Below are 65,847 nucleotides of genomic sequence, written 5' to 3'. Positions count from 1 at the left end.
CAGCAATTGCACTACTGGGTATTTACCCCAAAGATACAAACGTAGGGTCCCGAAGGGGTACGTGCACCCCAATGTTTATAGCAATGTCCACAATAGCCAAGCTGTGGAAAGAGCCAAGATGTCCATCGACAGATGAATGGATAAAGAAGATGTGGTATATATACACAATGGAATATTATGCAGCCATCAAAAGGAATGAGATCTTGCCATTTGCAACGACGTGGATGGAACTGGAGGGTGTTATGCTGAGTGAAATAAGTCAATCAGAGAAAGACATGTATCATATGACCTCACTGATATGAGGAATTCTTAATCTCAGGAACAAACTGAGGGTTGCTGGAGTGGTGGGGGGTGGGGGGGATGGGGTGGCTGGGTGATAGACATTGGGGAAGATATGTGCTACGGTGAGCGCTGTGAATTGTGTAAGACTGTTGAATCACAGATCTGTACTTCTGAAAGAAATAACGCAACATATTTTAAGAAAAAAGAAAAAGAAGATAGCAGGAGAGGAAGAATGAAGGGGAGTAAGTCAGAGGGGGAGACGAACCAGGAGAGATGATGGACTCTGAAAAACAAACTGAGGTTTCTAGAGGGGAGGAGGGTGGGGGGATGGGTTAGCCTGGTGATGGGTATTAAAGAGGGCACATTCTGCATGGAGCACTGGGTGTTATGAACAAACAATGAATTATGGAACACTACACCAAAAGAAAATAATATATGGTGATTAACATAACAATAAAAAAATTTTTTTAAAAGAGCTAGTATTTTTTCCCTAGTTTTGTTATAATAAGTAATGCTGAAATCAGTATCGTATTCTACATGTATTTGCACAAATGTTCCCCACCCCGTTGTCATTTGACTTTGCTTGTGCTATGTGCAAAGATCTGTTTTGTTTAAAATTTGTGAGGCTACGTTTATCGATCGTTTGCTTTATGGCTTCTGGGTTTAATTATAAATAACAGTGATTCATCCATGTTCTCTAGTACTTTCAACATTTCAGTTTCCCAGTCCTTGCCCAGCTGAGCCCCCGCAGAATTGACCAAGTCTCCCGGGAACCCGGGAACCGCCTGAGCTGCTCCGGAGAGAACCTAGGCAGCACTCCCTGGCCTGTTAGCCTCTCCGGGAAATGTTCCAAGTTCCTCCTTGGGCTCCGGGGTTGCGCTTTGCGGGCTAGGAGCTCCCAGGAGGATGCCCCTGGATGCATTGCACGCCCACCGCCCGCCCCCAACCCAAACCCCCTGGCAGAGAGATGCGATCTTGGGTGCCCCCTGAGGAGATCGCGCCTTTGGGTGGCGGCGGTGCGTCTTTGCTGGCCGGCGATATAGTGCCCTCCCTCTGACATGAACGACGGTTGTGGGGAGCCATCTGGCGGCCGCTTTTATATAGTTTTCCTCCGAAATCCGCAAGGATGGGGTTTGGCCAAGGCACACAAGGCAGAACTCCAGAAGGCCGGTGGCGCTAGCGGAATCTTCCCGGTCCTACCGGGAGTCGGTGCGTTGGTGCGTTGGTGCATCATCCATTCGCTGGAGAATGAACAGGCAGGGTTTTAGGGGAGTGACCGTCGCTGTCCTCCCGGGTGCGGGTGTGGACCAGAACCTGCTGGTGCCCCTTTGCCCTCGAGAACCAACCGTAGCGGGATAATGGGAAAGCGTGTGAGCTGGCCTTCTGGTCTTCATGCTTTCCATTTTCTTTTTCCGTCTCCCGCCGGGAGGTGGGACCCGGCTGTTCCGGGAGGACCGGATTGCGCATCATAGGCTCAGCCGCAAGCCCAAGTGGATCCCAGCTGTCAGAGGCACCTGCTGAAATTATTTTCCAAGCTCCCATTCGTAGTGACACACCGGTAGGAGCCGTCTGTGAGAGACAGAATGGGGCCCTGGCTGGGCCGCTGTCCTTCGCGAGGTCCGGTGGTCGGAGGTGACTCCAAGATTTCCCAAGTTCCCCTTCAGAGACACGGACCGGCCCTACCCACACAGATGGCCTGGGAAAGTGTATCCGGGCCTGGAGACGGGCTTGCGTGGGTCCCCATCGCCGGACTTTCCCATCAGCTTTTCCAAATCCCGCTGTGGAGGTGGAGACCAGCTCGAGCCCTATGGGTGAGTTTAGGTAGGACGCCCCATCCATTGTGCGGGTCTGCGTGGGACCCGGTCTTCGGAACGCCCGCAAATATTCCAACTCCCTTCTCCGGAGCTGTGGCCTGGCCAGGATGACCGATGAGAGGAGGCCTGCGGAGGGCTTTACTGGGCCTCCACGTCTTGCTTCCCATCATCTTGTCGTTAGGGACCGAGACGAGGCCAGGCCCATTAGGCTGGCGGTGCTCCCTCTTGGTCTTAGGGACCCAGATCCATCCGGATGCGGTCCACCTCGGTGGTACTGCGCCACCTGGCGGCCCCTTTTATATAGTTTATTCCATGCGCTGCGATTGAATGGTCAAGGGATCTGACTCTGCCACGATGCCCGAAGCAAAGCCCCGAGATGCCATCAGCGAGGGCGGGGTCGCTCAAGTGGCCTCCCGGAGCCGACTGGGAGCGAGCCCGGAGATCGGACCTGCAGCTCTGCGAGGGAGCGCCCGTTCCCGCCACCTTCCCAGGAGGCTCGCTGGCTTGACGCTTTAAGGGTCCACCAGCGCAAGGTGCCCTTCACCGCAGGTGGTCCACAGGCCGGCCCGCGTACTGCCTGGGCTCCAGTCGTTGGAGGTGCTGCTCAGAAAATTTTCCAAGACCCCATTCACAGGGCCGCCTTGAGTACTGGGAGGGGAACCCCCAGCGTGGCCGCTGTACCTTTTGGGGCCTGTTCTTTGGAGGCACCTTCCAGGGAAGTTTTCCAAGTCTCATTCCAGGGACACTGATCAGCTCCTGCCCCCGGAAGTGGCTGGGGCGGGGGGGGGGGGGGGGGACACTCCTTCCTAAGAAATACTGAGCTGGGCTGGGAGGAGCACCCGTAGCCGACCCGGAGGAGAAATACGTTATTGAGATAGGTGATTGAAGGGATTTACTGGAATAGAGAATGGAAATCCTGAGATTTATAGGAATGATTGTTACTACTGAGGTTACTATTATTCATCATTATCGTAATTGTTACTGTTTTTTTCTGGTTAATTGTAGTTGTAAAAACACTGAAGTTTCTCTATCGAAGAAGACTATCTGATTGACTTAAAATGATGAAGCATGGGTTCCGGTCCACGAAATTTGTTAAGAATTGAAATATAATTGACATAACATTGTATATTAGTTTCAGGTATACAATGTAATGATTTGATATTTGTATATTTTGCAAACAGATCACCACCATCCAGTTAATATCTGCAACCATACATAGTTATAGGAATTTTTTTTTCTTGTGATGAGAACTTTCAAGGTCCACTTTCCTAGATACTTTCAAATATGAAATATGGTATTAACTATAGTCACCGTGGTGTACAGTGCATCCCCATGACATTCATTTTTATAACTGGAAACTTGTACCTTTTGACTCCCTTCACCCATTTGGCCCGCCTGGGGCCTCCATTCCCTCCTCAGGCAACCACCAGTCTGTTCTCTATATCCATGAGCTTGTTTTTGTTTTGTTTTGTTTTTCTAGATTCCACATATAGTCAGATCATACAGTATTTATCTGTTTCTGCCTGACTTATTTCACTTAGCATAATACCCTCAAGGTCCATCCATGGACCTTGCTACAGCAAAGGCAAAATTTCATTCTTTTTTATGGCTAATACTCTATTTGGTCCACAGAATTTTCTAAATCCACTCAGGAGCCCAGGAGCCTGGTTGCTCCAACTAGCAAGGCACCTGACCCACAAGCCGCAGCACCCAGCTTAGAAGGTCACACCACGCTTTCTGCAACAACTGCCCCCAAGAGTCAGGACTTGATCAGTAGCTGACAGTTTCCCTCAATATTGCCCTGTCCTCCAACACAGCAAATGGGAGAAAGCCAAATTTGCCCCCCCGCCACACATCATGCCCCTCTTTTAGTCAGCCTGACCCTCCCATCAGGACATGCCTTCCTTTTTTTCCCCACCAGAAAGCTTTCCCACTCTGCCTGCCTTGAAGTTTCTGCAAGTGCTGGTGGCTGACCCCTGCGCCATGCAGAGCAAGCTCTCAATAAATGGTGCTTGTTCTCATTTGGGAGGTCTTCCTTGATCTCAGTGCCAGCTATGTGGCAATATCTTGTGGGGATGCGGCAAGGTTCTCCAGAGGGTTGTATATTCTTTGAATCAGTGACCAACATCTGGTGCTGTTTTTCCAATAGCCAGAAGTCATAGGTCCAGGAAGCAAGGGATGTACATAGGAATAGCACCACTCCCATTACCCTAAGTCACCCACTAGCAAAATTTCTGATTCCTAGTCCCATAACCTCATGTTCTGCCGGCCTGGAGGTCTTAAAACACCAGAGGGAGAAAGGCTCTTACAAGGAGACACAATGATTCCATTGACCTGGAGGTTAAGACTGCCACTCAGCCACTTTCGTCTCTTCGTGCCTCTGAATCAGTAAACAAGGGAAGGGAAATGTGGTGTTGCCTGGGGTGACTGATCCTGACTACCAAGGGAAAATTGGACTACCACTGCACAATAGAAGTAAGGTACAGTATGTCTGGAATACAGGAGATTCCTTAGGGCCTCTCTTGGTTTCACCATTCCCTGTGATCAAGGTTAATGTAAAACTATGATGACCCAAGTAATAGGCAGGAATGAAGGGTTGGGTCTACTCACCAGGTAAAGAATAAAACCAGCTGAAGCGCTCACTAAAGGTGAAGGGGTAGTGAAAGAAGTTAGCTCTAAATGTCAGCTATGGCCACATGATCCGTTACAGAAACAGAAATGAGGACCACAATCATCATGAGTATTTCCTCCTTATTTTACTATGAATACGTTTGTGTATATCTTTTTTTCCCCTCTTTTATGCACTTATCATGTAACATAAGATGTACCAATTTTTATCATAGGATTTAAGTATGGCCAATTCCACATCATAGTGTTTAAGTTACATGATATCAAGGAGAAAAGGAAACATCACTCAAGGACCTACCTCCTCTGCTAGGGAAGGAGTTAGTGCCTTTTCCCTCGTACAAAGGTTGTATCACGTAAGGCAGAATCATGACCCCTTTATTTGGTCATAAGTAATTCCTTATGGCTTGAAGAGATGTGTATGGGTGCCAAGTTGACAAGGGGTAGACTAGTCATGGGTAATTTTATGTCAACCTGACTGGCCATGGGGAGTCCAGATTAAACAATATTTCTGGATATGTCTGAGGGCATTTCCAGGTCAGAACAGCATTTCCATTGAATCATTCGATTCCAAAACATATTGCCACCCCCCACCATGTGTGTGGGCCTCATCCAACCCACTGAGGGCCTGAATAGAAAGAACAAAAAAGAGGAAGAAGGAGGAATTCAACCCTTTTTTCCTTGGACTTGCTGTTTGAGCTAAAACAACTCATTACATCTCCTGCCCTCACACTGGGATTTATACCATCGGCTCCCCTATTCTCAGACCTGCAGACTCACACCGAATTACACCATCAGCTTTCCTGGGTCTCAGTCTTGCAGATGGCACACTTTTCAGCCTCTGTAATAACATGAGCTGACTCTCCACATACTCACTTCATGAAAATCTACAGCACACACTGACAAACCAATCACATGTTTGTCCTTGCCCCACACACCAAAAAGGATGACAAGGAAACAAAAGGGCCAGAAGCGCAGCACGGGTTGTGGGACATCCCATCACTGAGAAGCCCATTCCCCATGGCAATGGGGAATGGCTGCAACTCTGTTCTGAGGAACTGGGCAGAGAGCACCCACCTCAGAAGAGCCCCTAGGGGAATCGGGGGGTGAGTGAAAAGTGGCCTTGAAAGAGGCCTCCACAGGCCTTCCCCAGTGTTCTAGAAGGATCACAGATGTTCTGCCAAGACTTGTATCAGCTGTGGTTCATGCCTTTGTCTTAATGGCCTATGTGGATGTGTGCAGGGCACCAGGACACCAGAGCAGAACCATGTCTCTATACACACAGCAAGACCCTCACATAAAAAAAAACTCAAAGGTTACAGAGGCCCACACAACACTCAAGGACCAACGGCTATAAAAACCACAGTGAAGCCTTTAGCCCCACACATAAACACACACCCCTTCACACCACAGACTCAGCTGTGCCCGTCCAGTTGTGCAGTCCGAAACAGGGACTGCAGCTCCTCAAAACACAAAACAACCAGCCGTACCCACCTGACGTTGAAGAGCCAGTCCAGTGTGTTCCAGTCGCCGAAGTGTTACTAGCCAGCTTCTCAGGCTTGGGAGGCCAAGTGGAGCAAACAGACGGCGGCTGTAGAGCGAAGGTTCATGGTAGGCATTACCCAGCATGTGTTATGTGGCCCCACTGAGCGCACACACACAGGGGACATGTATCCCCACTGCATGTCCCATCTACATGCCAGCCCCCTGTTCCTACAGACATACCTCCCAGGGTGCCAACACTGTCAGCTCTAGGGATCTAGGGAGTCAGAACCCCCTCCCTCCGATCAGGCCCTCACTGGTAACCCAGAGGAGGCCCAGGAGTCCACAGCCCTGAGTGACCCACCACCTATGTCCACACTAGAGAGGAGCGCTGCTTACGCAGGTCAGACCAGGGTTGCCAGAGGGGCCCTCCTGCTCCAGTAGCAGAGCAAGGCTGTGGAGTAGCTTCCAAACCCAGGCCTGCCTGACTTTGCCCACCTGGACTTCCCAGGACTTGGAGCAACCAGGTACACCGAGCTTGCCTGGGCAGAGGGGCATTGTGGTCACCTACCTGGCCAGAGCATGAATCTCTATCTCAGACCCAGGCTTCACGCAGATTCCCTTCATAGATGGGGAACTGAGAGGTGGGCCCAGACTGAAACCCCAGCACCTTCCGCCATCTAGATCTCCTCCAGGACTCAGGTGGGCACCCTCACCCAGGTGCTGTGATCACCCACTGCCTATGATCTCCAGGGAGGTGACAGTGCCCAGGCCTAGACCCAGCCCATTCCTGCAGCCACTCACAGCTGCTCAGCTCCCACATGGCAGCTCCGGCTCCTGTCACCAGCCAGGAGTCTGGTGCAGGGTGCCAGGGTGCTCTCCCCTGTGCTTGTCATTCGTTCATTCTATTTATTCCTGGTTCCAGGCCCAGAGGCATCACAAGGACATGTGGGGAAGGGAGAGCCAACCCTGCCCGGACTGAGGAAACACCCTGGAGAAAACTGTGAGGACCATGTGGGGACTTCAGTACAACCCCAGGTGGCTCTAGAAACCACCCCCCAACCTCCCTGTGTTGCCCTCCCTCCACCCTTCCTCAGTTGAAGCCCTGTCATCTCAAATCCCACCATGGTGGCTACCGAGTAACTTGCGAAAGGCAAATCTGATCATGTCTGTGCCCCTAAACCTTCAGATCCCCCTACTGCTCTTAGGACAAGCCCTCAGGAGCCTCTGTAACATGTACCCCAATACACTCTCCCTTTGGCTGCTGTGGCCCAGCCTCATGGGTCCTCTTGAGTAGGGGACAAGGACTTTGATCAGTTTCAAGGTCAATCAGATATCAAGGGTAGGGGCTTCTCTCTAAACTGACTTAACGGGATTCTTTATACAACTGGACCAGGCAGGCTGAAGACGGCCCAAGTGATGTAGGAAAGAATGTTAGGGTTCAAAGCTGACGTCCAAGAAAGAATTCTTGAGACATCTTTGGTGCATAAAGTTGGTTTTATTAAAGCATGGGGACAGGACCCGTGGTCAGAAAGAGCCGCACTGAGGTCATGAGGAGTGGCCCATTATCTACTTTCAAGTTGGAAAGAGGTTAGGGATAGCGTAAGTCTCCAAGGAACTTGGAAGCAAGGCTTCCAGGACATTGAGGGGCTATTGGTGGGAAAAGGTCATTTATTACTGTCTAATAAAACCTTAGTCATGAAACCCTTCAGATGTATATTGTCAGGCCATATGCTTGGGGCAGGGGTGATTGCCAACACATATCTTGGGGGGGTTTAGAGAGAAAGGAAATTTCTAAAGGAATTTTTGTATGTTAAAATAGACTTACAGGATTGTGGGGCCGGGGGGGGGGGGGTGACGTTGGGCTAGGATTGTTTTTTGCCCTTAGTATCAACATTGAGGCAGTTGAGTCCCTAGAGGAATGTCACTCTGCCTGTTTCAAGGACTTGTCAATGGGCTGTAAGTAGTAAGGAAATTTAATAATTTTTCTTCTGCCTTTGTTTCCCACATCACCAAGTATGAGGCCTAGTCCGAAGAGCACTCAGAGAAACCTGCCCAAAGTTTGGTCAACGAGTCTTGGTCAAGGGATCATCCTAGGGAATGCCCTAAGTTAGGCTGACTCCTCTCCTTGGCCCTGACCCTATAGAGCCCCCAGGGGGTCAGCATGCCCTCTTCTCAAAAAGTCTGGGCATTCTATCCAAGGCCAGTTGGATTCACCTGCTCGAGCTGGCCACACAAGCCTTCTTTCTGGTTGTTTTCTTCAGGAGTCTACCTACTTTTGCATTTCACTATACAGCAGCCCCCTCCCAATTTTTGGCAGCACTGCACACCCTCCCACTGAGATGAGGAAGACACAATGCTGCTTCTCCATGGCGGGAATCCCCTGCCCCCATGAGCCCAGCAGGATATTCAGCAATCGAAACTTTGTTTTGTAGATTTTTGTGGCTTATGAAAACCGTAATTGTGGATTCCAGGAAATTTATTCTCAAGGTTGGACTGAGACATTGGGCCAGGTTTTCTTCGACACGTTGACTACCCTGGTGGAGGCAGAAGCGAGGCGGGAAACAGGACTGTCCCGAAGGTGCTGTGGTTGGGGAAGGCGGGGGAGGGGGGAAAACCGCCCCTGCCGAAGCCAGGCGCTTTTTCCAGCGCGCAGGGCCTGCCTACACCACCGCTGCTGGAGCTCCCACACCCTGTGCAGGTGTGTGTGTTTGGGGTGGGGGCTCTCTTGACAGGTAACCCCGACAAACGTCCTATGAATGGAAGACAAGGAGACTGAGGCCTGAAGGTGACGAAAATGGCTCAAGGTCACGCCGCTTGTATTGGCGGAGCTCAGCGATGAGTGACTCAAGCCCTTTTTGGGAGAGCAACAGGAGCAAACAGGTTGCGACAGCCGCGGCCCCCCCGGCGCCCCAGCAGGCGCGTGCGCTGGACGACACCCCTCCCCCCTACCTCTTCCCCCCAAGGACGCCGCCCAGCCCAGCCATACATCCCCAGTGGGGCTGGGCTTCGGTCCGCCCCCACTTTGTGCGGGCAGGGCGGGCTTCTTCGAAATCTCGCGATTTCGACGCTATGGTTACGCGTACTCTGCAGTCGCGTGGGCAAAATGGCATGGTAAGAGGCGGGGACAACGAGGGACCCTCCTTAAACCCTCCGCGGACCGGGGAGAGAGTCTCCTTCTGCAGGGCGCAGAGGGTGGGCCGCGCCGTGCTTAACTGTCGTAAAAGGGGGCGGGACGCACCGCGTTCGAACGGACGTAAAATGGGCGGGACGCGCCACACTAGGAACTGACGCAGAGGGGGCGCGCGTTGCTCTAGCCGGCTGCTGGCCGGGCTCCGGCGCCATGGAGCGCTACACGGGCGCCTTCGAGGAGGCGGTAGATGGGGCCCGGCAGCAGGAGCGGCACTACCAGCTGCTGTCCGCGCTGCAGAGCCTAGTGAAAGAGCTGCCTAGGTGCGCGGCCGCGGAGCGGAACGGGCGGCTGAAGTGGCCCTGGGTCCGGCCCGCGCTCACCTCGCCCCTCTGCCCGCAGCTCCTTCCAGCAGCGCCTGTCCTACACCACGCTCAGCGACCTGGCCCTGGCGCTTCTCGACGGCACCGTGTTCGAGATCGTGCAGGGGCTGCTGGAGATCCAGCACCTCACAGAGAAGAGCCTGTACAACCAGCGCCTGCGGCTGCAGAATGAACACCGAGGTGCGCGGGGGCGGCGGGACGACGCACGCTTCTCCGGGAGTTTAGCTCTCGGTCTCTGTGCAGGCCGAGCCCTGCCCTGGGTGTCGCTCAGATGAAGTCCCTAAAATTGACCAGGTCAAGGGCTCGGAGACTGCTGGCGTCTTTTTGGCGACAAAGGGGTCAAAGCAGTTTAATTTTTTCAGTTGCACGGCCCCTTGTTAGCATAATATCCAGACACTCCCTGCCCGGACTTGCCCGTGTCTCCACCCTCCTCCAAGCAGGATGACCCAAGGCCTCCCTGCCTGGTCAGTCCATCGACAGATCCCGGTAGTGTTGGTCAGCGTTAGTCATTGACCGCCCCCAGTGATGTCCCGAAGTGTTGACAGCTCCGCCGTGCCCTTTAGGGTCATTTTCCCCTCCGGCAGCGCAGAGGGCCACACCACCACCTGCGCATTGGGTTCCCCTGCACTATGCCCTGTGGCACCCTTGGGACCCGAAAACTTCCTCGCTTGAGCCACACCCTCAGCCTCAGCTAAAGCTTTATGAGCCTTGGCCCCTCCCAGGCATCCCCACTCAGAGGTCTCCCGGAGCCCCTTACTGCAAGGTATGCTGGGCAGCTCTCCCTGCCCCATCAGTTTCCCACCTTTGTTATTTTGTTTTTACCCAACTTATTTATATATAAAAAAAAGGTTAAAACATTCAGTAAAGTTGAAAGAATAGCGTAATGTATACCCATATTCTCTCCAGCTAGATTCAGTAACATTTTGCCAAAGCCTTAATACCGCCAAATATATGCAACACCATAGGGCTTCACCGTGATAGACTGGGATTTTCAAAAGCGCAGCGTTGTTATTTGTGGCTGAACAAGTCTTAATGGTAAGACGGTGTCTTGTGCATTGCAAGCTGTTTAGCAGCATCCCTGGCTTCTACCCACTAGATGACAGTGGCACATCCCGCGCGCGCCCCCCCCCCCCGCAGTGACAATCAGAAATGTCTTCAGACATCCTTGGGGATCAACCTTGGCCCAGGATTGAGAACCAGTGCTCTAGATCAAGAACACTCGCCAATGTGAGCATGGTGGACAGCGTCCTGAAAACTTAAATCATTCCAGGGTGTCTTCTGATCTTCAGTCCGCAATCATATTATCCAACTTGTCGTAAACTGTCGCTTTGTGAGGCCAGTGTAGGTTTATGCATCGCAGTTGGTTACTTTGGTCTCTGCTTCTGGAACAGTCACATTTACTATGGGACTTTTTGAAGAGTCTGGGGCATTCTGCCTGTAGAATGTCCCCATTCTGGATCTGTCAGACTGCTTCCTCATGCTGTCATTTAACCATTTCTACACGCTCTGTGTTTCCTGTCAGCTGGACAGCAGGTCCAGGCATGATGATAGGCAGCTTCCACGTTTGTGGCAAAAACTATGTTTCTTTCAGGAGTGGACATTGGGTTTTGTTGAATCCCTTTTTCTGCATGATCACGTGGCTTTTGGTTAACTATGGTGAATAACTCAATTTTTTAATTCCTGGGATAAACTGCATTCCTGGGATAAATCCCATTTGGTAGGATGTATTACCCTTTTTATTATGTTGTATTTGATTTGCTAAAATCTTAAGAATTTTTGCCTCTGTGTTCATAATGGACATTGATCTGTAGTTTCTTATAATGTCTTTGGGTGGGGTAATAAGGTAAAGCTGGCTTCATAGAGTGAGTTGGGGGAAGTATTCTCTTCTGTTTTCTAGAAGAATTTTTATAGAATTGGTATTACCTTTTCCCTGCTGTTGGAGCGGTTGTCTTTGTAAACATCTCTATTGAGGTGTAGCATGCATATACAGTCACAAATCCAAAGTATATAGCTCATTATTCTTTGTAATGCTCAAATTATGCCACGTTTGGTCAGTGGCAGAGCTCTTGGGCTGGCTCCTCCATCCTTTTGATGTGTCCCCATCATTCTCGGAGCACTTCCTTGCTTTCTGGTGCAGGAAGGTGTTTAGGCTCACCTTTTCTTGTTCTTTCCCTGCCTCCTCCCCTCCAGCTTCTCCAGCAGCCTCCCGTCAGGATGCACCTTCCCCTTCGGCCGCCATAAAGCTTTCCCACTTCTCCTGCCTGTGCTTGAGTCTCTGCCAAATGCAGGCAGTGGTGGTCACTTACTATCTTGCTGTCAGTAAGTAGATCTTGTAGATCTTGTGGCGTGATCTGTTTATCACCACAGAGGTTACTAGTTCAGGGAGCCAGTAAAGCACTCAGAATGATAAAAGTAGGGGGTGGGCAGCAATCTCTTCACAGAATCCTGGTTCCTTTTAATGGGGAGTTTTTGATAACCCTCTAGACACTTTGCTACTTGTCCTTTGGAAGTTTCGGGCAGGTTTTAATACCACCAGCAGTGGGTAAGCACCCTGTGACTTTCTGCTTTTCCTTCCCTCTGACTCAGCAGGTGGTGGTGATTGGCTGCCGTTGTTTTCCTTGGTCACGGCTAAAGCCAGTCCCCTCCCACCTGGGCAGTGGGCACAGCTCCCTTCTCACCTGTGGTTGCTCACCCAGTGCACTTTGGGAGTTGTCCTGGGATTTGCAGCAATGTTTCATAAACGGAGCAAAGGAGATGACATATCCCTGCATTTATCTGTTTCCTCCCATCCTGCCTCCACGGGGTATAAACATTAACCTGGGAGCATCTCCTTGTCCCTGTGTTTATGGAGGTGTCTTTAAGTGTGGCTCTTGGTTTCAAACTCTTTTAATGTGATAAATGCTTGTTGAGGTGTGCACAGAATGCCAAGAAACAGGAGATTGGGAAGGTTCTGGGCACAGGAGGTGCCAAACTACTGGCTAAGAGGTGTCTGCTTAAGACATAATGTTGGGTTTGTGTTTCCTTATGGCCAGGGACCACTCCTTATAGGGGAGATCTGGCCACTTGACATTGGTCTAGGATTTGGGCTGTGTAGTTTGAGTGGTTTCTTTTGTTTGTTTTACTTTTGGGTTTTGGGTTTTTTCTTGTTTTGTTTTGTTTTTTTGAGAGAGAAAGAGTGGTGGGCAGGGGAGGGGAAGGGCAGAGGGAGAGGAGATAGAATCTTAAGCAGGCTCATGCCCAGTGCGGAGCCTGATGTGGGGCTCGAACTGACAACCCCGAGATCATGATCTGAGCCAAAATCAAGAGTTGGACACTTAACTGACTGAGCCACCCAGGCGGCCTTGGGCTGTGTAGTTTTGAGTATTCTGTTTTGTAATCAGTTTCTTTCCATTCCATGCAGGGTACCTTTGTCCTCTGTCCAGTCCTATCACAGTGGACAATTTTGCTTCTGTTTATGGTATGATTGAATGGCAACTGTGAGAGCTTTCTCAGTGGCCATTGTGAGCCCCACTCCAAGCAGCACAGACTCCCCAGCACAGGGCCTCTAATGGCTTACCTTATCCTTGGGCCTCCCAGGGTTTGTACCCACCGTACCCGCTCTGGGAGCTATGGATGGGGTGGGGCAGCTGTGCCCACCCTGAAGGGCAGCACTGAGGGAATGACACCACCACGCCACCATGGGCAGAGGCCATGCCATGCTGGGGCACAAGGACTTCTCTCCTCTCCTTCCTTTTCCAGACTCTGCCTGGATGGTCTCACAGTGGACCCTCAGGTGGACATCTCCATGAACGTCCCATGGGTGATGGGCAGCTCACACCTAGGACTGCTGGCCTGTGGCCATCTGAGCCCAGAAGCCTCTGGACTAGTCTCCCACTCCTTTTGGGCTTGTGAGCACTGGCTGTAGCTCTGGCCAGCCCGCCCTGTCTCACCCTCCTCGGTTGCCTTGCACCCTCCAGAGTCCCCTGGATCCTCGCTGCTAGAGAAAGGCCCTGCCCTGGGTGAGGGCAAGACTGAGTGGGCTAGGGGACTAGGCGTCCCCCAGAACTCCACCCAGCTTGTAGTGCAGGGTTTCACCTCTGCACCTTGGCCTGGCTGCCCCATGGTGGGACAGCCAGGGTAGGTGCCGAGGCAAGAAGTGTGTCCTGCCCCCCTCCATCTCGCCCCCCACCACCTGCTGGACTTCTCTGGTCTCATCTCCTCCTAGTGCTCAGGCAGGCGCTGCGACAGAAGCACCAGGAAGCCCAGCAGGCCTGCCGGCCTCACAACTTGCCCGTGCTCCAGGCAGCTCAGCAGCGTGAGCTGGAGGTAGGGGTGTGAGCTGGGTGGGTATCACCTGGGCTGTGGTGAAGAGGGCTCAGGGCGGTTTGGGAGCCCCTGGCTGCTCTGGGCCTCAACTTGCGTGGGCCGTTGGAGGCCTGATGAGTCCCCAAATGTGACTCTTCACTCTGGGGTTTGGGATGTGGCAGGACCGGGTAGAGAGTGTGATCCCCCTGCTTCCCAAGACCATAGCTCTTCAAGGGCTGGGCCTGTTCAGGGCAATGGTGGGGTGGTGGGCCAGCCAGCAGAAGCCCAGTCTGCTTCCAGGTTGCTCCAGGACAACCAGGAGACCCATATGTAACCAGGAAGCCATGGGTGTTGGGGGTGCATGGAAAGGCTTATGCAGGGTCCCAAGCAGCCTAGAGCCAGGGTTCACAGGGAAGAGGTGCCGAGCTGGGATCGGCAGGCAGCCCCAGTGGGGAGGGAACATATACAAAGGCCCAGAGACATTTGGCAACTTGATAGTAAGCAGAAGTGGACCTGGCATCTGGCCAGCTCCTGGTGGTCCCGAGCAGTCCTTGCTGGGCAAGGCCTGGCACAGCAAAGGGAGGACACCTGGCCAGGGGTCCTGGAAGGGAGAGCATTCCAGGTAGGGCAGCCGAGCCCTTCTGTAGGGTTCAGTGTGGCCGAGAAGGGAGCAACCTGGGTGCAGTAAGGGCACCATCAGTGGTCTTGGAGCCACTGGGAATGGGGAGCAGGCTGGAGGAAATGGCAGGCCACCAGTGTGTGTGTGAGGCAGCATGTGATGGGCAGGGGGCTGAGCCCCTGAGCCGCCCTCACCATGCAGGCAGTGGAGCACCGGATCCGGGAGGAGCAGCGGGCAATGGACCAGAAGATTGTCCTAGAGCTGGACCGGAAGGTAGCCGACCAGCAGAGCACACTGGAGAAGGCTGGGGTTGCTGGCTTCTATGTGACCACCAACCCACAGGTCAGTGCCTCAGGCAGGCCTGCCCTGGCATAGCCCAGGGGATGCTGGTTCCCAAAGGCCCAGTTCCGTCTGGGGTTTTATCACTCATCCCTGGGGAGCCAGGCCCAGAGTGTGTTGGGGGAGGGGAGGAGGGAAGAATTAGTAAGGCAGGTCCCACTGCCTCTGCCCACAGGAAGGCAAGCCAACTGGCTGTGGGAGCATTGTCCACCTTCCCCAGGCCCTGCTGCTCACAAGGCCCTGTGCCCCAAGCCAGGGCAACTGCAGGCCCTGTTGCAGGTGACGTCCCTGCTTCTGTCCCTTTCTAGCAAGCCGTGGCCAGGAGTCCCTGGAAGTCAGTCCCATGGGTTCACTGCCTGGCACTCTGTAGGCCCCGATATCTGCCTCTGGGCCCGTGGGAAAGGGGGCTTTTGCCAGGAGAGGAGAGACCAGGTGTCATTCTGGTCTCACAGCAGCCCTTCTGCACCCCAGGAGCTGACGCTGCAGATGAACCTGTTGGAGCTCATCAGGAAGCTGCAGCAGAGGGGCCGCCAGGCGGGGAAGACAGCCTTGTGACCAGGTGGGGTCTCTGCCAGTTACCTGCTGCCCGTCATGGCTGAGAAGACAGCCCTGTTCCTGTCACCACAGGCAGCAGAAAGCTGAGTGGAACTTGTCTTCCCAACACCTGGCCACCACCTTCCCAGTTGCCTGCAGGAGGGGTTGACCCTCTGAGGAGAGACCAGGTGGACCCTGGCTGCACCTGCCACCCACCTTTGTCTGATTTTTTTTTTTTTTTTTTCCAAAGCTAGGACGGTGCGGGAAAGGGAAGAGTCGGTCCGTTCTGCTGGCTGGCTGCCGCAGAGTCGGGAGAGTGGGGCTGGAGGTCCTAGCACCTTCTCACTCCACCGGGCACATCCCAACGTTTGCCATGCCCCATCTTCTGGTCTCAGCCCCTTCCTTGGCAGGTGCAGCCCCCTAAGTAAGTGGGAAACACTGCAAGGCCCAAGTCCTGTGAGGGCCAGAGAAATAAAGGTACCTCAGTGTGACCTGCATGTCGCTTGTGTGATAGCTCTGTGGTATCTGCCATGACCAGGGCCCAACTAGGGCCCTCGCCTTGTAGCTCCGTGGCCTATGGAGGAACCAGCAGAGGCCCCCCACCCGCCCCTTTGTCACAGAGGCTCTCCCAGGGGCACCCCCTCTGGGGCTCCCTCATGGAGCAGCAGGCCTGGGTAAGCCCCAAGGCACTAGGACCACATCTAGTCTGCTCTGGGAGGCTGGAGGCAGGGACAGGCAGCCATGAGTCTGCTCCTGTCAGAACAGCGGAGCCTCATGGGTCATGCGGCAGCTGGGGCGAAGGGCACAGAACAGTAGGAAGATTCTGGGGGAGAGAGTCCCCAGGTAGAGAAGCACCAGGCCCACCCCTAGGAGCATCTCCGAGCCGAGGGGTGGGGGTGTCCAGCACCTAACATAGCTGAATCTGTGATACACCCTGAAGGGAGGGATTGGGGGATCCACCCGACCCACGGTGGGCCTGGCCCGCAGGGACACATGGTGCCAGAGAGGCAGGGCCATCAGTGCCACCCCATCTTTGATGCTGACCCCACATGATGGTGCAAGGGAAAGAGCAATGCAGGCACAAAGTTAAGGGCTGCAGAAGTAGTGGTTTATTGACCAGGCCAGCTTCCCCAGCCTGGTGACTGCCTGCCTGTGGGGCTCAAGTGGGGTGGGCTAGATGAACCCTGGCAGAAACTGGTCCTCCAGGTCCAAGGTCATGGGGCCTGGCAGAGATGGGGGTCGTGCCCACTTGTTCAGAGGCAGTTCCTGACAGTTCCCAGTGGCTCTGGCAGGCATCAGACACAGTCTGAGTGCCCACATCCTGAGCAGGGGCCAGAGGGGCACTGAGGCCCCACTTCCAGCAGGTCTCGGGCATAAAAAGGTGAATCCACGTGAGGCTGGGGTTGGGCTGTAGCTGTGCGCCAGCCTAGGGGCCACCCAGAGCCCCACAAGGCAAGGGCTGGAGGCCAAGTCTGAAGGTGGATGACGATGGTAGCCCGCCAACACTAGGCTGGACGGTGGAAAAGGCTGCCTGTGCGGAGCCTCCGCTTGAGCTCCTGCCACAGCAGCTGTCGCTCCCGCCAGGCGCCCTTCACAACGCCACTGTTCTCCAGGGCACGGCGGGACAGGTAGGGCAGCACCTCCATCACAGGGCCATAGGGCACATACTTGTACACGGGAAAGCCTGCCTGACCTGTACACAGGCAGAAGCAGTGAGTCCCAGCCCTGGACACCCCCACCCCTGCTCCCCAGGGAGGCCTCACTCACCTAGTGGGAAGCTAATCTGGTCGCACATGCCCAGTAGCTGTCCAAAGTACACCTGGCAATCGGCAGGGTACAAGCCCAGCTCCTCCATCCTATAGACAGACAGTGGGGCAGGTGAACCCCGCACCGCCCCTTCTCCCTGACTGCCACTCCCAGATCCTCAAGCATACACTTTAGCCTCCATCCCCTGCAGTATGGGCATGGGTGTAGGCTCTGTGCTGCCCAAACCAGGCCTCTGCCCTGTTTCCCACCTTAGCCTATGGCTACCAAGTTCCGTCCTCCCCCTTCCCCTGTGTTCTCTCTCCCTTCCGTCTTGTCTGTCCTGACCTCTCTTCTGGTACCCTGACCCAGCAAGGCAAGCCTGCCCCAAGGTGTGGCCTGGGGAGGCTCTCAGAGGCCCTCCCCTGCCCCATTTTGAGCCCCTCTGCTTCAGTGCCACATCCTCAGTCCCTCCACCCAGCTGGGTCTCTTGTCCTCCCCTTGCTGGCCGCTCTGTCCCATAGAGCAGCACCAGCCACTGGTGACCATGGAGTCTTTAGAAGTCGGCTGGCCTAAACAGAGATGGACTGCAAACAGCACACACACATGGAATTTTGAAACTCTGGAAAAAATGTATTCTTTTTCTGAAATGCTGAATACAGGTAATATTTTGGGTATGCTGGGCCAGGTGAAAGGTATTATTGAAATTAACTATCTTTTTTGTGTAGCTAGGAGAACATTTAGAATAGATGAAACTCACGTTTCTATTAGCGCCGCTCAGATGTTGGGGTGGGTGGCCCCCAACTCTGTCCAGCATCATCTGTCCTCACACCTCCCCTCATAGGATCTTACAAAAATTCCCAGGGTTTGAAATGTCTACTTGCTGAGGATTTCCACATTTTTTACCTCCAGCTTCCTGTACCCATGTGTCCAGACTCAACCTATCTGCACCAGCGCTCTGGAACCTGCCCTCATCCTTCCGCCTCCTTCCAGGGGCACGTTCAGCCTGGGTTCTCCTCACACGCACCCAGGCTGTTGGCCAGGAGCGCGCTCCCCTGGCATGAGGGTCCTCACACAAGCCCTTTTCCTCCTTCCCTCAGAGTCCGGCTCCAGTGTGAGGGCCACCCAGTCTAACGCAGGCCACAATCTCTACCATGTTGCCCTGGTCTCTGGTTTAGGTATCTTTGGGCCCCCCTGGACCACAAACCCTGTTAGAGCAGGGCTGCCTCCTGACAAATGGCGGCAGGGACATGCCGGTGCCTCCCGCAGGCATGGCTGCTGACCTGCCTCCGCACCCTCTGCCCTGTGACTGCAGCTCCCCGCCAGCAGATGGGGGCTCTCCACTTGCCATCTAGGCTGGGCCTCCTGACTTCCTCTGGCCAACAGGACAATAGCAAATGTGATGTGGGCAGAGGCTTGCCCTCTCCGGGGCTTCTGGGAGCCTGAGAACACCATGAGGCAAAGCCTGGCCTGGCCTATTGGAAACTGGACATGTGATGCAGTCCCCTTTGCTGACACAGACCCAGTCGGGTGGAGGGACTGAGGATGTGCCAATGAAAAGCCATTTAGGTCCAGTCAGGCCTCAGCTGACCGCAGATGCAAGACAGACCGCAGGCAAGGCCAGCAAAAGCAGCCCCCAGTTGAGCCCAGCCCACCCTGCTGGCCCACGGGATACACTGCTGTTCAGGCCTCTGAGTTTGGGGTTGGTTTGCCACTTGGCCAAAGCTGACCCAAGCTGTTCAGACTGAGATCCCCGATGTGGCATCAGAGACCCATACCGCTTCCTCGGGGAGGGCCAGCCCAAGCTGCTGTGGGCTCCAGAGAACCATGGACTGTAGGGGGCTGAGCCTTCTCCACGACAGTGGTATTTGTGGAGCCTGGCACGGGCCCAGGGGGCTATGAGAGAGGAGAGCGTGCTCAGATGGCACTCTGGATGGGGGGAAGCCATGTCCAGGGCAGCAGGCTGGTGAAAACAGACATGTTGTGGGTGGGAAGATTCAGAAGACAGGAGGCAGGAAAGCCCTTCTGAGGACAGGCTACACCTCTCAGAGACCCACTGTCCTCTGTGTAGCTGGTGTCTGAGTGGACTACCTGTGATCCCTGCGTTAAATGTGAGTGGCCAACCAGAGCCGGCTGAGCTCGTAACTGAAACCTAAGAGAGCGCCACCTTCCATACCGCTGACCCACACAGGGGCCTGCCACTGTGCAGGGGTGCAGGTTCCCAAGTGCTGGGCCAGGGGTCCGGGAGTCTCTTGATGTACCTCGTCTAGTGGAGGACCCTGGTGCCCGAGGGTTCAAGCTTTGATCAAGTTTCCGTCACAGAGTAATATTTTTAAGTCTAAGGGGAAAACAGGTTTTAAGATTTACAACTCAATCAGGTGTTTGTTTTAAAAGTCAAGCTAAATCTATTTTTTTTTCCTTTTTGCGCTGAGCGCAAAAGGTGCCCCTGGCCCTCTGACATCCAATGACAAGGATGGGGCATCTGAGGCAGGAAATGAGCGCCTGGGAAGTCCCTAGGGATGGAGAGAAGGCGGAACAGTCCTGTCCAGCTGGGACTCCACTCGGCCCCCCCCACCCATCCCACAGAAGCAGCCAGACCGGACCCTGGCAGGGACTCTTGGGAGGGAGCCTCATCACAGTGGGTGTGGAGTGACCAGTCAGCTCATCAGGCAGCGCCCCGAAGCTGCCCAGCCTGGCCGTTCCTTCATCCCTCCTTCCCAGAGCCCAGCTCAGCCACAAGCCTTGGGTGCCCTGCTCTGCTCCCGGGAAAGGCTGGGGCCGGCAGGGCCACTGCCGCCATGCTTTGTGTGGAGCCTCCAGCCCAGGAAGGTGCCGACTGGGGCTAGAAACACCCCCTCCACCCCCCGCCCCGTGTGGTGCTGCCTGGGTGAAGATGGAAAACACAAAAACATGGTAATGACATTGGAATATTTTAAGAATTTACTTCACCTTATTCCTATATCTGACTTGTATGGATTCTACCAAACTTTTGCTCCACAGGACAGGCATTTAAAGAGAAAACAGACTATATTAAATTCCAAATGCAGTTTGAAGCGTTGAGAGATTATTTATAAATGACGTGTCACGCCGGAGGACCCCTGAGGGGCGCTGACGTCACATAACATATTTGTGCGTTTCAGTAAGCACAAAGTTCCGTAAGCGTGTAATTTCACCTAAGGAAATTTAGTTTTTGAATTTGCAACTTTAGTAAGTCAGGTATTAATTTTAAAAACGAAAGTAACTACAAATAACCTTTTTGCTCCTGCAGTGCCAATGCCCAGCCGGGCCTGGGAGGCGGGGGGCCTGCAGGACACTAAAGCTGCCCTCCAGCTCCCTGCAGACATTACCCTGCGAATACCACCGCGCCTGGCAGGTCACTCCGCACAGGCTTCCACAGCACTCATCCCGAGCCCCTCCCCCACCGGGGAGCACCGCACAGCTGGGGGGGGGGTGCCTACCTGCGCAGCGTGAAGCGAATTGTGTCCTCATTGTGGGAGGCCACCATTACTTTGGCCTTGGTGTTGTGCTTCAGCTCCTCCAGGACATAGCTGAGGCACCTGGGGGGAGTGCCACATAAGCCCCAACCTGCAGGGGCCACAGGCAGGCCCAGGGCCATCCAGCGAGCCCACTCCTCCCAAGCATGGCCACAGCAGTAGGACCACGGCTGCACTTGACATTCCTCAGCACCTCGCAGGTAAGAAAGAAAACATGAGCAGCACCCAGGGCCAGACATTCGACAGGGGACTAGCTGGGGCACGGTGCCCCCGGCACCCGTGACACGTACACCTTCGCTTCTGGGAAGGGGTCCACAAGGAAATCAAAGGCCTGGCGGGAGTGGGGGGCCTCCCCCGCACACGGTGTGAAGGTGCTACCATCTGGCAGCAAAGGTGCATGTCCTGGACCCAGCATTTCGGCTGCTAGGAATGTGCCACAACTGTGTCCCTGCCCGTGAGAACACGGGGACAAGGTGTGCTACGGGTCACTCGCGTCATGACGGGGATGGGCATGCTGCTAGCTGCTGGGTTGACACCGGGGGCCCGCACACCGACACGGGAGGATCCAGACGGGTGTTACATGGAAAAGCAAGAGCACAGGGCTGAATACACAATGCCAAAGCTGACGCGGGTACACACATGGTATACTCAGAAGCTCTGGCAAAGTAGCAGGGTACTGCCGGGGAGGAAGCAGGAGCCAGGCAGACGCCAGGGGTCTGACCTCCTAGAGAAAAAGCACAGGTTCCGCCTGTCCCTGCTGCATGACAATGTCAGCAAGATAAACAGACCAAAAGCAGATGCAGAACAGCTGATGACCCCGGTGTGCAATATGAAAAGCAAATGGGCTGTATACAAGTCAGGAGGGCCACTCGGGGCATCTCCCTTGTCCTAAGTGTCAACAAGAGCTGGCTGGGGGGCCTGGGCCAGTTTGGTTTTATTCAGTAGGCTTTTCCGTCCTAAAAATGCACCTTAATAGTTTTTGGAAAGGGTAGAACAGCAGAGAGGATTCAAAAAATAAACAGTAAGTTAAAAGCAGAGGAGATAATCAGTTCTGGCCTCAAGTGTAAGTCTCACTCCTGCTCCCCCTTCAGATGGGCGTCTTGTGGGGTCAGTGCCAGCACCCCGGCCCTGTTTTCTCATTCCCTGCCCAGGAAGCCATGAGGCCCTGGGGGCCAAGGAGGGCTGGCGCACCTGTGGTACATGGCATTGGTGGCCTCATACGTAGGGTTAATGGGGTCCTCATAGCCAATCTCTGCGGCGCGGGTACGTTCCTGGGCCATATATGCACCCCGCACCAGCTTGGCCCCAAAGCACCAGCCCTCGCGGCGAGCCAGCTCCACGTCCAGGGTGACGTTGTCATAGGCGTCCTGTGGGACCGGGGCCAAAAGTTGATGATGACCAGGATGAGGCCTCCTCCAGCCTGTGTCCCCTGAGGCCCAGGTGCTCCCAGGGTATAGTCACCGTGGGACACCAGAGCCAGCAGCAGCCACCTGACCTGCGGGTGCTTAGGGGAGCTGGGAGACAAGTAGGGGTGAGGACGGCCCCTTGACCTCTTGTCTCTTAGAAATGGGGATTCTTCTGTGTAGCCTGGGACAACGCTGTTGGGGGACAGACGAGGTGCCAGAAGCCATGGTGTACTCCAGAGTCTCCCTGGGCTGACACGGAGGCAGGGGTGCTGCATGCTATGGGTACCTGCCTGGGCCCCTTTCCCCGCCCCCCCCCCCGCCCCCGGAGCCTTGACACCCATCCCACACCAGTTTTCCAAATACCTGCCTGGTCCCAGAGCAGCCCAGCCCAGGTTCGTGCTCAGCAATCCCACCCTGAAGCACCCCGGACTCCCTGAGGTACATGCAAAATCCTGAGCAAGTCTTTTTGTGGGGAGGGAACCAGAAGCTGCCAGTCCCGTGAACCATCTGATCCGAAGGGACCCAAACTAAAAAAATGGCAGGAAAAACCAGTGATGCATGAGGCCATCAAAATGTGGGGATTAAGGCACACGAAGCAGACTGTAAAAAGGGCCCTTCACCTTCCTCCTACCCTTCTACACCCCATCTGGGATCTGAGGCCCAGAGAAGGGGCCGGTACAGAGCTGGGGACAGGGCCCTGGGCCTTTCTTCCTGCTCAGAGTCAGTCATGCTCAGGTAGAGGCCCCTCCCCAACACCAGCACGGGACTTAAGACGCAGGGCATCCGCTCACCCGAGGGCCGGAAGGGAGACAGCAGGCGGGGGCTGTACCTTGAGGTAGCACTGGTACGTGTTGAAGATGAGTGGCTTCCCCATGTTGAACTTGCGCTGCATCTCCAGGGTCAGGCGGCTGATGGCCGGCTGGAAGTAGGTCTGCTCGGCGTCCACCATCAGCCGCACGCCCATCTCGGCGGCTTTCTAAGAGGTGCAGGGGTGGGACAGAGGGTTTAACTGGGGTCAGGTGAGACATGTGGCCCCCTCTCTGGGCACGTCGGAGGGTCCTCGACCTTGGCCAGGATGTCCATCCTTTGCAGCATCCTCGTCATCTGCAGCTCTTCCTCCTCAGTGAACCGTGACAGCAGAGGCTCCAGCTGTCCTGTCTGGGGCAGCACGCGGTCAGGCCGCAGCAGGGCTCTAAGCCCCCACCTCTCAAAGCCGCCAAGTCCCCTGCCCAAGGGCACCCTCCTCCCCCCTGTGTGCAGGGCCTACCAATACCCAGTGCATGTCCCCAGGACCCGCAAGGCCACCTCATCCCCACCCCTTCCCCGTTTTTTAGCAAAGATCCAGTGCCCTGCCCTGAGGCCACCTGGCGACACAGCACCCCAGAACCTCGCTGCCAGCCAGCACCCTCTGACTCACAGGGCTAGCTGCTCCAGGTCAGGCCTGCACCCAAGGTATCTGCTCCCACAGCCTCCCAGGACCCTGGAAGGGGATCCCCCTTCTGCCCCCATGCAACGGTAAGGAAGTAACCCTTGACCCACCCAATCACCCGGAAGGGTTCAGCCCCTAGCAAGGAGAGGGCTTAGAGGGAGAATGGCAGTCGCAGGCAGACAGGGACAGCCTGCAGGAGACTGACAACACAGCAGCAGGGACAGAGGCGCCATCCCCAGGTGGTGGCCTTCGGGGAGCCAGCAGGTCAGCAGCAGGTACCTATCCTGGAGGCCCATAGGGCACTGGGCCCTCTGCTAGCACCACATGCCCGCTAACACCGCCCAGGGCACTCCCGGTGGGGCCTGGAGCATGCCCCTCTGTTGGCCCTCAGAGTCTCGGTTTGGGGGCTGGGCCCTTGGCCAGCTGGGCCTGGGTGCTTGTGGGAGGCACTGTTTGCGGGATGTTTTCCCAAGGTGCTTCTGCTGCTTTACATCCACCTTGAGGGGTGGTTTCAAACAGAGAGCAAAGTCCTGGCACCTCCCACAGGCAGGACGGGCAGGGAAGGGGGCTCTCATTCCCTGGTGAGAATGAGAACACAGGTTGGCCTAGTGACTTGCTTTTCACACACACACAACCGGGCACAAGTGACGCCATGGAACATCTGAGGTGAGGCTGGAAAAGGTGACCATGCTTCCGCCCGGCTCTCGGGGGACACTCACCCTGGGAGCCCAGCCCCCGCATGGCAAGGAAGCCCTGCCCCACACACAGCCAGCATCCACTGCTGGCCGTGGGAGTGGGGCCCCTCCACAATAACCCCAGCTCCCACCACCCTCTGAGAACAACTGCAAGGGAAACCCTGAGCTAGAACCACTAGAACTGGTCAGTCCAGAACTGCGATGCAGGACAACAGGATTACTGCCGTTTCAGGCCACTGAGGTCTGGGACGACCCAGCATGCAAGGATAGAGGACGTGGGTCTCTGTCCCCTCTGTGGGGGCACTCAGGGACCTGTCCTCTTCCTCCGGACCACAGGGGTGTTGTGTGGCCAGGAAGGACACTGGTCTCAGCCAGCTGTGTCCCCGGCCGCTGCCCCAGGGTGAGGGACAGGGAGCATTTCCCTTAGCCTCACACCCCGATGCGACATGGGTGAGGGGTGGTCACCTGCATGTTAGGGACCACCAGGTGCTTGGAGAGCTCGGTCCTGCTGTCAATGAGGCTGCTCCAGTCCAGCAGGTCCAGGGTGCTGTGGGAGAAGCTGCATCAGCACAGGGGCACTAGGATCTGTCAGGGCGCCCAGTCCCCAAACCAGTCCATGCCTTAAAAGAGCACCCCAAGCCCAACCCCCACAAAACCCGCCACAGTGTTCAGCTTTAAAAGACAGATAAAATGTTAACATTGTCCTCTGTTTACAAAATGGAAACCAAAACCAAAACATTCTTGCACTGGGGTGGCAGCAGCTACACCAAGGTCACCATGAGCCATGTCAGGCTTGGGAAAGAGCCAAACCCAAACATGGGAGACCAGAAAGGAGGCAGACCCTGCATGTAAGGGGGACCGCTGCTACCCCCCGCCCAGGGGCCCTGGGGATCTCAGTCCCAGCTTCCAGACCCCTCAGGAAGAGGTGTGGGCCCCTGTAGGATCTCAGCTGCCCTGTCCCTCAGCCTGCCTGCCATGTGGGCCCCAGGGAGGGCTGAGTGTGGCACCCTTACTCTAGGACCCAAATAATTCTGTGAGCAGCCCTGCTGGTTTCAGGGGTGCCCCTACGCAGCTATAGTCTGGACTAGCCCTGGGCTAGCTGCGGCCCCGGCCCCGTGGACTCCAGGCCCGCAACTCCTGCTGTGTCTCAGGGCAGAGGTCCCTCAGCACTGTCACCCCAGGCCCATGCTCTCCAGGAGGGCAACCAGGACTGGGAGAAGCCATTGGGGCTCTGCTGGAACCATGGCTGAATCAGGGCAGACACTTCAGAACCCCCAGCTCGGGGGCTACTCTTACCCAGACACGCCCAGGGTCTCCGCAGTAAACCAGTTCTCAATCTCCGTCCTGGAGGCGATGCCCATCTTTGCCACACTTTCCTTGAGAAGTAAGAAGCTGCCAGTCCCATGACCTGCCCCAGCCCTGGTCGCTAACATTCCCTGCCCCCCCCCCCCCCCCCCCTCTGCTTTTTTTTTTTTTTTACACCATTAGTGCGAACAGGATACGGCTCTGGTTTGTGTTTCTGCCTCACAGACGGCTCTATACCTACCCGTCCCTGATGCCCCTCCCTGGACCCAAAGCTCTGCAGTACTCTGCCACCTGCAGGGCAAACCCTGCTCCTCGAACCCTCGCCCCCAGCAAGTCCTTCCCAGCAGACCCCAGCTGCTGCTGCGTGGGGGGATGGAGGGACTACAGGCCTCTGGGAGCCCACCGCAAACACTACCTGGCCAGGACTCCTCCCCAAGCCCCCACAGTACCCACCCACTCATACCCACCGGGCAAGGCTTCACACCTGTAGCACAGCCACCTCCAGCTTCGTATCCATGGCAGCCAGACCAGCCTTCCCTTGCTCTGCAGCCATTTGGTGGAAGAATCGTCTCCACTTGGTCAGCACATCTGAGAACTGCAGCTGCAAGTGCAGGCCTGAGCCACCCTCTCTGGCACACACCCAGCTTCCCGCCCCCAGGACCCCTGCAGAGCCCCTGGGCCCCCTCCCAGTTCCCTGTGTGCCCGGCTCCCAGCACCAACGTACCAGCACAGGAGCTTTCCCTTAATGCTCACAGCACCCCAAGTTCTCACAAACTCTGTACATGGAAGGTTCTGGCACTTACCAGAAACTGAGGTCTCCCCAGTGCAGTGAGCTTGATGGCTGAGAAGCCATCATCACTGGCTCCGCCTGTCAGAAGCCACAGGAAGAACCATTAGGGCTCCCGAGGGGGACGAGGACCAGGAGCCTGTGCCCAGAATCTGTGCCACCCAGGAGTTAGACACATCTCACCAGACATGTGATGGACTGTGAGTGGCTGGCATGGCCCCTCTTCCTACCAATTACCTACAGCGACACAGTCCTGGGTCTCCCTTCCAGATGGGCCCCAAGACCACCACGGAGTGGCACCAGCAGATCTCTCCTCCCTTCCCCACCCGGCCCTAGCATGGCACCACGCTTCCTGGACAGGCCTTCCGCTCCCCAGCATGCCTGCCTTACTCTCCCTGGAAGCAGCCCTAGTGGCAGCTCGGCTATCTCAGGCTGAGTTGGATGCCACCAGGGGCCCCTGCCAGCCACCCAGCCCCCCCACCCCCCCCGCCCTTGAACAAGAGGGGAGAGCCCACCAAGGAGCCACATATCCTGGGCTGGCTGGCTAACCTCTTATGGGCAGGACAATGTTCCTACTGAGCCCATAAATACACATGTGCACCCCACCTCGGAGGCAGGAACAGGCAACTTGGCAGGGTTTATTAGCCACGTGGATCCAGGAAGCCGGTGGGCAAAGGAGCCGGCCCATTCTGTCCCTGCCCCATGTCCTCTCCCATGCCACCAGCACCCCAGGCTGCCCATGGCGGGGGGGGGGGGGAGGGGGCGGGCAGGGGAAGGGTTCACAGAACGCAGAAACACCCAGCAGAACAGAGGGTGGAACACAGCAGGTGCTCAACCACACTCGCCTCTCTCCTCCCTTCCAGAAACCCACGACCCGTCTTCACTTCCGCGACCTTCGCTTCTGGCAGAGCAGGCACAGAGGCAAGGAGGCGGCCCTGCTCTGGACCCACATGGCCAAGTCTCGGCCTGACCCCTGGCATCTCCCCAGCACTGCTCTCAGGAGGCCGCTTCCGAGCACCACTCACTCCCACCCGTCCCAGTGTGCAGAAGGTAGAGCCCACGAATGGAAGGGTTGCGGGGCCATGCAGTGGGGCTGTGCTGTGGCTGGGGAGGCCCCCCCGCCGACTCGCCTCCTTTGGTGAGCGCTCCACCCAGAGGCCAGGTGTGGAGGAGTTCTCCATGGCACCAGCTCCTGGAACAGCGAAGCCATTGCCAAACCCAAGTGCCACGTGTGGCTAGGCTCGAGCCCCTGACCTGGATGGAAGGCTGCTCAGCCCACTGACATCTGGGCACTGGTATCCGGGAAGAGGCAGGAGGCGCTGGGCTCCTTGGGCAGGGCTGGACTCAGGCATGACCCCCGGTATGACCTGAGCCCAGCCGATGGGCTTCCCCAGTGACACCCACAGTCATCCTCATGACTGTCCGGGCCACCTGGAGAGAAGCCCCAGGCGAGTGCTCCAGCCTGGCCTCGCTTTCACCCATCAGCATCTCCACACGTAGGTGTCGGCCCTCCCTGGCAGATGCACAGCCAGCAAAGTGCGGGGCCCCACCTGCAGCCTCAATGCAGCGCAAGAATGTCTCCATGTGGCTGTCACACTTGGCTTCATTGGCATAGAAGTAGGTTCGGGCACTGATGACACCATCCCTGCGGTCTCCAAAGGCCCGGTGGGCCTGGTACTGCTTCTCCCTCTTACTCGTACCTGGAGGGGCAGGTACACGGCCTGAGCACAGAGAGGCTGTGTGCTGTGCTCTGGCTCCCACCCAGCTCTGGGCAAACACAGGGCTTCCCCGGCATCCGGCAAGGCCTGCTGATGGCCCACAGCCCCCTGCCCTCGGCACTGGCTCCTTGGCGGCCACGGCCTCCCTGCACTGTGTTGCCCACCACTCCCTGCTCCTACACTCACTGTCCCTTCTCCCTGGCTGAGCCCTAGTCACATGGCAAACCCGGCCACAGGGTTTGCCGCTGAGGGCCAAGGGGGCCAGGACCCCCGGGGGCATCCCGAGGGTGGGGGCAGACTTGGAGCAATGGCCTGGGCGCACACAGGGAGGAGCCGTGGCCCCAAGTCTCGCCTGTGCCCTTGAACCAAGGTCTCCCGAGGAGGGGTTGGGGGTGAGGGAGGGGACAGGCTGAGAGAGTATTTGTTCCTGAACAGCCTTCTCTTACTCACCACTGCCCTCCCTCTCTACAGCGGACGTACAGGACCTGTGCGAGGGAAGAAGAGGGTGAGGGTCGGTCACGCCACCTCAGGGTGCAAGTGACAAGCATGGGTTCCCTTTGAGCAGGCAGAGGTGAGAGGGAGCCAGAGGCTGAGCCCTGAACCTGACCTGACAAGGAGGGCTCTGTAGAAGGGCAGGTAAGAGTGACTCATGTGCCCCACCTCTCTCCTCACCCACCCACCCCAGGCCTGCAGGGTCACCTCCCCTGAGCTGGGTGGGGCAGCAGCCTCACAGACCAGCCTGGCCCACAGGCTCTACACCCTGGAGAAGCCTCAGGTTCCCTACGGGTAGGTGAGGAGTGAGTAAAACTAGCGGACAGCCCAAGGCACGGAATAGGTGCTTGAAGAAAGCTAGCTATGGGGGCATTCCCTTCTGAAGGAAAGACAGAGCCTCGGGGCCAGTCAGGGCTGATAAGGAATGGACCCGGCAACAGCCAGTGCACAAAACTCCCGAAGTTGCTCTGCTCTATGCACCCCCTACATCCAGGCCCCTCCAACCGCCAGGAGCCCCAGGCCGGGCTCTGGGCTCCTGCCGAGGCGCACGGCTGGCCCCACCTTCAGCCACTGCCTGCCAGCCCCCTGCCTCCTTCTTGCCCCTTCGGTGTGTCTTCCAAGCAACAGCCAGAATTTTTCTTTTAAAACCAAGTCCTCCCATCATACCCGAATAACACCCCCAGTCCTCATGAGGACAGGAAAGTGAGGCCAGCCTGAGACCATGGTTGCTTCTGCCCCCACTCAGGCTCAGCCCAGCCACCCTGGCCTTGCACTTGAGACAGAGGTAGAGGTAACTGCACCTGCAGTGGTCTCAAGCCGAGGCAGAGGGCCAAGGCAGCTTTTGACCTCCCTGCTCCTACAGCAAGTCGGGGGCCGCTGGCCACCCTCCAGGGAGCCCTCCCTTGGGACCCTGGCTCTTGTGTGACCCCAGGGCCCATATCTGGCCTGGCGACTCTGAGTCAGGATGCCCAGGTCAGGACCCAGGAGTCCCAGTAGCTGGGCCAGCCCACAGAGCCTGGGGGCTCCACATCCTGCTTACACAGCCCACAAGTCCCCAGCCTGGGGACAGGGGCCACTTCAGGGCAACTCGACACGTGTGCTTGATATACAAAAGAGGGTGAGGTGTCACCGTGTGACAGTATCTGACTCTGTAACATGAGGGAGGGGTCGGCCCCACGCAACAACATCCCCACTGGGAACAAGGAGCCCCTGTAAGACCAGCCCCAGGCTGTGACCCACGTACAACCAGGCAAAAGCACGACTCGGGCCCCACCATCTACACTGAGGCATGGGTCTGTCAGCAAGGATGGTGGCTGCTGGGGACTCAGGCCTGCTTTGGAACCACACAGCCCATGGCTCAGAGAAACAGGAGTATTCCTCTCCAAGGTTCCTGCCTTCTAGGCAGGCCGCATTCCGTTCACATGGGAAACCATTATCGAAAAGGCCCCCAGTGGCCCAGCACCATGTAAGGTTCCTGCTCAACATTTCCACAGCGGGCCTACCCACCCTCCAAGCCCCAGCCAGGCTCCAAAGGCACAGGGGAGCACGGGCCACTCGCTTCCTCACTGCCAGCAGGCCCAGCACTGGAAAGCAGAGACTGCAGCTGTCTCCATCGGTGAGGTCCCTGACCGGACGGCAAGTCCTTTAGCAATGACGGAGCAGAGGAACCGGGCTGGCGGCACTGCCGTGTGGTCAGGGCACAGAGGCCTGTCTCCGGGCAGACAGCACCAGCAAGGATCAGGGTCACACTCCCAACCAGGCCCGGCGGGTGGGTCATGAGAAGACCAAGATGACAGCGGCCAGGCGCAGTGGAGGGGAGGAGGGTCATGTCACCAGTGGGGAGAGGAAGTGCCCTGGGCGCGCACGCGCACACGCACATGCACACACGCACACACGCACGCACGCACACACGCACGCACACACACACACGCACGCACGCACGCACACACACGCACGCACACACACACGCACGCACGCACACACACACACACACGCAAAGCCCAGGATGTGGAAGAGGGAAGAGAGTGCGCCCAGGGGCGGAGGGCAGAGGAAGGGGAACACTGGAACACCAGAGGCCCAGGGGAGAGGCGGCAGGAAGGCCCCAACCATCCCCTTGGCCGCCTCCAAGCTCAGCTCGCTGCACTGGGGGATTTGTTGGCTGGCTGCCTTTTAGCAAAAAGCAGAAAGTGAGGAGAGCCCTCACTGGCTCTCTCCTGGGGAAATGCAGGTGGCAAGAGGGAGTGATGTGCAGAGAAGTCCAATGGAGCTCATGCCCATCTGCACACCTACCTCCAGGCAGCACCCAAGTCCTCTGCTCACTTTGCACCACCAGTCCCAGAAGAGCTGCCACCCTGGGGCTCTACCTCCAGCCAGCCCTGGGTCTGCATAGCCAAGACAGACACACCTGCCATCCACACTGTCCCTGGGTGTCCTCGTCACAGCCAGTCATCAGGAGATACCCTAGCCCCTTATCCCCACAGCTCTCAGCCTGCTGGGGAGATCCTGTGGGGCTCCTCTCCTAGAGCCAGGGCCCCAGCCTCTGCCTTCTACCAGGTGTTCTGGGAAACACCATCCCACCCCAGCCCTAGATGGCTACAACACTCTCCCTCCAGCACCTACAACCTCCCACCTTCTGCTTCCTACCCCAGGGAACCCTTCCTGGGCCCCCTACTCAGACCCTTGGGAGGCCTGCTGGGCATCCTGTGCATTCAGACGACCTCCATCCTTTCTGTGCCTCACATGGTTATGCCCAGGGCAGGCCCGGCACCACCTGTACCCTCCCTTCCCCAACTCCTGTGGCCTTAATTTGGGGTAGTGGCCTCTATATCACTCCCCAGAGCAGGGTCTATTGGCCTCATGACAAGATTAGCGAGACAGACCTCTGCCCCCCGCCCCCCAGGACACAGAAGCAGTTCTCTGCATGGGGGCTATGTGGACGGGGGCTGCATGGTTTGGAGCCACTCCTGACCAAGAACACCCAGTAAGCCAAGCAGGCAATTTGACAGTATAGATGTTCTGCCCCCTCAGCCCAGGCCTCTCCAAAGGCACTGGGCCACCTGGCAGCAGAGCCAGGCATGAGTCTTTGACACCTGCCACTGACACTGGATGGTGGTCACCATGTTAGGATGGGAGGGACCAACACTCACGTCCCAAAGCCCACCAAGCAGGGCTCCTTACAGCATCGGGGGCGCAAACATCAGGGTGGCCCTGGGGCACAGGCGCCTTGGCTTCACGACAGGGCAAGTCCGGCCCACCTCCCAATGCTCCCCCTGCAGAAGAGGCAGGAAGCCAGCCAGATCACCCTGGGAAGGGAGTCTTCCTACCAGAGGAAGAAAATGCCATTGTGAAACCACTCAGCCCTCAACGGAGAAACACAGCAGGGACACAGAGCTCATTAGTCATTCAACAGGCAGCCCCACTGAAGAAGCCCCACAAGGAATACACAGAGGGGTGCCAAACTGGAGAACCCCGCCTTTAAGACAGCAAATGGATAGGCAGGGGCTGGGTTCCCCAGGCCAATCCGCTGCCGCTGTTGCTGCTTGGCTTGGACATTCCGTTCCCAGGGCAGGAGCCTCATGTGATGCCTTTCCCCTTCCTCCCCTCCTCTCTTGTCCCCAGGCCAGAGCAATCACCCCAGCCTGAGACAGGACAGGTTACTCAGCAGGCTTGTCCCAAGCCTCACGTGGTCAGGCACAGCTGCCGTCAGAACTAAGGGTCCCAAAGGCACGCAAAGGCCTGACATGGAGGGGTGCAGGTACCAGCATAAGAACCGGGCATTTTGCAAAGAAAGGGCTGGTCTTGCCTGGGTCTCCTGTGCGGCCACCTCCCCAGGAAAGCAAAGGGTGGCCTCGTTCTCTAATTTTGTTCTGTGGCCCAGAAGGGTGGGTCAGGGAGGTACCCATCTGTCCCTAGGCTCACTGCCCAGAGAACAGGTCCTGCAGCAAGTTGGTGACCTCCGCAGGAGGCCCTAGGCCAGCCTGCCACACTGCTCCTGGCTGCCATTCCCTTCTGGGACCCCTGGCTAAGCACCAGGCCTAGCAGGCTCCACACTCACCAAGCAGAGCCCACCTGCTGATTAGAAAACCCTCCCAGGAGGGGCACCTGGGTGGCTCAGTTGGTTAAGCACCTACCTTCGGCTCAGGTCATGATCTCAGGGTCCTGGGATCGAGCCCCACACTGGGCTCCCTGCGCAGCGGGGAGTCTTGTTTCTCCCTCTCCTTCTGTGCCCCCACCTTCCCCGGCTCATGCTCTCTTTCTCTAATAAATAAATAAAGCCTTTAAAAAGGCGGCAGGGGGGCGCCTGGGTGGCTCAGTTGGTTAAGCACCTGCCTTCGGCTCAGGTCATGGTCCCAGGGTCCTGGGATCAAGCCCCGCATCAGGCTCCCTGCTCAGCAGGAAGCCTGCTTCTCCCTCTCCCACTCCCCCTGCTTGTGTTCCCTCTCTTGCTGTGTCTCTCTCTGTCAAATAAATTAATTTAAAAATAAAAATACATTAAAAAAGAAGAGAAACAAAAATTTAGAAAATTAAACGAAATTTTAAAAAACAAAAAAAGAAAGAAAAGAAAACCCTCCCAGGAGCTAGGCAAGGGTTAGGCAGTGGGCCCCTGTCCAGCAGGTTAGCAATCCCTCTGAAGAGATGCTTTAGCACATCAGGAAGCCACAGCACCTCAAACACCAGGGTCAGCAAACATCTTTCGTAAATGCTCAGGTAGCATCTATCTTCAGCCTTGTGGGCCATATGGCACCTGCCACAGCTACTCAACTCTGCCCCTCTAGGGCAAAAGTGATTTGAATTTCATATACTTTTCACATGTCACAAAATATTATTCTTGTTTTGTTTCAACCATTTAAAAAAAGTATCAACCAATCTCAGTTTGCAAACTATGCAAAACTAGGCAGGTGGGCCACACTGGGCTGTGGACTGTAGTTTGCCGTCCCCAATCCCTGCCCCTCCTCCAGCCTTGTGCACACAAGGCCTTTTGTGAAAGCCCAGAGCCGTCATTCTCACAGAACAAAACTGCAAGAACCCCAGGCAGAACCCAGGAGGGTCGCTGGTAAGCAGGCTGACCAAGCGCTCCTAGCCTTGGGGGGCCTCCTCCCAGCCCAGCCCCAGCTGGCCCCAAGACGCTCTGAGGTGGCAACCACATGCCCAGGTGGGCCTTACTCCATCTCCTTGCGCTCAGCCTCCTCGGGGCTCAGGTCCTCCTCCACCCCGTAGTCCAGGATGGAGCCCACTCCGAATGCCCTGTTGTGCCGGATCAGGGGCCGGATGGACTCCTGGTCCTCGCCGGCCACAAACTGCCCGTAGAAGGTCATCTTCATCAGCTTTTCGAACAGCCTTTGCCCCAGAAGTCTCCTGGTGAGATGGAGCAGCTGAAAGGCAGAAGGAAGGGGCTGTCCTGGCTGCCCGGCCTCCCCTGTCCCCAGCAGGACACCCTTGTTCCCCTGCCCCCTTCGCTCCAACCATAAAGCCTTGACACACTCTCCCCAGGGCCAAACTGGACTCCTGGCTGTGGTTTAACAGTGGACACCACCGGCAGCAGCTTGCTTCTCAGCCTGTAGCTACTGTCAATCCACTCCTCATGAAGGGCAGAGATCCCAGTGCCCGCCCCCCCGCCCCCGCCAACAGCCACTCACCTCCCTGCCCTGCACACTCACAGGTGACCCCAGCGGCACACAGTGGGTGCCCGACCATCACTCGATGGATAAAGAAATGAAAAGCAGGTCTCTCTGGGAATAGCAGCAGGTGTGTTCACCATAACATTCTCTGTGTCCACACCTCAGTGGGTTATGCCGCCTAGGAGGAGGATTTGGTATAACTTTCTAGCAGGCGAGCACCCAGATTTCTCAATGTTTTGTTCACTGCTTATTCCAAGTCCCTCAAACAGTGCCTGGCAAGGGGCCGGCCCTCCAGTGGCTGCTGAGCAGATGAACACATGCTAAATTCAGAAGGAGTCTAACTTAAGCTGGAGCAAGCCTTAGGCTAACAATAAGCCAAGTGAGCATCTACAGAGTCTGTCAGATGAGAGCCCATTGTGGGACCAGTGGGGACTCAGTACTGTCATCCAGGGCCACAGCAGACCCACAGCTCGAGTGGATGTGTCCCGGAGGAAGACAGCTGCCCATAAACCACTCAGCTTTCTCCTCCAATCACATTTTGCCACATCCCCAATTTCTGCCATCATTCATTCCAAGTCCTGAGCCACTGCTTTGTGCCCAGTACAATTCTAGGCTAAACAAAACTGATAAGGAGCTTACATCCTAGCAGGGGAGAGAGCAAGGCACCTCCACAAAGTGATTCAGAACAGGGGTGAGGGAGTGATGGGTGGGAGATGTTTGCTAACTTAGATCCGGGGGGGAGGTGGCTTGCCAAGTCATGGAGGTGGCACGGAGTCCCTGCAGTGCGACAGTCAGGGCAGGAAGGAATGAGGACAGTGGAGTCCCCTGAGGCTAGAAGGGAAGGCTGCTGGGAGGGCACATCTGCCACCTGTCTGGGAATTCCTGTGTGTCCACTGTCCCCCACACTTAGCTCTAAGACAGAAAAAGCCTGAGGTCTGTCAAACCCAATGGATAAGGGCCCCTTTTGTGAGGAACATCTCTTGGGATCAGGGCTGCAGGGAACAATCTCTAGTCTAAGCAGAAGTATGAGCAAATCAAACACCTTCATCCCCAAACCAATCCTGAGCAGCCCCACACTGGCCGGAAGGGAGACATACCTAGACTCACAGGTTGGTGCTTGATGAGGGTGCCGCGGGGCATCCAGAGGACAAGGGTCTCCAGGCCATCCCCTCTGCCTTGCCACAGCCTCTCTGCAACACCTGGCTTCACTGCATCTCATTGTTTTTATAAAGAGGATGAGAAACGGAAAATGGAAGCCCGACGAGGGAGAACGGGGCAGGCTGCCTTGGCCCCACACAGCCAGGGCCAGCAGATTCTGGTCAGGGGATCCGTGGGCCAGAGCGGCCTTGCCAGAGAAAACGCCAGGTCTTGATTAGATCAGAGATCACCCCAGTGGTAGGTGGGGCAGAATCGGACACCTAAAAACCATCACCTGGCTCTGGAAAACCCCTGACATCCAACGGGTCAGCTCTGAGAACTGTCAGGAACCACTGCGTGTGGAAAGGGGCCAGCCATCTACTCTCGGGCCAGCAAATTTTCCTGCCCAGGGCCACATGGTAAATAACGTTGGCTGTACGGGCCACGTGGTCACAGTCGTAACTACTCAACCCTGCACGTGAAGCACAGAAGTAGCCACAGTCAATGTTAATCAAAGAAACAGGAGCAAGGCAGATGTGGAATTTGGCCCAGGGGAGCCCTGGGCTGGTAACCTCCCACACAGCCTGCACTTCGCACTGACCAGCTCCCCAAGGGGAGGCGGGGCTCAGAGGGAAGGGCAGGCAAGGCCACCCGGGTCACTGAGCTGGTCACTCACCCTCTCACTCTGGCAAAAGGAAGCCAGCCCATCAGAGAGGGCTATGGAAGCACATGGGGCAGGGCTGGCAATTCTAAAGCTAACTCCAGAGCAAAGCCACCCCTTGAAAAATATCCCGGTGTCAGGTGTATCCCTGGGTAGCACGGCCTAAGATGAAGGCAGCCCCCACTCTTCTCCAGGTGGGGGCATCCTTCGTGGGTTTAGAAACTTGCCCCACGAACACATGTACTTGTTTTCACTGTAAAAGACTCAAACAGACGTGTACAGAGCAAGGAGGGGTAAAGCCAGTTCTCTCTCCTCCCTGTCCCCCAAGGCCACCATCACCATCCATCCTCTCCCCTTCCTCTTCTGTTACCCCCTTCTGCACTGGCCAACACCCAAGCACAGAGCCTCTGTCATGGAAGACCTGAGTTTTCTAAACCCTTATCTTCTGTCAAGGAAGGGACCCTACTGGGTCCCAAACCAATGCAGCAGCTCAAACAGGGTTCCTTCAGGCTGACACTCCCTGGGAACAGATTTGAGGATCCCCAACTGCCCCCGCAAGTGCTGCACAGACCCGCACTGCTCAGCAGGAGGACTTTCCACCCCAGGCCAGAGGACAAGGTAAGTACTGGTTCTGGTGAGCAGCCCACAACCCTGCAGCCAGGCCTCTGCCCCATTTCCCCATTTCCTCCAGTGTCACGCACCGCGGCCACTGACACCAGTATGACCACTAGCAATGTTGTGGTGGAAAAGGTCCCACAGGGGGCACACAGAGCACCGTTAGTGGGCTCTCCGAAGGCATCCTCAGGGCACAGGTGGGACAGGAGGGAAGGCTGGGAGGAGCCTCCATGCCTCCCGGCACCCACAGTGGTCCCTGCACTCCAGCACTTGCTGGCACTTGGACAGTGGTCACCCACAGTACCCGATCGTCTCCAGCTCTGCTGGCTTCTCCTCTGGCTTCGATCCCAATGAAGACAGCTCGGTGCTGAGATGGGAGAAATACGGCCTGGCTGGCTCCAAGCCTTCACTCCCTCCCTTCCAGCCACACGGCGGTAGGCGGGGCTCCTGCACCACTCCTGCCCCAGACATCCCAGTCCCACCTAGCAGTCCCATCATGCCCCAACTGCAGGAGCCAGGTCCCTGTCCTTGCCCTTCACAGAGACCTCAGGGCCAGCCATTCCCTCCCCTAGTCGTTCTCGCCCCCCTGCCCCCAGCTGCCTCCTCCCTCCTGACCACTGCACCTCCAGACCTTGCTGCTCCTTTCAGGCTGCCCCTCAGACGTTGGTGCTCCCCAAAGGGTTCTCATCACCTTCACCCCCCACCAGGTTCCTGGACCCCTGAGTGTCACTTTCCATCCTCCTCTCCAGTTGGCCTGGGCACTCCACAGCCACAAATTTGCCACAGAGCATCCACGTCTATCACAAACACAGATGGCTTCCCAGAAGCCTCCACATCTCCAGTTCGGCCCCTTCCTCCTCTGCATTCCCCTCCCACCATCAGTCCCAGGCTGCATCTGAGTAAAACTTCTGGAGACCCAGTCCAACACTCCACTGGCCTCACAGATCCCTCAGACCCCTCCAGACTCTGACTCTGTGGCCTGTACCCTCACCTCCCACCCACCGTGGTTTTACCTTCACCTAAGCCTAAAGTGTGGCTTGGTGCTCTTCTTTGGTCCAGCCTCCCCAGCCTCCTCCAGGGGCCAAGGAAGGCAGTACCATACACTCAGCACAGTCTCACTTGAGAATTCGCCACCACCCACATGAAGAGCCTTCCAGACCCTTAGCACCAAGAACTGCACCCTTGCAAACTGTTTCCAGGATCACCTTGAAAAACTGTCTTTTCCATACGTCCAGACTGACAGTGGTTGAGACGGTGCTTTTTACTTCCCCAAAGCACTCACACTTTTCACAAGTTACTCTACTGAAGTAATAAAAGTAGTTCAAGTAGCTTCCCATTTTCCCCAACACGGAGCAGAACGGCTCTGTCTAGTCACATCTTCTGAGAACTCTGAGTTCCCAGGCCATGAGTCCTTCAATACCACTAAGACTTCCGTTTGGGCAACATGGAAGACACTCCATTTCAATTTCAGGTGGCAACTTTGCATTACTGCAAGCAGCACATAGCTTAAAAATTCAGAAACTGGTCTTTGTTTTTAGTTAGTAGTAACTGGGATACAGGAAAATTCACGAGGCCCAAAAGGGAATGCAGGAAACACCTCCCTTCCTGACTTCACGGCTACCAGCGATGCTCAAGGGGCTCCCGCTCTACAGTAAAATTTCATGAAGGTTCCCGGGAACACACAGAGGACCCGGCGCGTGGCCCTGCTTGCGCGCCGCGATGCGCACCTACCCACCTGCCCGCCCACCCACCTGCCCACCCGCGCACCTGCTCGTGGTGCGCCAGCAGCGCGGGAGAGGCGCACAGGCGCAGCACCAGCAAGCTGCGCACCAGTTCCCAGCTGCGCCGGCTGCGGTACGCCTCTTGAGTGTTGCCGAAGTCCACTACGGGCACCGGCGGCCGCGCGGCCTCGGCGGCCCCACATCCTGGCACGGCCTCCCGGCCTGCGGCAGTCTGCTCCCGAGCCGCCGGCGCGGTGGACAGCGGGGCGAAGCGGAGAGTGCCGGGGCACAACACAGAAACGATGCGCCTCAGAGCCATGGCGGGGCGTCCGCACGCTCGGCCGCTGCTTAACTACTCCCCTCCGGCCCCGCCCCTCCCCGCCCCTCCCCGCCCCGCCGGCTCCGCCCCGCGCTCAGCCGCGCCTTCTCCTGGGAGACTCTTCCGGTCCTAGGCGCGCGCCCGTATCCTGAGCCTCGCCCTCTCTCCGGTAGACCCCGCCCCACGCCTTCAGCCACGCCTTCTCGTGAGGAGGCTCCGCCCCGCGCCTCGCGCCGCGTCTTCTAGAGAAGTCCCCGCCTCGGCCCCCGGGCGCGCGCCTTCGGTTGGAGAAACCGCGCTCTGCACCCTGAGCCGCGCCCTCTCCTTGGGAGGCCCCGCCCCGTCCTAGGATCCGAGCCTCCTTGCTGGGGAAAGCCCGCCCCGCGCTCCGAGTCGCGCCCACTCCTAGTGAGGCCCCGCCCTGCCCCAGGCCCCCAGGTCCCCAGCCCCCAGTTAGGGAAACCGCGCCCCGCGGCCCCCGCGGCTCCGTCTCTTCAGGGGGCCTCGCCCTGCCCCGCCTTAGGACCGTTGCCCTCCGCTGGGGAGGCCCCCGCCCCGCGCTCCAAGCCGCGCCCTCTCCAAGGCGGCCGGACCCCTGCGAGTTCCCGAATGGAGCGCGTTCTGCGGCCGCCTCGGCCACACAGCGGCGCCAAGCACGCCTGAAACCCTCCTTCTCAGCCTGTGGCCACATCCCCGAAAGAGACCCTGTCGCCTTGGCTGCTTATCCCCGGCTCCATCTTTCCCCTAGGAGACCCCGCGCCTCCCGGGACCGGGTACGCCACTAGGCGTGCGATTTCCCCCTGGGTTTCCCAGGTGTCCCTAGGCTGGCCCTGTGGGTCCGGAGCCTGCGCGTCAGCGCCATCGCGCACCTGCACACCCGGGCTCCTCCGCGGAGGCGGGGAGGGTGTAGAAGTCAGCAAGGCCGGAAGGCGGTGCCGCTTCTGTACAGGGGCGTTTGGGAAGCCGTCCTTCCTCATTCCTAGGCCTACGGGCGCGAGCGTGGGAAGAAGGCTCCTCAGGGGCTTGCCTAGTCCTGTTCTCTCCGTCTTCCCAGTGCCACCTCCCACCCAACGCCCAGGCACGGACCTCCAAGTTCCCCTTGGAACCCCTGCAGCCCCCACGGTTCCTACCTGGATCCTCCTTCAGTGCTGCTGCTGTTGGGGCTGACAGCAAAGCGCTTTGCCACCTCCCTCAGGCCTCCCTTCACACCTAAAAGCCTTCCCACTCTCTGCCCCTCTGCCTCCGATGCCCGTCCTCCCAACATCGTGGGTGACCTGCCAACGGAGTTCCAGATATCATCTCCTGGGAGCGACCTGCCTTGACTGCCAACCATAGCACCCTCTTCCCTATCGCTCACCCCTTGGCCCCTCCTACATCTCATCAGGATATTCGGGCACCCCCACAGGTGCTGGGTCTGACTGTGGGTGGCAGCCTCGCTCAGCCTCACTCACCTGGTTCGCCTGGCTCCCTATGTGCTTCATGCATTTTGGTGCTTTGGATGCCCTGTTCAGGACATACCCATTCGGCACTGTTGACTTTTGGGGCTGAATAATTCTTTGTTGTGGGGTGGCTTTGTGCATTGCAAGATATTTATCAGCCTCCTTGACCTCTACCCACCTGATGACTGTAGCATCCTTCCCGCCAGACCTTACTAATGTTATGTTCCCTGGGGGTCACCATCACCGCTGCTCTAGGTTGATGGAGGCTATCCGAGGCAGTCATGGTTTTTCTGCCCCGCTCTTGCTCTTGTTGGGGTTGAAGAGGAAAAAAAGGGAGAGACAAAAGAGGTGAGCCAAGGCCTAGAGGCAGGAACTCAGGGGTCCCTTCAGCAGCTTAGAAACTTAGCTCACCAAGAGCAGGTCAGCCTGGCAGCTGGCCGTGGCCACCAGACTCCCCCTTTTTCCTTCCACGGATAATCTTCCCTCCTCCTGAAAACCCTTCAGGGGCTCCCTGCTGCCATCATGACAAAGCTGCATGGCTCAGTCTAGCTCATCCACCATCAGCAGCCGGGTCCCTGCCCAACACCCACCATGCCTCTCTCACCCACGCTGGTCATTTTGCCAGCCCCGCCTCTGAGCTCCGGGCCGCTGTTTGCATGTTGCTCTCAGGTACCTGTTCTTCCCCCTGCACCCCAGATTCCTTCCTTCTACTCCTCAGGGTCAGTTTGGCAGGCATGTCCCTGGCTACAACTCCCTCTTCTTGCATTAGTTGCTGGCTTTAAACCCTAAAAATAAAACTTTCAGTTATTTAAAAAAAAGGGGGGGATTATTTGGGAATAGCAGAGAATTGCAATTCAGGACAGGGAAGATGTGGCAAAACCAGAGGCAAGTCGGGAGAACAAAGGAACGGAATGCTCTTTTATGTAGGAGAGGGGGAAATTTGGAAGGAACGGTTATAAACCAAAAAAGTTCTTTGGAGTAAACAGGAAATCTGAAGTATAGTGGCTTTTCATTGGCTGAGCTGTGACAGTCTCATTAGCTGGCAGTTGCTGGAGGAGAAAAACCTTTCTCCTGCTGGCAAACTGAAGCAGCTCAAGCGGCCAGGACTTGCCCCAAGCAGCTGTTCCTGTTGGGCGTGGGAGCTCCCCCTGGTGGCTTCCTGACTCCATTTCTAAACTACTTTCCGTTTTATTCATTTTCACACTGGTGACCCTGTCTGCCGAGTCCCAGCCACCTGCCCTGTTCCCCACACTGCCTCCTTAATGTGTCTTTATTGAATGAAGGAAGGAGCGAGCATGTGTGATGTGGGAACTTTGACCCCAGGCTCTAGGCTGCTGGCTGTGGGTTTGAGATGCCTTCTGGGCCCTGCCCTGATCCCTGAATCACCTTGGACCAAACCTACCCCTTGCCCAGCATCCTGGCTCCTGCTTTTCCAGCAGACATCCTCTTGATGCCACATTCTGTCCTTCTGTTGTGCACACCAACTGCCCAGGCTGCAGTGTTCCCCCAAGAGCATCTGTACCCGGGTACCACAATTGGACCCAGGTTCTCAGCACTCAGACTTCCCCCAGGCATTGTACATCAGGAGAAACAGTGCAACTGAGCAGGAGGTACAGTCCTGCCTCGTGGACAAGGTGCACACACCAGTCAACATTGGTGACATGGTGCCAGTAAACTCAGGGCTGGGGAAGGTAGGAAGAGCAGACCCTAACCCTGATCCTCCCCAGCAGGAGCCAGTACTGTGCTCAGCCCATTTGGGGGATAATCCTGCTGATTTTATCTGCTCCTGCCCAGTGACCTCCCTCTGATACACTCATATTAGGGGCAGGGAGAAGGGAGTACCTAGGCACCACCGGCTGTGCCACCTGTCACTGCCCTGATAATGGAGAAGGCTCATAACTATCCATATCACGTATTCTTTTGGCAAAATGATTGAGCACATGAAATGCCAGGTCAGCCCACAGTCTAAAGGTCCCATGCATCTCTCCCCCGACCTGCCAGGCATCTCCATTCCTGCTCCGACTCAGGAAATACCAGAGTGGAGTCTAAGCCAAAGCAAAGCTGACAAGGTCAAGGCTACGTCCAGGCAAAACTCACAGATGAGGTGGCCCTTGTCATGTGGTGATCAGTGATGGGGCCTGTCCTGGCACCAGCACCCCAGCCACCCAGGACAGTCCCTAGGGCTATTCAGTCCGGCCTCATGTAGGTGGAAGGTCACATTGGGTTTATCACCTCATGTCTTACAGTAAAACATTCATTCTGTAGCCTGTGGCTCAAAAGCAAAGGATTCAGAGATGGTGGCAGTCAAACAGTGGAGTAGGAAGCTCCAGGAAGTCATCTCTCCACTGAATGAACAATTGAACTGTCTTAGGCAACTATTTGGGGACTCTGGAGCCTAGTAAACCACTTGCAGTCTCCAGGGGACAGCTGGATGAAAAAGCTGGTAAATTTCAGTCCATTGTAGTCAATTTCCACCTTCTTCACAGCATCTACCAACCCCTTGCCCAGGGGCAAGCAGCCTTGGGGACTGTGAAAAGTAATCCCGGCTCCTGGCAGCACTATTCACAATAACCAAAATGTGGAAGCAACCCAAGTGTCCACTGATGAGCAAATGGAGAAACAAAGTGCAGCCTACTCACACAGTGGGATGTTATTCGGCCATAAAAAGGGAGTGAAGTACTGACGCATGTTCCAATGTGGATGAACTTAGAAAACACTATGCTAGGTGAAAGAAGCCAGACACAGGGCCACGGGTTGTGTGATTCTATTTACATGAAGTGTCCAGAATAGGCAAATCTATAGAGACAGCAAGTAAATTAGTGGTTGCTACTAATAGGTATGGACTTTGGGTATGAACTGTTCCAGAACTAGATAGTGGTGATATTTGCTCAACCTTGCAAATTATATTAAAAACCATTCAGTTGTACCCTCGAAATGGGTGAGTTGTATACTATGCGAATTGTTATAAAAGGCAAAAGTTTCACAGTCAGGGCATTTGCTTTAAGGAAGCCTATGACCTGGGGAGAGGACACAGAAGCAGGGCACACACAGTGTTCACTGAGATAGTCCGCTCACCTCCAAGCTGAGGCAGGATGGGGATGAGCATCACAGCACACCAAGTCCCCAGGGAGGATGATCTACCCGTGACTGTGCCTGCAGAGACAAGGCTGGCCAGCAAGATGCCAGCCAAATATGAACATAAGTAAAACAACTGAGTTTTTCACAGGTGCTTAGTCAACGCTAAGACTCCAGATCTGCTGGGAATAGCTGCTGGCACATTTTGAAAGAAGGATGGCCCCTGGTCCAGAGATCCTGGTGGGAGTTTGTTGGGGGGGTGGGTGGGCAGAGGGCTGGGCTACTGTCCTCCAGCTCAGAAGACTGAGGTGGACCCAAGAGGGCCAGACTTCAGTGGATTCAGTCATGTTGGCAGTCACCTGCTGGTCACCACCCCCACCCCCAAGCTTGGGCCAGTCAGCAGGGCCAGGGGATCCCGGGGAGGAAGCAACCAGGGGACAGACCTTAGCAGGCACCTGCCCAGCCATCTCAGGATGCTTACAGACCCCCTTTTGCTGCAGTCATGTGCCATCGCTCTTCCCAGACAGCCCTCCCTCTGAATTCCTCCTGTGTCCTGTCTCATATGGATACTCGGTGAAATATTTGTTTTCACTTCAGCCATGAACTTGATGTTGGAACTCTGTCAAAGTTATTATTTTGCCATGTGCCTCTTACCCATATTTCCTGGAATATCTGTCTACCCGGATCGTGGCCCCCGCGTCAGAATTCATTCTGATTTATTGCGTTTTGCCACTTGCTCTGTACCCATTTTTGCCGATATATTTGCTCTGTCAGCTCGCAGAGGAATTCATTCACATTTGTTTAATTTGGGGCTTGTTTTCCCATTATCGGCCTATACCAAACAGCAGCCAGTATTTGCTCCCCCGTCGTGTAAACTCCCTCATCGGCACATTATCCCCTTACCCCCTCCACGCCAGCATTCACAGATTCTGCTCGAGCTTTATTTAGCTAAGGGATGTTAGTCATTGTTTTCAGAGCTAGTAAAACATGATTGTGTTTCCTGAAGTTAAGATTGTCTGTAGACCCTTTGTACCATGTTTACATGAATGCAGTCACACTTTGCCACACCAGCCACTTTGTATGGTCACTTTCAATGCATGTGTGAGAAAAGGCACTTAGATCCCTCCCCCACCAGATTCCTTGTAAAATCAGGGTGTACTCCATATGCTGACAAGTGTGGCAGTCACAACCTTCCCCTACAGGAGCTAAATTACCGCCCCATATTATGCGGGGGAGACTGAGGCTCACAGAGGAGGAGCCACCTGCCCAAGGGCCCACAGCAGGATTTGAAACCAAGGTGGCTGTCCCCAGAGCCTCCTTCCACCTTTTCCAATTGTCAGGTGTGTGCTAGGTCCACAGAGCCTGCCACCTCCCACTGGATCCCTGGCTGGCAGTGGCTGGGGAAGCAGGAATGTGGGAGCCCAGCATGGGCACAGGCCTTCAAAGGGGGCCAAGTTGGAGGGACCCTCAGCCCCTGGCAACAGAAGGGAAGCAAAAATGACAGGGTTGAGGGGGTGCCTGGGTGGCTCAGTCAGTTAAGTGTCTGCCTTCGGCTCACGTCATGGTCCCGGGGTCCTGGGATCGAGCCCCGTGTCAGACTCCCTACTCAGTGGGGAGCCTGCTTCTCCCTCTGCCTCTGCCTCTCTCTCTCTCTCTCTCTCTCTCTCAGTCTCTCATGAATAAATAAATAAAATCTTTTAAAAAAATGACAGGGTTGAGGCTGGATAAACATGTGCATCTTTGTGGTGGACAAAATAGAATTCTGCACATGAAGAAGGTGGCAGGCTCAGGGCTCAAGATGCCTTTGACAGGACCAAGAAGGTGTGTGCCGCATGAAGACTGGAATAACACAAGTACAGCAGGGGCCACCCCAGCTCCCATTATGTCCTGGGCACAGCCCTGCACTGGGAGCACATGGCTAGCAGAGCCAGGCCACCGATGGCATCTAGGACCGGAGAGAGTCTGGGACTTCTACGGGGAAATGAGAATAGTAACGGTACCCATCCCTTGGGGTCACTGCCAAGATTCAATGGGTCCCAGAGGTGTTTAGTGCAGGCCTGGCACCCACTAAGCACCTGACAAACCAAAGCTGTGCTTTTGCCACCTGTGTGGGGCGCCTGAGAGGGACAGGGAAGCCTCAGGAGACCAGGTTCCCCACAAGCTGGGCGGAGCTTCAGGGGAAAGCTAGCTGCTGCCTTGGAGAGGTCAAGGCAGGGCTTGAAGATGAGCAGGTTACAGGTCGGGGACCCCACATGGAAGGGGATACTTACTGCTGGCGCTAGTTCTGAGGGCACGAGTGGGGCAGAGCCCTCCACAGCTTTCCTGTATGGTGGCTGGTTGTCTGAAGGGTGGTGGCAGGTCACCAAGGACCTGGACCTTTGGAGGGGCTGACAGGTTCTGGGTCAAGTCTTAGAGACAAAGCCATCCTGAGAAGCTTGACTTTGGCTTCCCTGAAGCCCTTTCTGAAGAGCACCACACACAAAGCGAGACCTCAGAGCTGGGCAGGATGGCATAGACATGCCACCTGCATCCTGTGGGGTCGACCAGGAGCCAGAATGCAGGCCCAGTAGGGTCTCCTGGGAAGTGTGGTGGGACAGAAAGAGCCACTTGTTACTTGGCATATCTCTGCCTACTTTGAGCTTTTTTATCCCAACAAGCGTGAGTGACTTCTGTGATAAAATGTGCTTAAAATGTGATATAATGTGCTTAAATAATAGCCATAGAAAGAAAAGGCAAAGCAGAAGTCCTAGACACTCGTGAAGGGCTGGCCTGAGTCTGGATTACATGACCAGCCTGTCATAGCTTTGGACACTGGTGGAAATGGCCCTCACCCAGCCAGCTGCTTTGCATAGGTAGAAAGTCCTGCTCCCTGGCCGGGACAGTCTGTTGTCCCAAGGTGGGTGACCCCTGGTGTACAAGGATAAGCTTGTCCATTGTCCCCAGGGCCCATTCTGACTGTGTATGCCAAACTGGCTGGTAGCCAGGGCCTCAGTGCTGACTGTGTTTCCTGGGTACCCATACAGGGACTGGAGGGCTTCCCAGTGGAGGCGACAGCTGAGTTGAGACAAGGAGGACTCTGGCTTGGTGAGGGAGAGCTGAGGCCTCGGGGGGGGTCACAGCGAAACTTGGAGATGGAGAAACTGGTACCCCTCCACTACCAGCCAAACTCAACCTGAGTTGCCCCTCTCGCCAGCAGAGTGCCCTGGGGGGGGAGGGGGTGGCTCACAGTCTCTGCTTTTGATTTCTGACCCTTTGCCATGGGTACCCCATGCCCTTCAGCTCCCTCCAGCCGCGCAGGGATGAGCCCACCCTCAGTAGTCACCATCAGTCCCAGCTCCCAAACTATGGGTGCCAAACCACAGCCTCTCGTGGTGCTCTGGGCATAGGGGGAGGTAAGGGGCTCCCTACTCTACACAGCATGGCTGAGGGCTCTGGTCTTACCTGCTGCCCCAGTGCCTCCCAGGGGCTTCAGGCCTCCTGTAGGGCCGGCTCCTTGAGCTTCTTGGGAGGCATTTCAGCCCAGGTCTTGCTGAGGGTCGCCAGAGGCAGGGGCAGAGCAGGCCTGGCTCACTGGGTCCTTGGGGGTGGGGGCATTGGACCAGGGCCTCTCCCTGCACCTGCTGATAAAGGTGGTTCAGGACATCCCTAAATGTCACCACTGGGGGCGCCTGGGTGGCTCAGTAGGTTAAGCGTCTGCCTTCAGCTCGGGTCATGATCTCGGGGTCCTGGAATCGAGCCCCGCGTCAGGCTCCCTGCTCGGCGGGGTGTCTGCTTTTCCCTCGGCCTCTGCCTCTGCTCCTCCCCGAGGAGCTTGTGCTCTCTCTCTCTCTCTCTCTCTCTCTCCCTCAAATGGATAAATAAAATCTTTTTTAAAAAATAAAATAAATGTCCCCACTGGGGTTGAAGGGCTAGGAGCACCATGGGGCATCCTCATGATGATAACATGAGCATCTATTTGGGTGTTAGGGCGTGTCACTGATACACAGGAAGGGAACACCCTTACAGGGGAAGTCGTGTGCCTGCAAAGGCGGTGGGAAGGGGGCAAGGACACACGAGCTAAGGAAGGCAAGACTAGGGATGACCCTTGTTTTATAAAAGTAATAACACCATAAAGTAACCCTACAGCTTAGCTGTTTAGTGTGTGATCATTTGGACCACTTGGAGATGTGGGCCACCAGGCAGACCCCTAGCCGGTGCCCTTCAACCCAGGCTCTCTGTACCTTATCTGAGATTGATTGGCTGGCTCTGTCCAGGATGCCTCTGGATGCTGTTCAAGGCCTCTGGCTGCTCTCTGGGAAATGCCCCAGGGCACAGTCAGCACTTCTGCTCCCTGCGGGCCCAGAGCCTGGCCACACCAGGCAGGTGGATGGGTTCCCCCAGGGCTGTTCACTGGCTGCCCCTTCTGCAGGTGCCCAGGGTCAGTGGAAAGGTTCTCAGGGCATGTGGAGCCCGGGCTGGTGTGGCACGCCCCCTCCGCATCGGCACCCCGGTCCCTGCTCCTGTCGCTGCACGAGTGCGTCTGAAGCCACGGTTAGTCTCTCAGCCCAGCATTGATTTTCATTCCTCGCTCCGGCCACGCTCTGATGTTGGTACACTCTGTACCTCCAGGTGCTGAGTGATGCTGACCTTGGCCTCCTTGTCCCGGGCAGAGCACACGGCTGACGTCCACCCGTGCATCTTGCCACTCTCCCGCAGAGGCAATAAACGACCCGGCCGGCTGGCAATCTGTGTTAGACTCTGTGATCACAGAAAGCCGTGTGGTTGGGGCTCCCCCTCCTCTGATTAATGTTTAAACACACGTGGGGTGGGGGGAAAGAAGGGAGTCAGGGGGAGGCAGAGGGGAGGAGAATTGTGTCCCCTGCCAGCCCAGAGGCTGCCAGCTGGTGAGGCTGAAGGGGAAGTAGGAAACCATGGTCCTGTGTCCTGTCGGGGGGCTGAGCCTGGGGAGTGACGGTGTCCACCACAGGCAAGCCCCAGGGGCCAGGGGTGGGTCGGGAGGACTGGGGTGGGTGCCTTAGGGCAGAGTGGGGCTGTGAGGCCCAGTGGGGAGGTCCCGCCTCCGGGCCATAAGATGGGCAGCCAGGAGGAGCCCTGGCAGAGACTGGCAGCCCAGAGGTTGTGGGGTAACTGGGGGAGAAATGTAATACACAAACACATGGCTCTAAAACAGAGCCCTGCAGGGTCCCCCCACACACACTCACTGCCGCCCTACTTCTGCCTTAATCTCCACCCCAGTTTCCAGGAACTTGGCTCTGGATCACCCAGGCCTCACCCTCAGCTTCTCAGAGGCCTTGGCTTGCTTTGAACACGACCTGATGTTTTGAGAAAGCTCATTTCCTCCCTGATTATAGAGCTAGCAGCATCATCTGAGACCCCCGGCAGCCAGGGTGGGAAGCCAGAGCTGAAGTTCGGGTGTACCTCTCACCAGTCTCTTTTCTTTGCAGGCATGACATACGTGCACGCACATGCATTGTGCAGGTACATGCACAGATCCACGCACACCTGCATGTGCCCACTCAGCACACTCACCCCACATCATGCATGTGCTCGTGTGTGCACACGCACCTTCCTTTCTGGGACTTCCCACCCCTCCTGGCTCCCAGCTCCCATGCTCCTGCTACTTTCACAGCATCCTTATCCTCACAGGGGCCTGCCTGCAACCCACGGCAAGCCCCAATGGGGGGGCGCTGCTCCAGGATGAGTTCTCAAGGGACCAGACAGCCCTGTGCCAGCTCATAGTAGCTCGGTGGGTGCAGAGGCCCCAGGAATGCCAAGAGGCCCTTTCAGCACTGCCCCCCACCCAGCTGCCTTCCGGGGATCTACCGTAGGACTGGCCTGCACCCAGCAAGGGTGGGTGGAATCAGGAGCTGGAGCAATGGGGGACCTGTGACACGTCGGCCCTCCAAGAGCAGGGCAGGTTCTGCGTGATGTCCTAGAAGAGCAGGAGCCTCCGGGGTGATAACTACATGGAAGGGGAGGGATGTCCTGGGGCTCCAAGGGCTCCTCAGCTAGTGGGTTCTGTCTGAGTTCCAGTGCCTCCACCCTGAGCCTTTCATGACCCCACCACTGTGCCCAAAGGTAAAGACCAAACCTCGGCTCAGCAGCTGGCTGCCGAGAGCCACCGAGACCCACAGACACAGATGGAAAACAGTAGTTACTACCTCGTGACAGCAGGTGCCAGTCACTGAGTATGCACTGGACCTGGGCACCAGGCTTAGCATCGAAGTCCCCGGACATCTGGAACAGCCCACAGGCCTTTTAAAACTGTGGACCAAACACCATTAAGATTGGTGGAGTTCATTTTTTTCGTGCATAGAGCTCTGGGCACTCAAACATTCTCCCCTCAATATGCTGCCCTTCACACAGTGGGTCTGGATGGCGAGTCCTGTGGTGGGAGGGGGCTGGAGGAGCTTAGCCCAAGTTCAAGGTGAAGTTGAGGGCAGAAGGCAGGAGGTCCTGACCTTAGCCTCCCTTAGAGCACCGCTCAAGGAGCTGCAGTGCAGGGCGCACAAGGTGATGTTTCCTGTCCCCGGGCTCTGGTCACAAAGAGGTCCTCCGGCCACTGCCTCTCCTCAGAGGGCACATGCCAGCTTCATGTCTGCCAGAGAGAATCCATCAGGAGCTCCTGGCGGGAGTGAGGCTGGGCACAGGGCTGAGCAGGGGTTCCCAGCCCCGTCAGACCTCAGCGGCTCAACCCCACGCTGGCCCCTGGGCTCCAGCTCCAAGGATCCAGGGCCACAGCGGGCAGAGTCCAGGCCCACAATGACAGAGCTGGCCAGCAGAGGGCAGCAGAGGGTTATGGAGCCACCCTGACAGAGCCCCCCCTAACCACCCCCCCCGGGACGTTGTCCTTCCTCCAGGACACCTAGACCCTGACCAATAGCTGCAGTGGAATGTCAAGGCTCACCTTTCCCTTTCCCCACCCCAGGCAAGCTGCTAGCCTGGGCACTACCTCCCCTTTAGGCCATTCTGCTGCCTGCTCCCATCACACATACATACATGTTAACACACACACACACACACACACACACACACACACACACACACGGATCACCCTCCGGGACACTGTCCTGGCCAAGTCTGGAGCCCCTACTCAGGGTCTCCCTCCTGCACTCCTGAGCCCCAGAGGGTGGGGTGAGGCTCCAGAATGTTTCAGGCGGTGCTCATGACACGCATCCCAGGGGCCACACAGCACATCTACGTTGCCGTGGCACCACACATCCCAAAGAATGTAGCTTCCACAGCACAGAGACCTCTGCTTGGCAGGTGAGCCAGTGGCACCAACAGTGGTGTTTGTAGACAGACACTAGGTCCTCCTCCATAGGCAGGGGCGCAACTTCACGGAGCAAGACAGCCTACACAGGTCCAACTTCTGCCAATGAGGGTCCCAACAGAGGTAACCACGGGCTGGGCCCACATGCGGCTCCCTCCTGCCCAGCATCTTGAGGGCTGCAGAGCTTAGTTGCCTCAGCTGATGATCAGCCCTTTTCATCCTCCAGGGATGGGGAGCTCACCCTTTCGAGGCTGCTGGTTCCAGGACCTTCCATACCTCCTTCCCATCAGCCCAAGCTCTGCTCGGTCAGATCCCTCAGCCTCAGGGATGGCGTTCCAGAATTTGCTGTTAATACCCTCAAGCCCTCCTCCTCCCTGCTTCCACAGCTGGCCCTGCCTCCATCCTAGGCCCCTCCCTTCAACATCCACCTTCTTTCTGTGGTGAACACATCCAGTGTCTTGGCCTTAACTAGGATCCACCACCATCACTAGTGAGGTCCACGGTCCTATCTCTAGCCTGGCCACTCGAAGGACCCACCCCTGGGCCCAGTTGGCCCCACACCACACCTGACTCTTCTAAAACTAGCCCTGGCCCTGTCCTCCCCAGCCACTAGACAGTGCTACTGGCCCTAGAGACATTGCCCCCCCCCCCCAATTCTCCTTCAATCATCACCTTTTCTGCCCCCCTCTCCCCCCTCCGCACTTGGTTGGCCTCTGTTCTGGACAGAAGTTTCTAACTGTCCTCCTGCCCCCACCTATGCCTGAGAAACCTCCCAGGGCCACCTGCTGCACTTAGGATGAGCTTCAGCTGCCCCCCCTTCCAGCCACATCAGCACCACCCCTACCCTGCCTCCAGCAGTTGTGACATAGCCGGGCCTGACCCTTTCCTGTTATGAGGACCAGGGCCTGGCTGGCTCTGCTCATCAGCACAGACTTGTCCCTGCCACAGCAGTTGCTCTGAATCAGGCAGAACCCAGGCGAGCCAAGTCACGGTGTCCTGCCCTGGGTACAGTGATGGTCCAGGTTGGTGCAACAAGAATGGAGCCCAGGGTGGCTACTGGATGGCTAGGTGAGAGATATAGACTGGGGGCTACTGGGATGAGTTGGGCTCACAGGGCAACACAGCTGAGGGAAACCCAAGGAGCAGAGCTAAGCCCTGATCAAGCATCACCTGAAGCCCACGCTGCGGCAAATCCTCCCAGTTACATAAGCCCACAAGTTCCTTTTACCATCCCACTCAGTTTCCAGTGAGTTTTCTGTTCCTTGGAACCAAAAGCTCACTGTGGATGTATCATCACCATCCACCCCCACCTCACCCTTACCCCAGGCCAAAGCTTCTTCCCTCCGCAGCATGCCCAAGTGAGCTCCAACTGCAATACCTTTGCCCTTGTTGTCCCGGTCTGGAGCGTGCCCAAAGACCTGACTGGCTCCATGCCCACTCTTCCCCCACTCTGGCCAGGGTCTTTGCTGAGTGCTGGTCACTCCTTATTTATCTCTCACATCCCTCTCAAGTCAGAGGTGACTGGATTTGCCCTGGGAGAGCCGTGCCCCACAAGAGGTAGAGTGAGCTGGAGCACAGCACCCCCACCCTGGAGCCCCGGGGTTTGCAGTCAGAGGTTCACCCACCCATGCTGGGATTCACCACGCTGGTCTTCTCTCTTCTTGGGGGCCTTGGGGGTGTTGTGACAATTCAGGGGAATCATGTTAGGGGCAGGGGACGAGGGTTCCATCTGTTTTAATAGGAAACTCGTGTTTTGGTTTTTCCTTTTCTGTTTCCCAGTTAGGAGTGAGGAGGCCTGGGAGGGAGTGTGGCTGCTGGCCCCATGGTCTGCAGGATGAAATGCAAATATCCCCTCCACAGACAAGGGGCTCTTCTAGGCCATGGTGATCTCTGGTTTAAGGACCACTGTAGTTCTCAGAGAAAGAACAGAGTGGAGGCTTCTGGGAGGTAGAAAGGAGAGTATGGGGGTACCGACTTCACTTCCAGGGTCCCCAGGCATCTGCTTCACCACACCTCAGTCGCCAAGAAAATGCCACCACCCTAGGAGGAAAGTGGTACACCAGGGTTTCCAATTAGCTGTGGGGCACAGCGAGTCCCAGTTTGGGGGGACGCACGCCTGCGCTCGGTTCCACGGCCTCGTTAAAAGCCTGTCTTCCCAATTATCTGCAGCCCACTTGCCTTGGGGCTAATTGGCTCCCTGCAGCTCTTTGCGAGGTCCTCTGCCTCCAGAGGAAGCAGGGGCGGGGTGGGGGCGGGGTGGGGGCTGGGTGGTGCCCACCCCAGAACAATCACATTGGCCCACAATGAGCCCCAGAGGTGCCCATTGGCCCTCAAGGGCCCAGTGCCAACCAACAGGGATGTCCATCTGGAAGTCATTGCATAGAAGAGAAGAAGGCCCTCAACCCAGACCCTCAGGTCCAGACTCTGGAGGGACCCCTACTGTCCCCCCATCCTGTTCCATTACCAAGGGAAGGCCGCCCCTCCATGCCCCCTGGCCATGCACACTGCCCCACCTGGATCCACACCCTCATCCTCAAGGGCCCACAGCCCCACGGCACCCTTCGTCCACCCGCCTGGGCCCACACCAAGAGTCTGCAGCCCCCTACCCCACATAGGGAGCACCAGGAAGACAGGCCAGGCCTGATGTGCCCTGTGTGTGGCACTGGGTCTGTGGCCAGGCAGGTCGGCGGAGCAATGGCCTTGGCTGGGTCTCCGATGAGTTTGAGAAGATGGTAAAACCTATGAGCTCCCTCTAAGAATGGGTACAAACAAATTCCGAAGCCCACCTCCCTCCTCAGGGTGTTGGGATTGATAACCCCTACCCCACGTGGGCACCCCCTTCGGTAAACATTTGCAGAGTAAGTGACAGCCCATGGTGGTAAATGAGCCCAGAGATGCACCTCGGGGCCCAGCCCAAGCCCCTGATCCTGGTGATGCCAGGGCTTCTGTCAGCCCCATAGAGTAAGGGCTCAGCAGGATGGTCACCTGAAGCTTTCTCCACAGGGAACAGATCTAACCCAGCTTCACCTTGCTCCTTCCAAAGCACAGTATTTTCAAGGACAAGGGCAGTTTGTAATGAAAGGGTTTGATGAGTAACAGAAACAAATTCTCACTTACAAAAAATTGAACAGAGCCCCCACTACAGGCTCTGCGTGCAGACAGAGGCCTCCTACCTGGCTCTGCTCTCTGGAGGAGGTAAGGTAACCCTGCTGTCCCCCTCTGCCCTTGGTAGCAGCCTTGGGCCTCTTAGTCTGTCACTGGGTTTCCCAGACCCCCTCATCTCCACTGTCTGCAGCAGTGGGTTGTCCTCCACAACCCCAGCCGACTGGGGACTCCAGCTGGTGCAGGGCGGTGGTCATGGTCTCCCAGCAGCTGAGAGTATCTCCAGGCAGGGTGGCTTCCGGGAGGGTGGGGAGGAAGCAAGACCGTCCACCCTGGAAGCCCATTAGCAGCACCTCTGGGAGAGGCGGGGGGGGGGGGGCCTGCGGCTGTCCAAGGGAAAGTCTGGCCACCCAGAGGCCAACAGGGGTGTGGCGAGCCCTGGGTGGCATTGACGGTGACACTCCCCCCAGCATATCTGTGGGTGGACAGGGTCCCAGCCTCATCGCAGGTCTGGCAAGAGAAAGCCCTCAGGGGGGATCGGAGAAGGGTGGGTGGAAACCGGGTGGGGGAAGCCGTTGGTAACCACAGCCTTTTTTTTTCTGAGCATCAGGAGGAGTTGGGCTTGTCTGGGCTGGAGCCCTGCAGCGGTGGGCAGTGGCTACAGCTGGGATAGACCATTTGTTGCTACTGGCAGTGTGGTTTGGGGAACATCCTCTAGGCTCCCTGGGCTGGAGGGTCCCATCTTTGGAATGAAGGGGCCAGGGGCTCTTCCAACACAGAGCCCATGGGGAGAATGGGCTCTGGGCTCGCTGCCCACTCCACCTTGGCCACCTTCCTCCCACTGCCTGCTGATCCATGCTCGCTGAGCCCGTGTCCCCTAGCCTGTCTGCTAGCTTCTCCTCTCCCTTTCCCCTTGGTCCTGCCTGGTGCCCTGGAGCTCTCCCTCCCACACCTCATGGTTCGGACCCCAAAGTCAAACACATGAGAGACCAAACTGACCCACAGGAAGGGAGGCAGCCTACTTCAGGGCAGAGGTGGGAGTGGGACAGCGTTGTCTCCAAATGTGATAGAAGGAAACAGCTCCGCGTACCCTACACTGCCCCAAGGCTGGTGCTCGGGGAGTCAGGAGTTGGGGGAACACTGTGGAAGGTACCAAAAGTTTAGACGGGCCACACGGGTCTCAGGCTCCAGGCTCCCCAAAGACTTGCAGCTTCTCAGGAACCCTGAGGCCAGGTCACAGGTTGGGGGACACAGCATTTCCTACAAGCCCCTCTTAAGCTCCATGATTTGGCTTCTCAATAAACTCTGAAGACCATGGGGGTGGGCACCCTCCCACATCCCTCCCTCAGCTCAAACCAGAAAATGTGTGCGTGGCTCACTGTACGGTTGGTTTTGAATTTCCAGTGTAGTTCCTCCAATTTCACAAGCTACTGCCCCAGTCAAGACATTTACAAGGAAAGGAAATGGGGCTGTTGTGGGCGGACATGGGGGGAGCAGCTATGGGGTTATGACACTCATCTCTCTTCCTCTCTCTCTCTCTCTCTCTCTCTCTCGTCTCTTTCTTTCTCTCTCTCTCTCTTCAATCTGGCTCAGATATTTTTTTAAATGAAAATCTCTGCTCCATGATGGTGGTTTCTGGGCTGCGGCCTGGGTCTCTGGGGTCCGAATGCCACCTCATGGCACCCTGTGTGCAGCTTCCTGCAATTTGGGGCCTCAGAAGAACTGAGGTGAAGGTGGGGCTGGCACCTAGACACCAGGAGTGGGTGACAGCTGCACCTGAAGTAGTCAGGACCCAAGGCACCCGGTGCCCAAGGCCTCTGATGCCCTCGGCATGGAGCCTGTGGCCAGGTGTGGGGGCAGGAGAGGCTGCAGTGGGTGGACCTGCCCCCTCTCCCTCCTGGCTTTCCTGCCTGTCCTCACACACTGGCAGCCCTGTCCTGACACAGGGCCCTTGCACACTGGTTCTTCTGCTCCTGTCTGGCTCCTTCTGATCTCTTCTGAGCGATCCTTCTTTAGTACCTAGTAAAGCATCACCCACCCCCCAAGTTCTGTTTCTGCAGCATCCTGTTCGGTTGTATTTCCTCATTGCCTGCAACTGCCCTAACACCTGGCATGCACCCTGCCCTGGCACGTGTGCCCTATAGAGACTGGGGTGCAGTGGAGAAAGGGGCTCCCTTGCCCCCCGGGGGACCTCTGGGGTCATTTCTCAGGCTGGGCGCATGCTGGACTCTTGTCCCTGGCTCTGCCCTCCGTTTGCCCACGTTCCATCCTCCTAACCAGGCAGAGTATCTCAGTGGTGCCAGGAGGGTGCTAGGTCAGGGGCCTGGCTATGGGGCAGAAAGCACAGCCTCAAGATCTTGGCCTAGCTATGGGTGTGGGCGCAGCCTGGCTCCCCGACACTCCCTCCCCATAAATAAAAGATTCCCTTCCTCCTTCTAGCTTTGCGCAGCCGCTGCCTGTTTGTTGGCCCGGCCCTTTGTGCCCACGCGTTGCCATGGAGACAGCGATTCAAAGGCCTGGCACTTCAAGGCTTCCCTCCTCTCCTGGTGGGCCGGGCTGGGGCAGGGGCAGCTGGAATGGTTGCAGGTGCTGTCCCCTCTCTCTCTGTCCAGCTAGAGGCCTGGCCCTGACAGGGCTAGGGCACCCACTGCCTCTTGCTCTAGTGTGGGTGGCTGACTGGCCTACCCGGGAACAGGTGCGCTCTTACAGGGACCTTATCCAAAGTTGGCTATCGTGCCGAGCCCCAGTGAGACCTTGCTCCCCTTGGTGTCTCTGCAAATTGGCCTGGTGCTTGGCACACGGAGGGTGCAGCGTGCCACACGATGGTGGCCAGGTGACTCTGGATGTACCCTCCCCACCCCCCAGCCCAATTTGCCATCTGTACAGCGGGCTATTGTCTGCCTGGGCTCCCGGAGGGTCCCCGAGGCTCTGGGACACAGGCCTGGGGAGATGCTGCCCCCTCCTCCATGCCCACAGCACAGGACGGCCTGGGGCTGGCAGGGGGGCTGGGCTCCACGGGGCCCCTGATCCAGGACCAAGCCTGTCTCTTCCACTCCTCCATGTTCCCTGTGTGAAGCCTGTCTCTGAGTCACCCCATCGAGAGTATAGCAGGGTCTTTGAGGCTCTCTCACTTTCTCTACGTCCTGGGCATCACTCATACTTTTTATCTCTGCGCAATCCACCTTTAATCATCTCCTCTGACTCCTGCAACTAGAAAAATCTACAGCAGAATTTGCTGGTTGCAGCCACTCCCTCCCACCCGCTCTGGCATGGCAGAGGGAGAGGCGGCCATTTGGGACTCACTGCCACTCAGGGCGGCGTTCAGGCACATCTGGGCGGACTTCTAGCCTCAGTTTCCTCTCCTGCATCTGGAAGTGGCCGTGCACCCTTTAACAAATGTCTGCAGATGTGTGGGCCCAGGAACAGGATGCCCCATTTATTTGGGCAGGCTCTGGCCCTTTGCTCCAATCCTGAAACCTGGTGAGGGTGGCCAGTCAGAGACCTTCCTCTTGTCCCCAAGCCCAGGCAGGCTGGACCAACCAGGCACTTCCCCAGGAGTTTACAGATGGAGAGAAGGAAGCCAGAGAAAGGCAGGAGAGCTGGCTGTACCCTGGGCTAGACTCCCTGGGCTAGCTCCCCTGGGCCTGGGCTTTGCACCTACTTTCCTTGGCAAGGGGTATGGCCATGAACAAACCCGGCGGTGCAGGCCAGGGCCGTGTGACAGGGGACAGCAGGAGCTGGGCAGCTTTCCTAGATGTTGTCCCAGCACAGCAGCTAGGTGACCCTCCATGTTTTCCCTTAACCTCCTGGGAGCAGGTTCTCACTTCTGGAAGGAACTGGGGATGGTTGGATGTCCCTTTGTGGTACAGAGTTCCCTCATGACCAGACAGTGTCCAAAACGCAAGCTCAAGGTGTCAGATGACACCACTGGGCCCAATCCTAGCAGACAGGAGACCACAGCCACCTCCAGGCACTGCCCACTAGCGTCTTGGGTCCAAAAATGGGTGTTTAAGTGGACACGGGTGCCTCAGGGCTGGGTCAGGGCTCCAGGCTCCCAGATGGGCCCCAGGTGAGGCCTCCAGGCCTCATAAAGAGAAAGCAAGTGTGTTAGCTGCCCCACTTCCCAACCTGAGGCTGAGTTCTGGGCTCTGTTGCTTGGAGCCTCTGCCCATCAGGCTCTGCTACGGTCTAAAGGTATGCCCCCCCCGCCCCGTTCATATGTTGAAATCTTAACCCCAAAGGTGACGGTACTAGGAGGTGGGGCCATTGGGAGGTGCTTAAGCAAAGAGGGTAGAGCTCCCATGGATGGGATTAGTGACTTTATAAAAGAGGTTCCAGTGAGGTCCCTTGCCCCTTTTGGCATGTGAGGACAAAGGAAGTCTATGACCCAGAAGAGGACCCTCACCGAACAGGGCTGACACCTGATTTCAGACTTCAGCCTCTAGAACTGTGATCAATATATTTATGCTGTTTATAAACCAGTGGTATTGGGGCACCGGGGTGGCTCAGTTGTTAAGCATCTGCCTTCGGCTCAGGTCATGATCCCAGGGTCCTGGGATCGAGCCCCGCATCGGGCTCCCTGCTGGGCGGGAAGCCTGCTTCTCCCTCTCCCGCTCCCCCTGCTTGTGTTCCCTCTCCCGCTGTGTCTCTCTCTGTCAAATAAATAAATAAAATCTTTCAAAAAATAAATAAATAAATAAACCAGTCTTATTTTGTTATAGGAGCCTGGACAAACTGAGACAGGCTCAGTGTCTCTTCTCCACCGCATGAGCCTCCAGTGGGCCTGCCCCAGGCCCCAGGACATGTCTGGAAGGGAGGAGGCTGGGTCTGACTCTAGGGACCCCTGGTGTGGTCCATCCTAGGGCCTGGAACACAGCAGGTCATCAGAAGAGCTATGCCTTTCCCCTCTGTTGCTCCATCACTCCCAGACGTGAGCTGGCAGATATCACCAGGGCTAATTTGGGCTCCCCAGCCCAATGAGCAGAACCCCTCTTGGCCCCTCCTTGTGTAGGCACGGTTGGCTGAGCACCACTGTCCAGGAGCCAGGAGGCACCTCCCCTATGGCTTCAAGGGAGCTAAATGGTGCCTGTTCTGCCAAGGTCCCTCAGCTGGGGAAGGGTTAAGGCTATAGTGTGGGGGTCTGAACCCAGCCTGTCTGACCCTCAGGCCTGGAGGTCCCCCAGCACACTCTACTTTCCACAGAAGAAATGGAAGGAGGCCAGAGAGTTTGGGAGACACCATCACAGCCTCGCAGGAGAGAGCCAGCTGGGACTGAGTCCATGGCTCCCCCATCCTGGGAGCTCAGATGGGCCCCGCCCTCCTTCTGCCATCTGCACATGGGGTCACCCATGGAGGAGGGGCTGACCTCAGCCCACCGGGAAAGGGGCCTGGCAGGGTACCTCTGCAGAGTAAGAGCCAGACTAACTCAGAACTCACTACCACGTCCAACAGCGTGGGATGGATGGATTATACCCATGGGGTCTCCCACTGCCAGGAAGCGCAGTCCAGAGGCTGTTCCAGGCAGGGCAGGTGTGGGAGGTGGTGCAGAGGAGAGTGTTTTGGGACTAGGTCCCACAGGGTGAAAAATGGGCACATACAAACCTTCTGAGCCACAGTCTGGGTCACCACTGGAGGGCGTGTGATCCCACTGCTCAATTCTGTATATCCCAGATTTTTGCTAACAGACCTGTCTTTTTTTTTTTTTTAATAAACTTTTTATTTTAGAACAGTTTTATATTTATAGAAAAATTGAGAAGATCGTACAGGGAGTTCCCATGTATCACACACCCAGTTTTATCTATTAACATCTCACGTTAAGATCTGTAATTGATGAACCAATGTTGATACATGATTATCAGCCAAAGCCCATACTTTATTCCTATTTCCTTAGCTTTTACCTGATGTCCTTTTTCTGTCCCAGGATCTGCCTGATTTTTAGTCACTGAAACTCCCCAAGAGTAAAGGAACATAGAAGTGTGGTTGGCTAGCTGGGCCTCCAGCCACTTCCTCCCCCAGCAGCCCCCATCCCCAGAGCCCCAGGCATTTCAGCGGCTCCCCCAGGAGGCAGGTCTGGACGAAGTAGAGAAAGGAAGTCACCACACATCTGGTTTGTTGCCCTCCATCACGCCTTAGTCCTAGGGAGACCTTCCTGGGCCTTAGCTTCTTCATCTGTGGCATGGGCCCAGGCTGCCGCCACACCCACACCCTGCTCGGGCATGCAGCAGAGCCTTCCTCCTGATTCTGGTGGCGGCCAGATGCTTTTGGGGCTGGACTCCCTGCTCCCAGGAGTCTGAGTCCCCCAGATAGGGTGCCCTGTCCTAGGGCCTGGGGGAGGGGGGAGCGCACAGCCTGCTCCTCGAGGGGCACACGGGAGGTGTTTCCTGACCTGGCAGGTGCAGCTGCTCCTGGAGGTGCCTCCCCACCCCCCAACTGGTGCTGCTATCCTCCCACCTCCAGCTCAGCCTCAGCTGAAAAGCTGACCTTTTCCCCAGAAAGCTCTGCCAGGACAAGACAAGCTGGTGAGTTATGGGGCAGGGGAGAGCCACATGCTCTGCCTCGCTGAGAGCCACTCTCCCATCACTCTGGTCCCTACAGTTCAGCCCTAGGGCTGTCCAGAGCTCCGGCTTCTAGGCAGCCCCCCGCCCCGGACATGAGTAGATAAGGGGTGGGCAGGCAGAGGTGGGCACGTGGGTCCCTGCAGAATGGACGCTCAGTCTTTGCCACCTGGCTCGGTGCTTAAGGACTAGCCATGTGGCTCTTCCAGGAAGCCCTCCCTAGATCACTGTCCCCTTCTCCCAACTGATCTATATCTCTGCACCTCCCAGATGGACATCCCTAGGTAGGCCCTGCAAACTCAGGGACGCTTGATGCTGCTGTTCCCCCCACGTTCCCCTCCTCTTGTCCTCCCTGTTTCTGTTAATTCTCCCTCCTATAAAGTAGATCTCACCCCATTTTGCCGTCAGAGAAACTGAGGCTCGAAGGGACAGGGACTGCTCAGAGACACATGGCCAGTCTGTGGGAAGCCTGGGATTTGCTGGCCACCCGTGACACGTGGGGACAGCGAGGACTGATAATGGGATATGGGCGAAGCCGACTAGACCCGATGAGGAGGAGCAGAGCGGGCTGGAGGCCAACCAGGGCAAGCCTGGTTAACCTGGCACTGCTCCCCAGAAGCAAGACAAGAGACTACCTAAAGCAGGCCTCTGCCAGCACAGCACCAAATGAAGACAAAGGGGGCGCAGGTGCTTACAGGTGCTTTTTGGCAGCTCACCACAGGTGGGAGAGCCAGGAGAGCCCCTGCCTGCCGCCTTGTCCGTAGTGGTGGGCAGGAGGAGATGGTGTCATGTGTTTTATTTTAAAATAATGCTTTAGGGACGCCTGGGTGGCTCAGTCATTGAGTGTCTGCCTCCAGCTCAGGTCATGATCCCGGGGTCCTGGGATCAAGCCCCACATCGGGCTCCCTGCGCAGCGGGAAGCCTGCTTCTCCCTCTCCCACTCCCCCTGCTTGTGTTCCCTCTCTCGCTGTGTCTCTCTCTGTCAAATAAATAAATAATATATTTTTAAAAAAAATCATGCTTTATTTCCTATTTTGGATCCCCCGGCCCGTGATATGGAATAAAAGAGGCACAAAGAAGCATCTCCCTCCCTCCCCACCTCCAGTCACCTGATACCCTCAGCCCTACCTTCAGGTGTCCCCTCTCCCCGCCCCCAGCAATATAAGTGTGTGTCCTCCTCATTACTCTCAGGGCCCTACTGGCAGATGTCCTCTCCCTCACCAACTCCAGCGACACATATAGGTGTCCCCCCCCTTACCCCCCAGTCATGCATACAGTTGTCTCCTCCCTCCTAACAGTAGCTGCATGTGCCCCCTCTCTCACCAGAGCGGGTACCCCACCTTGATGAACTCTGCTGCCCTGTCAGGGGGTGGGGGAGCTGCATCTCACTGTAATTTAAATTTGCATCTTTCTCATTTCAAGTGAAGTTGAGCCTGTCTCTATGGGTTCATTTCAGGTCTTGGCCCATTTTTCTCTTGGGTAGTTGGTCTTTTTCTTACTGATTTGTAAAAATTTGTTAGAGCAAACTGTGGCCCTTTGAGAAATGAGTTGCCTATGTTCCCGTTTCTTGTGTATCTTTTTATTCTGTGCCCCCCGCCATGCATCTGCCTTTTATTTTCATGAGAGTGAATATATCCATCTTTTATTTTATGGCTTCTAGGTTTTGTGTAATTCTTAGAATGATTCAAAATTACAGACTTTTTTTTTTTATCCTTCTAGTAGTTTTACAGTTTTGTTTTTCCGTTTTAAAGCTTTGATCCATTTGGAACTTATTTTAGTGTCAAGGAGTGAGGTAGGTATCCAAACGTTTCCCCCAAATGTCTGTTTAGTTGTCCCAAGACTGTATATTTATTATATATTTTGAATTATTTATTGAGTAATCCATTTTTTTTTCCTGGATTTCACCTGCTCCCTTCTCATATTTGCACCAGAGTCTCTTCCTGGATTTTCTTTCCTGTCATCTGACTGTCCATGGGCTGTGTTAATTATTGTGGTTCTAGAACATATTTTAGGATCCCACATGGCTGGTCTACCTCAGTTAGCTTATTTTTAAACTTTTTCCTGGGTTTCTTTGCTCACATATTCTTTCATGTGAACTTCAGAATTGCTTTGGCAGGGCCTCTTGATTTATTCAGAGAACAAGCAGTTAGGACTTCAGCAAGGCCAGAGAAAACGCTGCACCCAGGGCCCAGCGTTGGGTTCTTCCAGTTGACCTGTGCGCACCCACCGCCCCCGCCCCTGCTCTCCAGGCAGACCACGCCCCCCGCGGGTGGAGTGCGCAGGCGCGGTGCTGTCCAGGGTGCTGGGCTGTGGTTTGGCCCCTGGCCTTAGAAGGAGAGTGTCTCTAGGGAGTGGCAGAGGCCCAAGACCTACAATCTGGGTGTCCTCACTTGCCTATGGAAAGGGAGGTAGTGATGGGGTTCTTTGGGCCCAAATGTGGGTCGTTCTGTCACATGCACCCGAGCAGAGCCAGCCTGTCCCAGTGGCCAGTGCAGGTGGGCAGCCCTGGGCACGGATGTCGGGAAGAGGATCCAGGCCCTTGGAAGATGGTTATGGTCGTTCTCCTGCACACTCATTCCAGAAAAGGCCTACAGGCAGGTGGGAGGCAGCAGCCAGTAGACTTGTGCATGCTCAGCCCAGAGCCTGGAGCCTGGGGCCTGGGGCCTGGGCATTGATTGGAGCCTTCCAGGAACCTGACCCCCCAGGCTGGTCAAGAGTGGTGGCTAGAAGATTTGCATCCAGGACATGGGTAGCCCACGGTTCTATGCCCAGCTTTCCTTTGCCTATTCCTCAGCTGCACCCCTGGAGCCCAAGCTCAATTTTCACAGTGACTGACCTGGGAGAGCCTCACCCGGGAGAAACCAGCCACTTGGATGGGCTGGTGAGGCAAGGGCACAGAGCAAGGGCTAGGTTGGGGTGGGCAGACCCCAGATGTTCTGATGCAGGCTGGCAACAAACCTGGGCCCGCCTGGACAGTCAGCAGGAATCCTGGCTAAAAATACCCCAGTCTCAGAGGCCTGCCCGATGCCACTGCCTCAGAGCCCCTCCTCACACCAGGCAGCAAAAACGTGCCCTTCAACCCATGTGCAAGACACTGGCAACAGGGCCCATTGAACAGATGAGAAAACTTGGGCCCTGTGCCCAGTGAGTCCCAGCCCAGGCCCCAGTCTCCAAGCCCAGCCACAGAGAACTCTGTCTCACCTCCAGGCCCTGTCTGGTCCCTGCCCTTTTCCTTGCCCATGACCCTGGGTAGAGGTCAGAGCAAAACTCAGTCCAGAACAAGCCAGGGCATGGGGTGAAAGCTCTGCCATCCTCACCCTGCACAGTTCTCTGTCCTGTGGCTCCTGGGGTGTATGTAGAGCCACTTGATGGGGGCCAAAGTCCAGAGAGCTTCGGCTGAGTCACCCTAGCAGAATGTGAAGTGTCAGGTGAGTGCCAGGGGCACTCTGTCCCAATTGCCTGCTCCATCGGTGCATCAGCCCCTGTGGGTAACCAAACGGCATAGACACACCCTTTGTTTTGGGCTTACAGGCTGAGTGATCCAGGACAAATCCGTCCTCCCTGGGGCTCAGTTTCCCTACCTGTATCCTGTGAGGATGAAGGGAAAGGGAATCCAGCTGAGCCATGCAGGTATCTGGAATTGGCCTCCCAGTGTGTCTGTTGAATGACTAAATTACTGAGCAGGAGACAAGATGAAGACATTGAAGGGAACAAGGCAAAGGGGTCTGCCATAGTGCCCTCTGGGTGGGAGCTCTGAGCTCTAAGGGGTGGGGGGACTGGCCCTTCTCTGCCCTCAAACTCTCCATCTGGGAAACGGAGCACATCTGCATGTCTGTGGATCGTGGCAGCCCAGAGGAGGGGCTCAGGGGCCCAGGGAGCCCTAGGTAGAGCAAGTCTGGGCACTGAGTCTGAGCCGAGCAGCAAGCCCCTCACTGTGGCCCCAGAATGGGTCTGTGATGCCTGTCCTGCCCTTCACACCTTTCCACTCCAGCTGGCAGCTAGTTCCATGCCTAGTCCTGCCTTCCCCAGCCCACTGGGTGTTCCCAGGTCCCCTCACCAGGTGCCCTCCCCGCCCACCTGATTTTGACCACCTGCTGGGCTCCTAGTGTGAACAGCGAATCACAATTTAGCTGTCACTCCTGGGTGGGTGGCTCTGGAAGGATCCACACTCCCTGCAGGGGTGGAGGAGGAGCATGAATCAAGCACTGATGCCTTGGGCACAGCCTGGGGACTCCACCTTCCAGAGCTCTGCCCCTGCACCTGACTTTCAGCCCTCGGGAACCAGAAGTCTCTTACTCATCCCTAGTTCAGAGACTACCAACCTGCTGCACCTGCTAGGAGAAGACCCTGAGCTCACCCTTCAGTGACCACCAGGGAGCCCTGGGGGTCTCATGCCTCCCTTTGGAAGCCAGGAGAATGGGCAAATTTAGCCTTGGGGGCCAAGTGCCATCAATACATGTCCCATTCAGCCTGAGTCTCCTCCCCTCTCCAGGCTCAGGCTCCCATCCTGGAGTCTGGCCACAGGGGCTCCAGGTCAACAGCAAGGGGGTGGGGGGAAGGGCAAAGTGGTGTGGTGAGAGCCACCACTGTGCAATATACATGCTTCATCCACAATCCCAGCAGCCTCTCGGAGGTGGAAGGTGCACATGGCCTGAGGGGCACACCTAGTATGACAGAATCTGGGGCTCTGTCCTATAGGAGGAGGCCCCTGTTCAATGCAGAGGTTGGAGGTATTTGGAGATGAGCTGACCAGTGGGCTACTTTGGGATGCTGCCAGGGGTCAGGCTGTCGTCCCCTTCTCTATAATGGTTCTGATTGCTACCGTGTGTGGCTTTAATGAATAAGAGATGAGGAAGCAGATTAATTATGGCATAATATTGGGCAGTTGGGCAGAGGTACTCCTCAGGGGTACAGGGCTGATGAGAGAAGACCAAGACACCCCCTGAAGTCATGAGGCTGGGGATGATGAGGGGCTTGTGGGGGAAGCAGTGGCTTTGGGCAAAGGTGGCCCTGAGAGAGGCTTCTAGGAAGTAGGTCTACCTAACTCCCCTGACCTCTGTTTTCCTGTCTATAAAATGGGTAGTGGTGGTGGTGTCTCCACCACAGGACAGACTGGAACGATGCACTTAGCAGCCTGGCACAGAGTCGTCTCAGGCCTCGGGCAGGCAGCCACCCTCTGTGGTGCCAGCAGATGGCAGGCCGGTGCCCCCCAGCTCCCTGGCACTGGGACCACATTCCCAGCCACCCACTCAGAGTGCCGGGAAGGGTCACATTGGAGCAGCGCCTGGGTGGCAGGCACAGTTTCGCTGCAGGAACTTTGAGCTTCCTTCCAGGTCTCTCCTTGCACTGCCCTGGGGTGGCCCAGAATGTGTGCAACGGACACCATGTCCCTTGCTTCCCCACCCCCTCCCTGGGAAAGTATTGGGGGTACTGAGTGCCTGTGCGTCCCCCTCTGGGCTGCCAGAGCAAAGCCACCACAAGCCTGTCTCTCCAGGTTAGAAACAAACTTCTGGGAGCCTGTGGAAGCAGCAGCTTTCTGAGGAGGTTGAATTGTGTCTCTGTCAACACAGGACAAGCTGCAGCAGAAGGGGCCCCTTGTCCAAGCTGGATTCTATGGAGTAAACGTGGAGGTTTGAGTGACAATCAGCATGTCCATTAGGACCCTGATCAGCCCTCTCAAGGGATAGGAGAAGTGGACAAAGGGGAGACAGTGACCAGCTGACCTAGCCCAGGAAGCATTAACATCTGCCTTGTCTACAGACTGCACTGAGC

General features: G+C 56.4%; 2 protein-coding genes across 5 annotated transcripts; one reads left to right on the top strand and one right to left on the bottom strand.

The window, feature by feature from the left end:
- The first annotated feature begins 9,473 nt into the window (after positions 1-9,473).
- On the top strand, positions 9,474-15,989 carry DGCR6L (DiGeorge syndrome critical region gene 6 like). 2 transcript variants are annotated; one of them, XM_025857997.2, is made up of 5 exons: positions 9,474-9,656; positions 9,736-9,896; positions 13,921-14,021; positions 14,821-14,961; positions 15,411-15,989. In XM_025857997.2, the coding sequence occupies exons 1-5, from the start codon at positions 9,547-9,549 to the stop codon at positions 15,555-15,557; spliced, it is 660 nt and encodes a 219-aa protein (XP_025713782.1). In that variant the 5' UTR covers positions 9,474-9,546; the 3' UTR covers positions 15,558-15,989. The 2 variants fall into 2 exon arrangements, with proteins under 2 accessions (XP_025713782.1, XP_025713783.1); XM_025857998.2 differs by having other exon boundaries at positions 9,480-9,656; positions 15,430-15,989.
- A 589-nt stretch (positions 15,990-16,578) lies between these two features.
- On the bottom strand, positions 16,579-38,670 carry PRODH (proline dehydrogenase 1). Of its 3 annotated transcripts, none has more exons than XM_025857995.2 (14): positions 38,360-38,670; positions 33,725-33,933; positions 28,520-28,554; positions 27,902-28,051; positions 26,368-26,432; positions 26,049-26,165; positions 25,556-25,635; positions 24,725-24,806; positions 23,201-23,293; positions 22,965-23,111; positions 21,921-22,096; positions 20,694-20,792; positions 17,260-17,348; positions 16,579-17,185 (listed from the first exon to the last, which is right to left on the bottom strand). In XM_025857995.2, exons 1-14 carry the CDS (start codon positions 38,630-38,632, stop codon positions 16,998-17,000), a joined length of 1,803 nt encoding a protein of 600 aa, XP_025713780.1. In that variant the 5' UTR covers positions 38,633-38,670; the 3' UTR covers positions 16,579-16,997. The 3 variants fall into 3 exon arrangements, with proteins under 3 accessions (XP_025713780.1, XP_073745812.1, XP_025713781.1); XM_073889711.1 differs by lacking the exon at positions 38,360-38,670 and adding an exon at positions 34,198-34,216; XM_025857996.2 differs by lacking the exon at positions 23,201-23,293.
- Positions 38,671-65,847: the final 27,177 nt, after the last annotated feature.

This window comes from Callorhinus ursinus, unplaced genomic scaffold, assembly GCF_003265705.2.
Source record: "Callorhinus ursinus isolate GAN/ISIS: 27379988/994484 unplaced genomic scaffold, GSC_fseal_2.0 scaffold115, whole genome shotgun sequence".
Lineage (NCBI taxonomy): Eukaryota > Metazoa > Chordata > Mammalia > Carnivora > Otariidae > Callorhinus > Callorhinus ursinus.
This window is presented reverse-complemented; position numbering and strand designations above follow the sequence as displayed.

Coding starts and splice junctions, on each gene's coding strand:
- DGCR6L (XM_025857997.2), top strand. CDS start 9,547: ATGGAGCGCTACACGGGCGCCTTCGAGGAGGCGGTAGATGGGGCCCGG. Junction 9,897..13,920: donor GCTGCAGAATGAACACCGAG/GTGCGCGGGGGC, acceptor ATCTCCTCCTAG/TGCTCAGGCAGGCGCTGCGA. Junction 14,962..15,410: donor ATGTGACCACCAACCCACAG/GTCAGTGCCTCA, acceptor CTGGTCTCACAG/CAGCCCTTCTGCACCCCAGG.
- PRODH (XM_025857995.2), bottom strand. CDS start 38,632: ATGGCTCTGAGGCGCATCGTTTCTGTGTTGTGCCCCGGCACTCTCCGC. Junction 26,166..26,367: donor TGGGGAGACCTCAGTTTCTG/GTAAGTGCCAGA, acceptor CTGCACTTGCAG/CTGCAGTTCTCAGATGTGCT. Junction 23,294..24,724: donor TGGTGGTCCCTAACATGCAG/GTGACCACCCCT, acceptor GTGCTGCCCCAG/ACAGGACAGCTGGAGCCTCT.